At 35.0% G+C, this 72,089-nt stretch overlaps 4 protein-coding genes across 4 annotated transcripts; 2 read left to right on the top strand and 2 right to left on the bottom strand.

The window, feature by feature from the left end:
- The first annotated feature begins 7,891 nt into the window (after positions 1-7,891).
- LOC111367000 lies at positions 7,892-10,238 on the top strand. The gene is made up of 6 exons (XM_022987677.1): positions 7,892-8,118; positions 8,457-8,638; positions 8,752-8,999; positions 9,057-9,305; positions 9,606-9,857; positions 9,918-10,238. The coding sequence occupies exons 1-6, from the start codon at positions 7,892-7,894 to the stop codon at positions 10,236-10,238; spliced, it is 1,479 nt and encodes a 492-aa protein (XP_022843445.1).
- An 18,281-nt stretch (positions 10,239-28,519) lies between these two features.
- On the bottom strand, positions 28,520-36,646 carry LOC111366999 (UDP-glycosyltransferase 90A1-like). Its single transcript, XM_022987675.1, has 3 exons — positions 36,426-36,646; positions 36,228-36,300; positions 28,520-28,993 (listed from the first exon to the last, which is right to left on the bottom strand). Exons 1-3 carry the CDS (start codon positions 36,644-36,646, stop codon positions 28,520-28,522), a joined length of 768 nt encoding a protein of 255 aa, XP_022843443.1.
- Positions 36,647-61,119: 24,473 nt separating this feature from the next.
- On the top strand, positions 61,120-63,043 carry LOC111366570 (bidirectional sugar transporter SWEET5). The gene is made up of 6 exons (XM_022987297.1): positions 61,120-61,269; positions 61,780-61,816; positions 61,915-62,131; positions 62,259-62,420; positions 62,528-62,647; positions 62,727-63,043. The coding sequence occupies exons 1-6, from the start codon at positions 61,227-61,229 to the stop codon at positions 62,862-62,864; spliced, it is 717 nt and encodes a 238-aa protein (XP_022843065.1). The 5' UTR covers positions 61,120-61,226; the 3' UTR covers positions 62,865-63,043.
- A 1,531-nt stretch (positions 63,044-64,574) lies between these two features.
- LOC111368122 (serine/threonine-protein kinase STY8-like) lies at positions 64,575-68,677 on the bottom strand. Its single transcript, XM_022989338.1, has 6 exons — positions 68,130-68,677; positions 66,646-66,767; positions 66,180-66,376; positions 65,909-66,083; positions 65,290-65,424; positions 64,575-65,043 (listed from the first exon to the last, which is right to left on the bottom strand). The coding sequence occupies exons 1-6, from the start codon at positions 68,440-68,442 to the stop codon at positions 64,837-64,839; spliced, it is 1,149 nt and encodes a 382-aa protein (XP_022845106.1). The 5' UTR covers positions 68,443-68,677; the 3' UTR covers positions 64,575-64,836.
- Between the last annotated feature and the right edge of the window lie 3,412 nt (positions 68,678-72,089).

The following is a 72,089-nucleotide window of genomic DNA, read 5'->3' as shown; positions in this document are numbered from 1 at the left end:
AACAGGTTTTGCAAATAATAATTGCTTTTGGACTTTAAAAATTATTTTGAGACACTTTATAACTTGAGGCCCAAGGCTATTGCCCAGGTGATCTTGGGTCAAAATGGACCCTGCTATTTAGTTTTGAGGAAATTAGGCATTGTACCCTGTAAAAATAAGTATTTTGATTAATACCTTCTAAACTAATTAAACATTTAAATGAAGTAAAAATTACGTCCTAATCTAAACAATGAAGTAAAACTCGAACCCTTAGAGTAATATGATAGAAAATACCCATTTCTCATTGCTAGAAAACTCTCTCAACATCCAGAGGCGATTTCACCATCTTTAAGAAAACTCAGCTTTAAATCTCCATTTTGACTCTTTTTCTGTCAATTTCGCATCTACACCTCCGTCTCCATTCATCTTCTCCTTCTAATTTGGCGGAGATCTTAAACATTTACCCTAAAAGTCTTAAATAGTCTAATCCCCAACCTGTTCCGATCAAAATTCAGAAATCTGAATCTGATTCCGACTTACTCACTCGAATGTTGACTCTGATAACTGACTTCGACTCCTATTTCTGCGTTGGCTGGAAAAAGTAGATTGAAGATGAAAAAAAAAATATTGATGAAGAACTATCTTTAAAGGAGAAGAAATCTTATAAAATCAAGGTAGCATTAATTTCTCTAGTTTCCCCTCTTGTATGTATGTTTTATTTTTTGTTCCTTTCTTGTTTATATATTTCGTATGTGACTTCTGGTTTTGTTCATTGCCATTTGTTTTCTGCAAATTGAAATATATATACAAACTAGTCAGTGAGAAGCATTATTTTATAGGCATTTTTTTGATTTTGTTTTTTTAAGGAAAAATGGGGTATTTTATTGAAGAGTTCTAACAATGATTTGGGTTTTATGGGATTATTGAGAGTATAGAGGGCATGGAGGGACGGTGGGAGGCAATACAAGATTGAGTTAGGCTGGAGGTTGTTATGTAGACACTAGGAGTGGGAAAGAGTACATGTTTTGGTGCCTTCATCGATTTGAAGGAAATAGTGTTGTAGCCAAAACTAATACACCGGCTATAGCTTAGGCAAGTTAAGTAGCCTAATTCAAATGAAATGTCATCCAACATCCATAACAAACTTGCTACTTTTGATTACATTAGTTGGTTTTGATTATTTGATTAAATATATCGTTTTTGCATTCCCATGTTGCTCATCTCAGGGATTATAAATGGAATATGGTTGAAAAATCATTTGGAGTTGAGGGCCCATCAGGGACATGATATTTTTTGTTTCCTTCGAAAGGATAACTTTAGTAGCTGTTGTAGTTGGTAATTTATTTAATTAGATAAAAAAAATAGCAATAACCAAGCCCCCAACATAGCTTTTGCTGTTCGTGGAATGGAAATATTTTACCCTGCTCTGCATGTTAAGCAACATCAAAGTCTTTGAAGATGAATTGTTAATAAGGAACTGACTATTTGTTCCTCTTTTTCATATATAACTAATATACCTAATACATTTATAACATCATAGGTGAAACATATCAACAAACTGACAGAGACTCTTTTGGAGCCAGCCAAAGATACTTTAAGGGATGATAGTTCAACAACTTCAATGGCAGTTCTAGTTGGCAATCGCCCATATGTTGCTAATGTTGAAGATTCTTGAACTATAATATCAAAGGTGCAAGAACTTGGAAGAAGCCTAGTCTTCGGTCCATTAGGGAGCCTTGTTGTACTGAAAATGTTTGGAACTACGCCATACAAGTGTTCAGTAGGATTGCGCTAGCTATGATTGGCAACATTCTTGTAAGAGGCTTAACTTCTTCGACTTGTGTCACTGTACAAACTACAAACTGTCCATGGGGTGTGATTTGCATTGTCAACCAGAATTGATGCTTTGTCTAGGCACCTGTCTCAATTCATTTCCATTTGCAAATGAAACATAGTTTAATTAAAAATTAGTCATAGTCAGCTTAATATTATGAACTGTTTTTTCCTTCTTTTTTTTTTTTTTAAATGTTCCTCACTTTTTGGAGTTTTTGTCACTTTTTTGAATTTTTGTTTTCCAAATCGAAGTTAATATGTTAGTTAATAGAAGTAAAAATATATTTACAGAAAGATAACATATAAGAGAAAATCAACCATCCATTGGACCTATTCTAGTGTTTTGATTTATTTGTCACTTTTTTGAGTATTTGTCACTTTTTTTTTGTGCTTGTCACTTTTTTGAGTTTTTGTTACTTTTTTAATTTCTGTCACTTTATTGAATTGCTTCCATATTTAAAGTCACAGGAAGAGAGATGGATAGAGATGATGAGGATTATGATACAGAGAATGATTGTGTGTCAAATGAAGGCATATGTGATATTTTGATGGAGAAGGAGATGAAGACGTATTTGTTGAGACAAAGATAACTTGTAAATTGTATTGAAAATGTTCAATGATAGATGATTTGTACAGGATTAACAAGCTCTGATAAAGAGTAATGGTGTTTATACATTTTTTTTTTAAATTTGCATTTTTTGACACTTTCATTAAAAAGTGACTTAGCATGTTGTTCCACTTTTTTATTAAAATGTGTGTCAATTTCTAATTGAGCAATACGTCTTTGACTAAGCTTTTAATTTGTCTATAAGAATTTCTTTTAAATGTTAATTTCTACCCTTTTTTGAGTAACAAATATCAGTTTTTTTAATAAAAGTGACGTTGTATGCCATTTTTAATAAAAAAAAAGTGACATTGAGTTTTTGTTAATTTTTTGTTACTTTTTGAGTGTTTGTCACTTTTTTAATTTGTGCAACTTTTTTTAATTTTTGTCACTTTTTTGAATTCATCATTTCTTTTAGATTTTTATCACTTTTTTAATGTTTATCACTCTTTTTAGTTGTCTTTTTGATTTCTATCATTTTTTTTAGTGACAAGCATCACTTTTTAATGAAGGTGACAGTTAACTTTTAAAAGTGACATCGTGTCACTTTTACAGTGATAAGTGATTATGAAATTTTTTAACATTTACATCTTAATTTAGTTCATCAATTTTCGTTAGTTGTGAGCTTATTGGAAACTTGGATATTTTTAAGTTTTTGTATTATGATTATATTGTTCAAGTTGTTAGTTTAAAAGTTTTTAATTTGTTCATCAGTTGGGAACTTATTGGATAATTTGGCTATATTGAAAATTGTTGGTTATGATTTGTCATTTTTTTTTGAATTTGTCACTTTTTTAAAAAAAAATTTCATCACTTTTTGAGTGTTTGTCACTTTTTTAATTTGTGTAACTTTTTTTACTTTGTGTCATTTTTTTGAATTCGTCACTTTTTTTTTCTTTTTCTTTTTTTTAAAAATTTTTTTGTCACTTCTTTTGAATTTGTCACTTTTTTTTTTAGTGAAAATGTTGTAATGTGAGATGGTGATCGCCTGATCGGTGGAAAATTATATGAAATGTTAGGCAAACAAAATGGATGGTGTTATTTTGGTGTTTGTCATTTTTTTTTTTAGTTTTTGTCACTTTTTTTTTTAATTTTGTCACTTTTTTTGAGTTTGTCATTTTTTTGAGTTTGCGTCACTTTTTTTTGTGTTAAAAAAAGTGACAATTTTTATAAAAAAAAAAAAGTGACATTCTGTCACCTTTTCTTTTTTTTTTTCCTTCTAATTCTATCACTTTTGGAGTGTTTGTATCACTTTATTTTTGAATTTTGTCACTTTTTTTGAGTTTGTGTCACTTTTTCTGAACTATATTAAAAAAAGTGACACAATGTCACTTTTTAATTTTAATAGTATTTTTTTACTTCCAAAAAATTTTTCATATGATTTTTCAAAACACCCATAACTTTAAGGGTATTTTTGTAAGTTGACCTTTAGTTTTTATGTTAAAAAAAAGGACTACTGTTAATGTTTGTCTTAAAATCCTTATTAACTTCGTGACTATTTTCTTTCCATTGCTTCGATATATTGAGTACAGAAGAGGAATTGTTTTTCCTTTAAGAATAGTTGAAGTCTTATTTGGATGAGAAACTCTATGTATAGATTTTTTATATGGTATTCGACCATAACATTGACTTTGCTTAATAATATCTTTCTTTCTTTCATAAAATTTTGTTTTGTCTTGCTAACCAAAACAATATACATAGAAAATCCACATTTTTTGGGTACTATTTTTCTCTGATCTAGCATTGATATATTAGTAGATGAAGAGGTAAAATAGAATGAAGATTAGCACATTGATTCAATGTGCTAAGATCAGAGAAAAACAGGTTATTGATATATAATAGGTTTTTATTTATTTCTATTACAAGAGAGTTGGGTTAAATTTTTAGCATATGTATGAAGTGTCTTTGATTAATAAATGAAATACAAAATATGAGTTAACTTTATAAGAGTTGCAAAAAGAGGAGAATGATGCATTTGTTGAGGTCAATCAACCTATCCAATTCCATGTCTAAAATAAATTTTATTGGTGAAAATAAAACTGTTCATTATCAGGAAAATGATTCATTTGTTGAGGTCAATCAACCTATCCAATTCTAGCGGTGATTGCCGACCTGGACGCCACCCTTGGCAGCCACATTTGACGTCGGCTCATTGAAATCGCATTGAGGATACTTTCTTCGTTCTAGGTGATTTCAACCTCACCTTCCGCGATCACCTTATTGGCAAGCCAGGGCTTAACAATATTGGTTGTTGCAATGAGCTCAACGCCGATTATGCAGCTTGTAATGTCCCAAAGTTTCTTAGATTAGAATTTAATTTATGTGTACTATATTTTAATATTTTGAAAGTTTAGGGACTAAAATATATAAAAAGTAAATTTCAATATTATCGGATGTTAAAATGTAGATGTTGTCGGAGCGACGATAAGTATATGAATATTAGGCCCGTTGGAAAGATCGTAATTTATCATGCATGTTAGGTTTGAGGAAAAGTTAATTTGGATTAGTGGAGCACAAGTTATCGAGGTTGAAAGATCTAGCTTCAAACTTATATCTTAATTTATTATTTAATTTATCTAAAATTGTGGTAGGTCACGTGTAGAATTATTTGAGGATTGGTGATATATATATATATATATATATAGACACACACACACACACAAAAGAAAAGAAGAGAGGGAGAGAAAGATACTTTATAGATTTTAGTTTCAATTGGTTGGTCACGTGTAGGAAAGGTATTGCTTGTTGAGTGGTAAAGTTGGTTGACAATATTTGGTGAATTATTTTATTTCAAAAAGTTCGTTTTCCAATTTTATCCATACTCCTATTCTACTACTACATGTTTCCTCAACTACACACCCATTTTGTTAGACTAGATCATGAGAGATATATTTGTAGATGCATATCAAAAGAAGACATATTCATAAGCACATGGTCGTAGAGAAAGAAGAGTGTTGAAATCAGGTAAATTACAGACTTTATATTTTATGCAGTGTAAAAGGAATATTACTTTATATCTTAAATTTTTTTTTATAAACACTTATACCTGTGGTATTGGAATTTAAAATAGGAAGTCAATTTCAAACAATATAAATTCTTGAAGCGACGATAAGGATTTTTGGAGTGTGATTTCTTTGGTTTTGTCTTCCAAAATTTAAAACGATCCAATAATGTAGGATATCAAGGTGTAGTGTTTTATGTCCCATTTAATTATTACTTTTTACACGTTGATGAATTTTGTACTTATAAAAGTTAAAGTTATGATATGAAATGCTATGATATGAATGATATGACCATTTTCGGTACCATGATATGATATGAGCTTTTACCGGATTTTAAAGATATGAGACGGTATGATATTCTGACACGTGTTTAAAATTATTATTCGGACTGAGTATTCCCATGTACTCACTCCTTTTTCTTACACTTCACAGGTTAAATCGGGTCATGTCGGAGCGTGGTGGTTCGATGGTGTGGTTGTGCCTCATTTCGCTGGATAAAGACTTAATTTAGCACGCAAATTTTATCTTTTTTTAAGTTATTGCAGTAGGCATTTTTTTTAGGATAATGATAATAATAAATTCGTACATGTCTATTAGTAGATGAACATGTGTAGTATGCTGTTTAGATAAAATTTGAATTAAATATTATTTCTTCTAATGATTTCACTATTTAGAAGTAACTGGTTACATTCTACTGTCTTAGATTAATTTTATATACGTGACCCTCCTAGAATTTATGAAAATGTATATGGTCAAAATAATGATTCCACATTTGTCACATCACCCATTCATGGTTTCTTTTGGTATGCTATACGGTAAATTCAAGATTTTAAATATAGTTAATTAATATTCATACATTAAATATAGGATTGTGCTACTCGTACATGGAGCCTTACACTCCGATTGACATGGACCCACCTCTCCTCTCACATGAAGAGGTCGGCCCCACACATTTGGGTGTGGACCCCAACCTCTTCTATGTGAGAGGTCGGGTGGGATCGTGTCAACCGGAGTGTAAATCTCCATGTACAAATATATTAATTCTTAAATATATGTCTCATAGCTTGTGATGTGGTGTGTGAATTTTTAATAAAGTAAAGCAACTTTTGAAAGTATTCTCTCATTTTTGGAGCAGTGTGCCAAGCTTTGAAGAAAGAGAAAAGCATGTTAACTTTAATTTGGAATTTTGTTTATTCTATGTATGTAATCCTCCTTTGCCTATATATATATGGTAAATATAGAGAGAGTCAAATGGCAATTATTACACATGTGTAAAATGGTTTTACATTTAATTCTTACTTTACAAATTAATTCTACGTGATCTGTCCAAACTTATATTTTAAAGATATGGCGTAGGAAAGTATTAATTTTTTTTCCTTTTAGGAATTAATAAATAAATTTTTTTTTCTACAAATTAGAGTAAATTACCATTTCAAAATTTTGATAACGATTCAAATCTTAAATTTTTGGATCGTTACAGTTTGATATCAAAGCGTATGTTTAATTTCTTGTAGACCATGTGTATTTTCATAATTTTGGCTTTATATATATAAAAAAAAAATTGACGTGAACAATGACGTCACTGTTCAAACCGTGAACAATTAAAAAAAAAAGTATGATTGTTTAAATAGTTTATGTATGTATGTATGTATTTATAGACTTTTTAGAAATACATTTTTTAGAATAAATTTTATGTTTAGCCACAATAATCACTAAATTACTTAGTTACTAGATTTTTTTTTTTTAAATGGGTGAAATTTTATAATAGTCCATGCACTAGTATATGATATCTTCTAGTAGCTAAAATTTCGATGTAATTCCCCATGAAAAATAATAATAACAATAATAATAATAATAAATGATGATGATGATGATGATAAATGTTACGTGTAATAAAATGTTTATTTGTTTCATTGCGTAATATTTGTTAAAGGTTAATATTTTTTCTGAAGATTTATGAATTTAACGATAATGATAATTTAAAGTTATTAAATACATGAATGATCTTTGGCACTCAACGACCACCAATCGACCAACCTCCGATGACCCTAAGGTATGCAAAAAGGGGTAAGAAGATGAATGTGCATAAACATTTTGCATGATTTAAATATTTTAAATTGCATATCTTTAAATTTTTAAGATTATTTTTCTCGTTAAATTTATGATATGCATACGATAAAATAAGTACAACTGGAATATGACTTGTAACTTCAAATTAAATTCTAGGAAATGGCACCACCTGCTCACACGAACTTGATGTGCGATTTACTACGAGCAGTACAAGAGCTTAGCAGACAAAGCCAAGCACCGCCACCACCATAGAATGCACCTCCATTTGTCCCGGGAGCTGTCTCAGTGGTTAAGTAATTTCGTAGGTACAAGCCTCCGACTTTCTAGGGTGGTCCCGACCCACTGGCTGTTAAGGAATGGATTAGAGCTCTGAAGCGTATCTTTCGACACATCGCTTGTACGAATGCACAGAAAAGTGCTAAGCACAGAATTTATGTTTGTTGGAGCACCTAGTCACTGGTGGGAATCTGTCTCACGAACTAGGATGGAAGAGCAGCAACGTAACTTGACTTGGGAGCAGTTTAAGGATGAAGTGATGGAAAAATATTTCCCACAGGCTTTGAGAGACTTCAAGGAATCAGAGTTTCTACAGCTCAGGCAGGGAGACATGTCACTTATTGATTATGAGAGGTAGTTTGAGCAGCTCTCAAGATATGCCCCGCACTCATTGGATACTGAAGTTAAAAAGATTAGGAGGTTTGAAAATGGACTGCGCCTAGAGAACGGCATGATCATTATGTCCCATCGTTTCACCTCATATCGTGAGATGTTGGAGAGAGCCCATGTTATTTTATATCAGAGAACAACATTTGGACGGTATGCCCAGCAGAGTAGGGAGTCGTTGGGAAAAAGAAAGTGGAGTGATTAGAACAAGAATAGACGTAACTGGAAAAATAAAATGTCAAGCACAGGAGTTTGTATTGGTGGGACGAGTGGGAATATTTCACTAAGTGTAATCAACTCCACAGAGGTGAATGTTTACTTGAGAAGAACGTGTGTTTTCGGTGTGGTAAGCCGGGACACATTGCCCTCAACTGTACAGAGTCTCCAAAGAAGAAGGATGATGATCAAGACAAGAATAAAAAAGCAAAAGCTCGAGTTTTTGCACTGAATCAGCATGAGGCGGAGCAGGATCCAAATGTGATTGCAGGTACTTTATTATTAATATTTTCAACATACGTGCTTATGCTCTTTTTACCTAGGACCATACATTATTTTATCTCTGTCCCTTAGTTGCTAGTCTAAGACTATAATTACAAACAGGTATTATGTTATTATCTGATGTACCCGCTTACGTACTTTTTGATTCTGGGGCTACCAATTCTTTTATCTCTGCATCCTTCGCCGCTAGGTCAAACTTTGTATGTGTGAAAACGAATAATGAATTAGAGGTTAGCATCCCTTCAGGAAGAATTCTTTGTACAAATCGGATGACTAAGGCTATGAAGTTAAAGATTGACGGGAAAATATTACAACCAGACTTATACCTTCTGGAGATGAAAGATTTTAATGTTATTTTAGGCATGGATTAGTTGGGACTTAATCATGTGACCATTCGATGTCACGAGAAAGAAGTATTGTTTCACAGACCGGGAGAGGAAGAATTCCATTTCTTTGGAGTACAATTCAAGTCTTTACCTCGTCTTATATCAACTATTCAAGCGGAAAGGATGTTGAGAAAGGAGTCATGTCAAGGATTTCTGGTTAATATCAACAGTTCCCAACATACAGAAACGACTGTTAACGATATTAACATCGTGCGAGACTTTGCAGATGTATTCCCAGAAGATTTATCGGGCATTCCACAAGATAGGCAAGTAAAATTTACAATTGATTTGATTCCTGGAGTAGTACCATATCCAAGGCCCCATATCGAATGGCACCGAAAGAGCTTCAAGAATTAAAGTTGCAATAGAGGAGTTGTTGGAGAAATGTTTCATTCGACCAAGTGTTTCTCCTTGAAGAGCGCCTGTACTTTTTGTCAAGAAGAAGGATGGGAGTATGAGGATGTGCATTAACTACCGGGAATTGAACCATCTAACCATCAAAAATAAGTACTCGTTGCCAAGAATAGAAGATTTATTTGACTAGTTAAGGGTGCTAAAGTATTTTCAAAGATAGACTTGAGATCAGGCTATCACCGGCTGAAAATCAGGTCAAGCGATATACCTAAGATTGCTTTTAGGACTCGTTATGGACACCATGAATTCACTGTCATGCCTTTTGGTTTGACCAACGCTCCAGCTGTATTTATGGATCTCATGAACAGAGTGTTCCATCAGTATTTAGATCAGTTTGTCATAGTGTTTATTGACGACATACTTGTGTACTCAAAGAATAAGAAGCAGCATGACGATCAACTTCGAATAGTACTCGAAACTTTGAGGAAGGAGAAATTATATACCAAATTCAAGAAGTGTGAATTTTAGCTAGATCGCGTAGGTTTTCTTGGTCACGTGGTTACCGCCCAAGGAATCGAAGAGGATTTTGCTAAAGTGGAAGTAGTAACAAATTGGCCAAGGCCGACCAGTGTGGGTGAAGTCCATAGTTTCTTGGGATTGGCTGGTTATTATAGAAGATTCATTGAAAACTTCTTAAAAATAGTAGGGCCGATGACTCAGTTGACAAGAAAGGGTGTGAAGTTTCAGTGGACAGAAAGATGTGAAAAATGCTTTCAAGAACTCAAGCAGAGACTAGTTTCAGCTCTTGTATTGATGATACCAGATGGCTCTGATGGATTTGTGATTTAAAGTGATGCCTCCAAACAGGTTTTGGCTATGTACTGATGCAACACGAAAAAGTAGTTACTTATGCCTCGAGACAGTTGAAGCAGTATGAGCAAAACTATCCAACTCACGACTTGGAGCTTGCAGCAGTAATTCACGCCTTAAAGATAGGGCGTCATTATCTCTATGGTGGGAAGTACGAAATTTATACAGACCACAAGAATCTCAAATATTTTTTCACACAGAAGGAACTGAATATGAGACAGAGGAGATGGTTGGAGTTAGTGAAAGATTATGATTGCACAATTCACTACCATCTAGGTAAGGCTAATGTAGTCGCAGACGCTTTAAGCAGAAAGACAGGATCGCAGTTAGCAGTTTTACCCACAGTGCAGGAACACTTGATAAAGGACTTTGAAAAACTAAGATTGGAAGTCATCACACTGCCAACTCAGACTACAGCAAGAATAAGAACATTTATGATTCGACCCACTCTACGGGATCGAATTAAGAAAGCAAAGGATAGGGATCCAGTTTTGCAAAAGATTAAGGCTGAGATTGGTACAAACAAGCGTATAGAATTTGAAGTATCTGCTAGTAAAGCATTGAATTTTAAAGGAAGATTGTGTGTACCTAAGGATGAAAGTATAAGAAATGAGATATTGGAAGAAGCTCACTCCACCCCGTATGCGGCACATCCAGACGGTACAAAAATGTATCGAGATCTTTGACATACATTTTGGTGGAGAAACATGAAGATATGAATTGGTCTATTCGTGGAGAAATGTATGGTCTGTCAGCAGGTTAAGGCATAATATCAAAGGCCATCAGGACTGTTGAAAACATTGGATATTCCAGAATGGAAATGAGAATACATAACAATGGACTTTGTAGTAGGCCTCCCGATGTGAACTAGAGGTCATAATGCTATTTGGATAGTAGTTGATCGTTTGACAAAATCAGCCCATTTTCTACCAATCAAAGTAAACTTCAACATGTAACAACTCGCACAGATATACATCACAGAGATAGTCAGATTGCATGGAGTTTTACTCACCATTGTTTTAGATAGAGACCCGAGGTTCACATCTAAATTTTGGAAAAGTTTGCAGATAGCCATGTGGACGAAACTGAAGTTTAGCACTGCTTATCATCCTCAGACGGATGGACAATCAGAACGAACCATTCAAACTCTGGAAGACATGTTAAGAGCATGTGTTTTGGATCTTGGAGGAAGTCAGGAGACACACCTACCTTTAGTGGAGTTTGCTTACAACAATAGTTTTCAGGCCACTATAGGTATGGCCCCATATGAAACTCTTTATGATAGGAACTGCAGATCCCCTATCCATTGGGATGAGGTTGGGGAGAATAGAATTTTGGGTCCTGAAATAGTTGAACGAACAGTTGAGGCAGTTGATAAGATTAGAGCAAGAATAAAAGCAGCACAAGACCGACAGAAAAGTTATGCTGATAGTAGAAGAAAGAATTTAGAATTTCAAGTGGGCGACAAGATTTTTCTAAAGGTAACACCAATGAAGGGTGTGTTGAGATTTGGGAAGAGAGGAAAGTTGAGATCGCGGTTCATTGGTCCTTTCAAAATTCTTGAAATGATTAGTAGTGTGGCTTATAGAAATGCCTTACCACTTGAACTAGCAGCAGTGCATAATGTGTTTTATGTTTCGATACTCAGAAAATATGTCCACGATCCCAATCACATGGTAAGTTACCAAATTTTGGAGGTACAAAAAGACATGTCATCTGAAGAAATCTAAACAATGATTTTGGATAGAAAAGTCCATCACCTTAGAAACAAGAAAGTTCCCTTAGTCAAAGTCCAATGGCAAAATCATGGACTTGATGAGTCAACTTGGGAGAAGGAGGAGGAGCTTAAAATCAAGTATCCAGAGCTCTTCGATTAACTGAGGTAAATTTTCGAGGACGAAAATATTTTAAGGAGGGGAGATTGTAATGTCCCAAAGTTTCATAGATTAGAATTTAATTTATGTGTACTATATTTTAATATTTTGAAAGTTTAGGGACTAAAGTATATAAAATGTAAATTTCAATATTATCGGATGTTAAAATGTAGATGTTGACGGAGTGACGATAAGTATATGAATATTGGGCCCGATGGAAAGATCATAATTTATCATACATGTTAGGCTCGAGAAAAAGTTAATTTGGATTAGTGGAGCACGAGTTGTTGAGGTTGAAAGATCTAGCTTTAAACTTATATCTTAATTTATTAGTTAATGCATCTAAAATTGTGGTAGGTCACGTGTAGAATTCTTTGATGATTGGTGATATATATATATATATAGACACACACACACACGCACACACAAAAGAAAAGAAGACAGAGGGAGAGAAAGATACTTTATAGATTTTAGTTTCACTTGGTTGGCCACGTGTAGGAAAGGTATTGCTTGTTGAGTGGTAAAGTTGGTTGACAAGATTTGGTCAATTATTTTATTTCAAAAATTTCGTTTCCCAATTTTATCCATACTTCTATCCTACTACTACACGTTTCCCCAACTACACACCCACTTTGTTAGACTAGATCATGAGGGATATATTTATAGATGCATATCAAAAGAAGACATATTCATAAGCACAAGGTTGTAGAGAAAGAAGAGTGTTGAAATCAGGTAAATTACGGACTTCATATTTTATGCAGTGTAAAAGGAATATTACTTTATACCTTAAAAAAAATTATAGATTCTTATACCTGTGGTATTGGAATTTAAAATAGGAAGTCAATTTCAAACAATATAAATCCTTGAAGCGACGATGAGGATTTTTGGAGCGTGATTTCTTTGGTTTTGTCTTCCAAAAATTAAAACGATCTAATAAGGTAGGATATCAATGTGCGGTGTTTTATGTCCCGTATAATTATTATTTCTTACATGTTGATGAATTCTGTACTTATAAAAGTTAAAGTTATGATATGAAATGCTATGATATGAATGATATGGCCATTTTCGGTACCGTGATATGGTATGATATGAGCTCTTACCGGATTTTAAAGATATGAGATGGTATGATATTCTGACACGTGTTTAAAATTATTATTCGGGATCGCGCCAATAAAATTTTATATCCTACCAAGTATTCCCATGTACTCATCCCTTTTTCTTACACCCTCACAGGTTAGATCGGGTCGTGTCGGAGTGTGGTGATTCGATGGTGTGGTTGTGCCTCGTTCCGCTGGATAAAGACTTAATTTAACACGTAAATTTTATTTTCTTTTAAGTTATTGCAGTAGACATTTTTTTTAGGATAATGATAATAATAGATTTGTACATGTCTATTAGTTGATGAATATTTGTAGTTTGCTGTTTAGATAAAATTTGAATTAAATATTATTTTTTCTAATGATTTCACTGTTTAGAAGTAACTGGTTACATTCTACTGTCTTAGATTAATTTTATATACGTGACCCTCCTAGAATTTATGAAAATATATATGGTCAAATTAATGATTCCACACTTGTCACATCACCCATTCATGGTCTCTTTTAGTATGCTATACGGTAAATTCAAGATTTTAAATATAGTTGATTAATATTCATACATTAAATATATGTCTCATAGCTTGTGATGTGGTGTGTGAATTTTTAATAAGGTAAAGCAACTTTTGGAAGTATTCTCTCATTTTTGGAGCAGTGTGCCAAGCCTTGAAGAAAGAGAAAAGCATGTAACTTTAATTTGGAATTTTGTTTATTCTATGTATTGAATCCTCCTCTGCCTATATATATACGGTAAATATAGAGAAAGTCAAATGGCAATTATTACACATGTGTAAAATGATTCTACATTTAATTCTTACTTTACAGATTAATTTTACGTGATCTTTCCAAACTTATATGTTAAAGATATGGCGTAGGAAAGTATTAATTTTTTTCCTTTTAGGAATTAAAAAATAATTTTTTTTCTACAAATTAGAGTAAATTGCCATTTCAAAATTTTGATAACGATTCAAATATTAAATTTTTGGATTGTTACACAGCTGATGGCTATGCACGCACTCGTGGCGTCATCGTGTGTTTAGTTACTTGAAGCAGACTATATGTATAGAAGGAAAGGTCACAAAACCTCTCTAGATAAGACACAGTAGGAGGTGGTTTATTTGTAATAAAATATTTACATGGAGCCCACCCATGTGTGAGTTTTGTAAGCCTTCCGTGAAGGCTGTTTCTATATACAGGAATTAACTTGTTTAAAATAGGCTCTTGTGAATAACTTGGATGATGCACATTAACAGATTGACATAGCCATTTCTACAGCACTATAGGAAAGCAAGCCAGTGTATTTAAGAATCAGTTGCAATTTGCTTGGAATCCCTCATCTTGCTTTTACTAGAGAGCCCATCCCATTTTCCCTCTCACCGAGATATTTATACCTATAATATCATTTTAACATGTTCAGTTCGTTGGATGGACAGGCGCGAAAGGGATAATTTGATCACACTTCTTTCTTACTTAATCATGCTGTGTCATTTTCTTTTGAACTATCATTCAATTTGAATATTAGGTAATGATTATGCTTTATTTATTAATTGAAAAAATTTTTGCTTGCTAATTCTAAGAGTGTCTTACTCATCAATTCTTTTCTATATGGTAGGCTAGTTCCTTAACTAACGGAACTCTATAATATGTTCGATAAACCATAATTGAGCATGTTTGTTTTCATCTTGTTATTGTTTTCACATGACTCTTTAGGGCTCAATTGATGAGCTACAATGGACTTGGGTTGCTCTTGTAAAAACTTCATATTGTCTACTACCTTGACCTTGGACTTTGTCTAGTGTACCTGAACAAGCTTTTTACTATTCATATGCTTTAATTAGTACACTTTGGGATTTCGAATAACTATTTGAATTTATACAAAATTGTGGCACAGGTTAAGCAATAAGAGGCGTCTTGAGGCTGCAGTAGATTCAGAGTAGTTTTCCTAACAAAAAAGGTAAAGCCAGTGATCGTCTGGGGGGCCAAAACTACATGCTTCAAAGACATGTCAAGCATTTGTCAAACTAGTCGATGCATGTGGCTTTGCAATGGCAGTGATGCCCTCAGCCAAAAGGCTAGTCCCAGAGCAACACCCTCATTTTAGTGGGACTTATTGGGATGCAGTAGGGACTGCATTCTGTTGTGAAATTGTGGAATCTGCTAATGCCTATTTATTTGCTAGACCAATCCCTCAATGACTACAACTCTGTTGGATATTCTCTCTCACTCAAGAAGGAGAAAGCAATTGTCGTGCAGCCTGATCACGTTGTTATATCTCATGGCCTGACATATGGTTGCGTATTAATGAAAGATTTCCTTCGCGAATTGGCAAAGAAGCTTAAGTATAACTCAACTGCCAATGAAAATTATAAGTGTATTTACATTCCGGATGGAATTCCTCTCGAGAGTGAGTTTAATGAGCCCTTGAGAGTGAATGTTTTATTTCAGCACATAAAAAAAATGCTATCTAGTGAAATTGCTATCATTGCTAAGACGAGATTCTTGGTTCAACTGCCAGAAGCTCAAATTACCCGAAGGATGTGGGTAGGTAGTAAAATATATAACAAATTTGTAAACTAATTTCAATTATAAACATTATAGGAACAAAAGCTTGTGGTGCACGTGTGAATTCCAGTCCTAAATGCAGTATGAATCATTTCGATGGTCCGTTGGTTCTACACTAGGCTATGCACAGTCTATACCCCAACAATGGGTGATTTCTTTCATTAGTCATGGAAGCTTTCAGGTTCATCATTTAAATTTTCAAGGTTTAGGGTTGAATTGTCAACTTGTCATCATAGTAACTTTAGGATGAGCAGTGTTAAAACTAATGAATTTTGTGGGTGTACTGTACATCTTTTTAGGTGACTGCACAAGATGTGACAATTGTTAGAGAAAATAATCAGTTGCAGGAACGTGCAGAATAGTAAAATTTAGAAATAAAACTTATCACCTGATCAAGTCTCGTAACAGCACGATATCCTAAAGTGAAATTGCCCATCGATAACTGCTGCGACCTCTGTGGACAATTCTCCCAAGATACAACGATCATAAACCAATTGTGTAGGCTTTTCAGAACTCTCAATTGTACTCTAAAATATATGTAAAAATTCGAGTATAAAAAATTCAGAATATGAGAAAGAAGATTTCGTGCAAGACGATTTTCTATTTTCTTTTATGTGTGTTTTTCCCAAAACGAGACGTGTTTATATAGGCAAACTGCATGTAACTGTCTCCTCCATGATAAGAGAATAATGCAGAATTTTAATGATTGTGAGTAGTGAATATTTTAATGACTGTGAGTAGTGGGTTGTTACAAAAAACGGTCATAAAATACTGACTAGTTTGACTCATTAAATAATTTCGAAAATAAATAAAATTAAAAAATTTATTTTAGTCAAGGCCTCAATCAAAACTTTTTAATAATTGTGTGGGGAGTGACTTGAACCCCCGACATTCCACACAAATGCCATATTTCCTATCACTTGTGCACTTCATCTGAACTGATTATTTCTTTCACATTTTATATTTATACTATAAATATATAACATCAACAATGATCTGGTGTGGCCAAAAGAGCATAATTTTCTTGATCAATAATGGTGGATACACCGTAGAAGTTGAAATCCATGACTGGCCATACAATGTGATCAAGAGTTGGAACTACATTGCATTAGTGGATGCTATATAGGTGCAATGGAGAAGGCAACTGCTGGACCACAAGGGTTTATATACTTGACTAATACACGGTTAAAAAACTTGAACCCATGGCCTTAGATTGGCAACCTTCATTGCACTTTGTAGAGGCCCATCTAAAATAGAACCTTCAAGGGTCAACAAGGCACATACCTAGAAGTGGTCGAGTCTATGTCATGAGGGTCCATGTTAACTTTGTTACTATTTGTAGGTACAATGTGAGAAGGTTACTGTTATTATCTTGAATCCCTTTTCCTCCAACAATATTTTACTGTGTAATTTGCATGCTTATGAAAGATTAGCGATACGGGTTATAAGTTAATTATATATAAGTCATAATTAGTTAAGGGAAATTTTCAAAAATGTCACAAAATTAACAAGGTCCCAAAAAGTTGTCATTTTCACTTTATGTGAGCAAAATGTCACTTTTTTTGGTGTGAAATGTCCAAATTATCCTTAATGACACATTTTGATTAGCATTTAATGCTTGATTTGAAGGAGTTGATTATGTTGGTGTGATGATTTATTTTAGATATAAAAATATGGATAAATGTGTATTATATTGATTAATATGAATTTGTGTTAATAAAAAAGGGTAAAAAAAATTAAAAAAAATGAAACATAGATAAATATATCTTCTTCTTCCCTTACAAACCCTAATTTTTCTCAACTTCTTCATTTTTATTAATCAAGAAAATTTTTCTCTTGTATTTATAATCCATTTTGAGAGGTTAGTTATTAGAAATTATTTATATTTTACTTCTACAGCTTACTGTTTTGTAAATATTAAATACAACATGGACATATTTATTTGAAATTTTGAAACTATTATTCATTGATTTCTTTATTTTTGAATCCTTCACAAATGTGATTATCACTATTAAGGTTTTGAGTACTTTCTTCCATTCAAACCAAATAATGTTTTTATTAAATGTCTCTTCAATGACAAAATCAATCTGACCTTTTTCATTTAGCTTAATACTAATGACCACACTTAATGTGTTGTGCTGAAGAATCTGTTCTGCCTACCGTCGTCTACTTCTCAACATTTTCGACGGTTCAACTGTCGAACTTGACATTTATAAACTGTCAGGTTAGACATTTGAAATGTCGAACCCGAAATTTTCAAACTGTCGAGATAAACAGTTTTACTGTTAAATTGAACGCTTAAAAATGATGAAAAGCCTTGATTTGACCTTTTACTATTGTACGAATTTACGTATTATGCAGTGCCACTTTCATGCTGTTAAATATCGACATATTAATTCTGCAGAATTCTTACCGTTGCAATCCCAACATTTCAAGTATAAATAATCATTTGAGATTCATCGTGTTGCATGGGAAAAGTTTGTTCATGCGGATGACAAATAAAAGTGGAAAGGGGATAAAACCACTTCCATTCTAGTTCCAAAAAGTAATACCGTAGCCGGACTTTTGTTAATATTGAAGGACAAACTTGATATTCTTAATCCCCGCACTCAAATTGAATTGAAGTTCAAGGTCTTTAACTTGAATATACCTCCGGTTAAAATACGCGACTATGAAGACTTATTCTCATCACATCTCAAATTGAATTTAAAGACAATTAGTCTGATACTTTTAAAGTCTAAGTGTGCTTTTATCACCCACACTTGGTCTATCATTTATGAAAATTGTGTACGTTAAATCATGTGTACCATTTCATCTTGATTGAAGCATGATACACACAACATTTTAATGCAAAAAAAGAAGTGCTCATTATGTTTTGCAAGAAAATGATGTCCAGTGATATTTCCGTGATCCACGAACGTTTTGGATTGAAACAAATCATAATATTCATTTCAATCATACTTATTTTCAATTGGATACCGATTTTAATCGATAAATCGAATGAGTTCCGGAAGTAAGAAATTTATAAAACGCACCAAAAATCATTTTTATATACACGACCTTGCTCAAGTACTGAACATGATGTGACCATGGTTTGGTACCGTGGAGTAGCCCCATGACCCTATTTAAAAAACAATCTACTACGCTTTATTATCTACTATTACTTACTATAAATATTTTCTGTACGAAACACAAACAATTTCCTCTGTCAATATCACATAAATAGAACCAACAAATGCAAAATTATATACATAAATAGAAAACAAAATGTTCTTCTGTGCAGTTGCCACAGTCATCAGAAGTGGACTGTTGTGAAGGTTGCTCTTTCTTTGAAAACAAAATTGATTGGTTCCACCTCCAATTACAACAAGAATGTGAGCTCCAACACTTCGAGGATCGTTCAGGTCATGAGTATAAATCTGCTCATATGTGATCATACATTGGTAAAATTAGTATTCCGAGATAAACTACATAGAAAGTAAGGTGAAGAAATGCAATAACGTTCACCTTGTGTGCAAAAACAATTCGATCACAGTACGTAATATAACTCAATTGATTCATGCAATCTATCGTAATCTGAATTCATCCAAATTTTTCAAACAAGTAACTTTCACAAAAATAGATTTGAATTGCATGTGATCCAAAAATTATGAAGAATGAATCGTGACGGTGGTGGCATTGTTATACAAATAAAAACATGAAACACAAAAATATAACCACATAAGGACAAATCAGTCACACGTGAGATGTTCGGATAGAAAAAATCTAACCACATACGGACAAATCAATCAAAAAATCGTGAGATCATAACATTTCATATATGTTCGTACAAAACACTCGTGCAATGTTAGGATGAACCAAAGTTTGACTTGTGAAACTGAATGGAGGGAAGGACCGAACTGTCTTTCTCAACAGTTCATTTGTCGAGAATTACCGAGGTTAACTGTCGGGAACGACAGTTAAGCGTAATGGCATTTCTCTACATTAGTGAACTGTCGACAGATGAACTATTTGGAAATCTACTTTTCACCTCTAAGCAAATAGGTATTATTGAAAATTATTTCACTCTATATTCGAGTATAACAAAACATTAAAATCACAGGTAAGTTCAACCCAAATACGAGTACTGCCCACAACAAATGGATTCCAAGTTATAGCAATGTTATTTCCACATCACACAAGTACCAAAAACATTGAAAGAAAGATATGTCAAGTGTCAATCCAGATTTTCACCCAACATTAAAACATCCAAAATGCTTGAAATCTGAACTTTGAAAGCAAAGGAAGAGAATAAATATAAAATTGGAACTCTAGATAATTTTTTCCCTCAACATTAGTGTTAGCATGTGTAACGTGTGTATATATACACCACTAATAGAATATATATACAAAAGATTAAATTACAATTTATGATATGAAATTGAAGAAAGTACGGGAAAAACATTTTTTCAACCATAACACAGCCAGAAATTATTCAAAACATCCAAAAAAAATTATAGAATATTAAAAGGATTTTTTACCTCTTTCTAATCTAAGCTCCAACTCTTATTTTAAACCCAGCAAAAAAGCTCCATTTTTTCGCATCTCATAAACTTTTTACAGCTGAAAATATTACAAAAATTGAGTAAAAAAAACAAGAATTTTCTCTCTTGGATTGAAACCCGTAATGAGAGAAATGAAAGAGAAAGTGAGAGAGTTAGGGTTGTTTGAATGAGAGAAATAAGATTCATCTTTTTTTTCTCAGTTTTTCATCCCTGATGTTGATAAGATTTTTGTACAATTTCTTCCATTGGGTCAAATCTCATTTAATTAGGATATGTAGGGGATTTGAAATTATCTTCATGGGCAAATATGTCTTAAATTGACATTCTTGTAATGTAAAAAAAAAAAAGTGATATTTTTGTAAATGTTTTGGAAAAAATTGACATTCTCTGCAATTTCCTCATTAGAGTTAAAAAAATTTTATGGTTAAGACTTAAGAGGGTTGTGATATATTATTGGTCCACGTGTAGCCACTCCATTTTAATGTTGACTTGTTTTTCAGCCACATAATCCTTTTAAATGTATTAATTTGACCCTACAATTTATTTTTTGGTTGTGCTGTATACTGTACAAACAACTTAACCCTTTCTTTTTATGGATAATTGGACATATTAAATGAGATTCATATCCTTACGTTCAAAAGGTCTAATAACTTAATGCCACTTAATTGATATTGGTTTCTTCTTAAGGCAATTTTTCATGCTATTTGAAATCCTTATTTTCAATCTGTATATCCATTCCGATTGTGTTTCTAGTTAATTCAGGAATTCCAAATCCTCAACTTAACATAAGCATGTTGTTGTTGTTCATCATGAGAGGTAGTAACAATTATATATATATGCATATTACTTAAACTGATTCTTAATATCAGTAATGTTAAATAATATTATTCTTAGAATTGATCAAACATACAATCTTGAATAAATAAAGATATTTGAAATACTTATTAGAAGACTACATACTCAACCTAATTACAAAGGAAATACTTCGTCTCAGATGACATGTCGTAAATTAAAACTAGTTCGATATATTATGTTGTCCAGTTGGATAAGATTAATTACTTTAATTAGTATGTAGGGCAAGCAACTCTTGACCCTTTTGGCAACACAAGAATTCATCATTTTTAGGTAAATGAGAATAAGATTGTGAAGATCTTTTCCCACAAACATCATCGATAAGGACATTCAAGGTGAGCCAAGAAGAACTGTTGTCTTTGGTGGCGGTGCATGCAGCGTCTCTCATTTCCTTCACCTTCCGCCTCACTGCTTTACCCTTTTCGCCTACCCATTAACTCTTTCGCCATTTTCTCCACATCCTCCGCCGCCACGAACCCCCTGGACAGACCCATTTGATGGCATAAGTCTCAGCCCTACACCGATTTCCTACGCTACATGTCTTGCATTCAGGTGTTGCTCCGCCATTATTGGAAATGCTAAAATTTGCACGTTAGCAGATAAACTTTCCATCACTGAATTCCATCCACATTGACTAAAAAACCCTTTTACTGCATTATGATTTAGGATTTTGATTTGATCTACCCATTCTTTAACTATCAACCATTTCTTTTCAAAACCCCGTAAAGGTTCCAGCCCTTTTGACCTCAAAACCACAGGAAACTCACCTGGGATTTCTCTAAACGCTTGGCACTTTCATGTAATTACTCTTCTGAAACTTCTGCTCGCGTCCCAAGTGAAACGTATAAAACTTGTTCTCCTTTTGCAGTGTAGAAATTGGGTTGCTGCCATTTGTGAAGCCCAAGTTAATATCCACGGCCCATGACCCGGTTAAATGGCCCAACTGGTAGAATTATTTGGAAGCTTAATTGCATAAAGGAAAAACATGTTTTCTGTTTTGAGAAAAACGAGTCTCACATGATCGTGACGCTTGGCAATCGCTGGACCATTGGATCAAATGATTTGATTATTTCACATAAAAGATCAACAATTCTAGGGTTAGGGTTGGCTCTCATTTTACGCAGCTTTCATTTTCTTTTCGTTTTGAGTTGAAAACTCTCTCTGAATTTTTGGCTCTCTTGTCTTCAATCTTGTTGATTCTTTTTGTTGGTTGAGAGTAGACGTGATGCTATGAACTCTTGTGTGAGTTCTTTGTATTGTTGAGGAGATTGTTGTCGTGGTGGCTGGAACTGTGTGTTCCTTCTGTGATTCGAAAATTGTTGTAATTTAGCCGGTGTGTTTTGTTCTAATGGATTCGAGCTCATTCTTTCGTGGATGCTCAACGGGGATTAGGCGATTTTGACAAATCGTTGAACCTCGGGGCTTTGGCCAAAAATCGCTTGTGTTTTTCTTTACTGTTTTCAGATCTACAAATCTTGATCCTTAGTCTTGCGATTATGATGTTTTGAAACGGTTCTAGGGTTCCTATAGTGGTATCAAAGCAAGAGTATTTTTACTTTAGCTATTTTTGGTTCTCGTTTAGTCGAGGGTCTGAAATCATCTCATCGGCCGAAAAGAAAAATTGGCAGATTCTTTTTCAAGATCTGCCAACATTAAATTTTTCTTTTAAAAATTTTCTTTTCTTTGAGTAATACTGAAATAATTTTTGGGAGGGCACAGCAAGTGGGGATGTCGTTTTCTCTTTGAGAAACTCAAGTGTTCTTGTTGACTGTTGAATTTCCCTTACTTCGTTTGGTGTTGAACTTCGTATACAATTGTGTATTTGTAAATGATGCAGTATAGTGATAATTTTTTTTGGTTTACAGTAAGCCGTAACTAACCTGTTCTTGGTGAAATTATAGACTTTTCTTGTCTTTTTGCGGTACCTGCAGTCTGCAGACATTGAATTTGTGATTAAATTAATTTTGTATTGAATAGTTGGTACACTTATTTTTGGGAAGAATTACTTTGGTAATAAAATCATTTTTTTTTCAAACAAGAGATTCTCTGAACCTCCTCTAACTCTACCTCTGTCTAGGTTTCCCTGAGAGAACCCTAGAAACTTTGGGGACTAGGGCTTCGGTTCAAGAAATCTGAAATCTTCAAAAACTGTTTTCTTAAATATCTCACTGTGAGTTGAGAATAAAATCAAAAAAATATATTTTCGATTGATAAATTGTTGTACAATCTATGTGAATTGTGCTAACACTCAACTTGATCTTCTCAGGTGTTAACCTGTCAAAGTTTAATGCTTCAAAGGTACATACACTGCACTTACAATTTTTGGTAACTTACTGTGTGTAAGTTTATGAAATTAAATTCATAGCATGCTTAGTGTTTTTTGAATATCTGAATGTGTCTTATTTCGGTTGCAATAATTCTGTACACATCACACTAAAGCATAGTCCACATATAATCTGAAATTGGAATAATAGGACAGTGAACTTTGTGACATACCGTTGACTAAATAATCATTGAGATATACCTGTTTTATCATAACTTGTGAACAATTTCACACTCCTGCACAATATGAACTCTAAGGTAGATGTCCAAATGTGGGATGGCAAAGGAGACTTTAGTCTCTGGCGTCAAAAAATTAAAGCACTATTGTTACAGTTAAAATGTGCTAAGGCTATTGATGAATCTTGGCTAGAAACCTTATCTGAAGGTAGGAAAACTGAGCAAGATGAATTAGCCTGGAGCACTTTGTTCCTACACCTGTCTGATACTGTAATTAGGAAAGTAGGAGAAACTAAAACTGCTGAAGAATTATGGACTGCCTTAGAAAAACACTACCTTACAAAGACTGTGCCAAATAAATGTTTTCTTTGGAGACAGTTTTTTAGTTTTAAGTTTGATCCTAATCTTGATACGGGAGATAATATGGATAGGTTTAATAGGATCACACAGGACTTAGCAAACTGTGATGAGAAAATTTCTGATGAACAGAAGGTAGTTGGCCTACTTAATACTCTAGGAGATAAATATAAAGATATTAGAAATGCTTTAGAGTATGGTAGGAGTGATCTCACTGTTGAAATAATTCACAGTTCTCTTCTGAATAAAGAACTTGAATTAAAATCTGAACACAAAGAAGTGTACCATGTTGAGGGTATGTCATCAAATCAAAAATCATATCCTAAAGGAGTAAGTAACTTCAGTCATTCCAATTTTAACAGGAATAAAACCTTTAACAAAAGGCAGTGGAATAACACCAAGGGAAAAGACAAAAAACCAATCAAAGGAAAATAAAACAGCAACAATAATAGAAAATGCTTTTATTGTGGAAAGACATGCCACTTTATTAAAGACTATTTTAAAAGGGCAAATGACCAAAAGAATGGGTCTAACACTGAAAATGCTTCTTCAGCTGCTGCTGCTAATTATAAAGAAGCAGGAGCTAATATTGGAGTAGCCTATGTATCTCCATCTGAAGATACTGATCAGGACTGGGTCCTGGAATCAGGGTGTTCCTTTCATATGACACCCAATATTAACTACATTTCAGATTTTTGTAGTCTAGATGGAGGATTTGTAAAACTTGGGAATGATGAGTCATGCCAAGTTAAGGGAATTGGAAATGTGCTGTTGAAATTTAAAAATGGTCATCACAAGTTATTAAAACATACAAGATATGTACCAGCACTTAGAAGAAATCTCATATTCCGGGGAGTTCTTGATGATGAAAATTACCAAATTGGTATTAAAAATGGTTTTACAAATATAACAAGAAATCAAGAACACATTGTCAGATCTTCTAAGCTCAATGGAATCTATGTAATAGGTGCTGAAACCATTTCACCAAAAATTTCTATGAATTCTGTCACACAACCCGATAAATTAGAACTGTGGCATAAAAGACTTGGCCACTTAAGTGAAAAAGGTCTAAAAACACTATCATGTCAAGGGGCTTTTGGAAAAGATAGTGTTCAGAAATTGACCTTTCGTGAACACTGTATCATGGGAAAACAGGTCAGATTGCCTTTTAAGGTAGGGCTGCACAAATTTCAAGATGTTCTTGAATACATACATTCTGATTTATGGGGACCTGCACCTGTTTCTATTGTATCTGGTTACAGATATTATCTTCTTACAACCGATGACTATTCAAGAAAGACATGAATTTTCTTACTAAAATCTAAATCTGATACTTTTGCAATTTTCAAAGAATGGAGTGTTTTAATTGAAAATCAGATTAGTAAGAAGATAAAGATTTTAAGAACTGATAATGGTCTTGAATTCTGCAATACTGAATATGATCAATATTGTAGTAAACAAGGGATAATGAGACATAAAACTGTAAGCTATACTCCACAATAAAATGGAGTTGCCGAGAGGTTAAATAGAACAATTCTTGAAAGGACCAGATGTATGCTAATCAGTTCTGGCCTTCCAAAATTTTTCTGGGGTGAAGCTGTAAAAATAGCATGTTATCATATAAATAGATGCCCCTCCAGCTCTCTAAATAATAGAATTCCTCAACAAATCTGGTCTGGTTCAATGCCAGATTATTCTCATCTAAGAACTTTTGGATGTGCAGCCTATGCACACCATACTGAGTCAAAATTGGACCCTAGATCATTGAAGGGTGTGCTCTTAGGATATGGAGAAGGTGTTAAAGGCTATAGATTGTGGTTAAGAGATGTAAGGGGTTATAAGGTAATAACAAGCAGATCTGTTATCTTTAATGAAGATGATTTCCCTTGTCTTAGTGACAAATCTAGTGAGAAATTGGGAAAAGATGACTTCATTATCACAGAAATTAATTATGATAGCCACAATACTGTTGACCAGGCTCAGTTTGAGATGAAGCCACATCAGGCAGTATCCCAAAATAACTCAGATGTTGAAATAATTGAAGATGAACAGCATCTGGAGCCTGCACATGATCTGCAAGGCTATTAGCTTGCCAGGGATAGAGAAATGAGGGAAATAAGACCTCCACCCAGGTATCAACATGCTGATTTTGCATTTGATCAGACTGAATCTGATCAGTTTGACTTAGAACCAGTCTCTTATGAAGAAGCTATATCTTCCAAAGAATCTCCTAAGTGGATTGCTGCTATGGAAGATGAAATGAATTCACTCTTTAAAAATGAGACTTGGACTCTAGTTGATAAGCCCAAAGATTGCAAACTAATTGATTGTAAATGGGTTTATAAAATTAAAGAGGGTGAGACTAAAGCTAGTGATAAAAGATTTAAGGCAAGACTGATAGCTAAATGCTTTAACCAAAGGGAAGGAATAGATTACACTGAAATTTTTTCACCAGTTGTTAAATATACATCCATTAGAGTCCTACTTGCTATAGTGACACAATTTGACTTGGAGTTAGAACAACTCGATGTGAAAACTGCCTTCTTGTATGGCTCTTTAGATGAAACCATACATATGACTCAACCAAGAGGGTTTGAAGTGGAAGGAAAGGGAAACTTAGTGTGTCTCTTAAAGAAATCCTTATATGGCCTAAAACAGGCTCCTAGGCAGTGGTATAAAAGATTTGACTCTTTTATACAAGGCTTGAACTTTAGGAAATCAGAATCTGATCCCTGTTTCTATTAGAAGAAAGAAGGGGAATCTGATTTTTTCTATCTGTTTTTGTATGTTGATGATATGCTCCTTACTGGTCACAATTCTATTGCACTAAATTCAATTAAAGAAAATCTGAAATTTGAATTTGAAATAAAAGATTTAGGACCAGTTAGAAAGATTTTGGGCATGGAAATAAAAAAAGATAGGATAAATGGAAAGTTGTTTCTAACACAAAAATCTTATATTGATAAGGTTGTAAAAATGTTCTCCCTTCATGAGTCTAAGCCTATAAGTTTGCCTCTATCTGCTGGTATGAAACTATCTATTGATCAATCGCCTAAAACTGAAGAAGAGCATAAAAGAACGATAAATGTGCCTTATTCTAATGCTGTTGGATCTGTAATGTATGTCATGGTTTGCTCTAGGTCTGATATAGCTTATGCCGTGAGTGTGTTAAGTAGATTTATGAGTAACCCAGGTGAAATACATTGGCAATGCATGAAAAATCTGATTAAGTACTTGAAAGGAACAAGTAACTTAGGTCTAATGTTCAAAACAAATAAAAATGGATTTAGACTTAAGGGATATGTAGATTCAGATTTTGCTGGTAATCTAGACAATAGGAAGTCCACAATTGCATACTTTTATGTGATAAATGATACATGCATTAGCTGGAAATCTCAGCTTCAAAAACTTGTTGCATTGTCCTCAACCGAGGCTGAATATATCGCTGTAACAGAAGCTGTGAAAGAGGGATTGTGGCTGAAGGGTTTGCTTAATGAATTAGGTCTTATAGAAAATCAGGTGGAGCTATGTTCAGACAATCAAAGTGCTATTTTTCTAAGTAAAAATCCTATCCTGCATGATAGATCAAAGCATATAGATGTAAAGTTCCATTTTATTAGAGATATCATTGATACGGGTGATATTAGATTAATCAAAATACCTACAAAGGTAAATCCAGCAGATGCTGGAACTAAGGTAATCCCTATTAGTAAGTTTCTTGATTCTTTAAGATTAATAAATCTTGAAGAAAACTGATTCTCGTTATTTTTGTTTTTACAAGTAATAAGAGCAAATGAAATGAAGTCGAGTTTTGAATCCACAAGAACATGCACAAAAGACAGCAAAGATGGAGAATGTAGAAGTTGGGTTGTTGCCATTTGTGAAGCCCAAGTTAATATCCACGACCCATGACCCGGTTAAATGGCCCAACTGGTTGAATTATCTGGAAGCTTAATTGCATAAAGGAAAAACAAGTTTTCTGTTTTGAGAAAAACGACTCTCACATGATCGTGACACCTGGCAATCTCTGGACCATTGGATCAAATGATTTGATTATTTCATATAAAAGATCAACAATTCTAGGGTTAGGGTTGGCTCTCATTTTACGCAGCTTTCGTTTTCTTTTCGTTTTGAGTTGAAAACTCTCTCTGAATTTTTGGCTCTCTCGTCTTGAATCTTGTTGATTCTTTTTGTTGGTTGAGAGTAGACGTGATGCTATGAACTCTTGTGTGAGTTCTTTGTATTGTTGAGAAGATTGTTGTCGTAGTGGCTGGAACTGTGTGTTCCTTCTGTGATTCGAAAACTGCTGTAATTTGGCCGGTGTGTTTTGTTCTAGTAGATTCGAGCTTATTCCTTCGTGGATGCTCAACGGGGATTAGGCGATTTTGACAAATCGCTGAACCTCGAGGCTTCGGCCAAAAATCGCTTGTGTTTTTCTTTACTGTTTTCAGATCTACAAATCTTGATCCTTAGTCTTGCTATTTTTGATGTTTTGAAACGGTTCTAGGGTTCCTACATGCAGATTTATCGTCTAGCCATTGCATATATAGTGGCTTCTCCATGGCAGCCATAGAAGTTGACTTAGCTAAACAGAGTGGCCCAACACACCCAGCTTTTGGCCCCATTTTATGATTCCAATAATCAACATAGCTTGACTCTAGCTCATAAAAACTGTTGACAATTAAGCTATGACTTTTCACCTTGGCAAGGATTTGCTCTTCCACGAAGTCCACCCATTCTCCAGTGGGTCCAATCTTACCGAAAGGTGGATCAAAGTCATTTCTTGTCAACATCAACTTGGGAAAATCAGGAATCAGAAAGGGACTATCTGGCGAAACTGCTTCGGCATGTGGCCTATCATTTCCCATTATTTGACACTGGGTGGTGGAAAAAATTCCCATGCCGGAAAAAACCAGCCTTGGAATACCGAATTTTACTGCAGATTGTTGAGTCTAACCAAGAAATATATCAGAGATTATGCAGGAAACAGGCTGAAGATTTTGAATGGAGTTTTCAAAATCATGCTGCATATTTTGTTGTAGCAATAGCAAAAGGGATAAAACAAGCCATGGATGGAAATTTATCAGTGTTTTCAACTCCATGAGGTACCCCATCTATTTTTTGTGGAAACGGGAGTTCAACAAGTTTAATATCACTGTCCTGAAGAATAGCCCGAATGCATGGAGAGTTTTCGACGGTGGTGAAAATTGTGACAGCAATAGAACGTTGCCGGAGGAGGCGGCCGAGATAGAGAAGAAGGATGGTGTGGCCTTGAGACATGAAAGGGAAAATAATGAAATGAGGGACTGAAATTAGAGCCATTTTTTTTCCAAGCTTGAGTATTTTTTAGCAAGATTTCTTGTCCTTTTTATAACCATTCTGAGAGTCTCTTGGGTGGCCAGTTAAGCAGTTTGGACGAAGCTTGACGTACAGAATCCCCCAACCACTCACATGATCATTTGGGGGGGGGGGTAGGTTTTTGGCCAGTTCGTTTTTCAATAAAGCTTATACACCATGGTGTACAATTCTGTCACAATGTGAGGGGTCCCACATGAATATTATATTTGTGGGCCCTCTCATTGTGAGAGAGGTATTGCTGTACACTCAACACAATTGTTCCTTTTTATACAAGTGGATCCTGCATGGGGACCTACTTGTTGAGAGGCAGTTTAGTGAGAGCAAGACAGATTGGAAGAGCATGTTTGGCTGGTGTGGCCTTGAGACATGAAAGAGAAATAATGAAATGGGGGACTAAAATTAGAGCCATTTTTTTTTGAAACTTTAGTATTTTTTTGTAAGATTTCTTGTCCTTTTTATAACCATTCTGAGAGTCTCTTGGCGGCCAATTAAGTAGTTTGAACGAAGCTTGCCGTACATAATCCCCCAACCACTCACATGATCATTTGGGATAGGTATTTGGCCAATTCATTTTTCAATAAAGTTTCTTGTAAACCATGGTGTACAGTCATCTCATAATGTGAGTGGGCACACATGAATATTATATTTGTAAACCCTCTCATTGTGAGAGGGATGTATGGGTGTACAACAATAAGTGCTGTACACTCAACGCAACTGTTCCTTTTTATACAAATGGGTCCTGCATGGGGACCTACCTGCTGAGAGGCAGTTTAGTGAGAGCAAGATAGATTGGAAGAGCATGTTTGGCTAGTGTGGCCTTAAGACATGAAAGGGAAAATAATGAAATGGAGGACTGAAATTAGAGCCTTTTTTTTTTCCAAGCTTGAGTATTTTTTTGCAAGATTTCTTGTCCTTTTTATAACCATTCTGAGAGTCTCTTGGGCGGCCAGTTAAGCAGTTTGGACGAATCTTGTCGTACAGAATCCCCCAACCACTCACATGATCATTGGGGGTGGGTTTTTGGCCAATTCATTTCTCAATAAAACTTCTTATACACCATGGTGTACAATTCTCTCACAATGTGAGGGGTCCCACATGAATATTATATTTGTGGACCCTCTCATTGTGAGAGAGGTATTGCTGTACACCCATCACGACTGTTCCTTTTTATACAAGTGGGTCCTGCATGAGGACCTATTTGCTGAGAGGCAGTTTAGTGAGAGCAAGACAGACTGGAAGAGCATGTTTGGCTGGTGTGGCCTTGAGACATGAAAGGGAAAATAATGAAATGGGGGATTGAAATTAGAGCCATTTTTTTTTGAAGCTTCAGTATTTTTTTGCAAGATTTCTTGTCCTTTTTATAACAATTCTGAGAGTCTCTTGGGCGGCTAGTTAAACAGTTTGGACAAAGCTTGTTGCACAAAATCCCCCAGCCACTTACATGATCATTGGGGGTGGGTTTTTGGCCAATTCATTTTTCAATAAAACTTTTTGTACACAATGGTGTACAATCCTCTCATAATGTGAGGGGGCCCACATGAATATTATATTTGTGGACCTCTCATTGTGAGAGGTGTGTATGCGTGTACAACAATAAGTGCTGTACACCCAACACAACTGTTCCTTTTTATACAAGTGGGTCCTGCATGGGGACCTACTTGCTGAGAGGCAATTTAGTGAGAGCAAGACATATTGGAAGAGCATGTTTGGCTAGTGTGGCCTTAAGACATGAAAGGGAAAATAGTGAAGTGGGGGACTAAAATTAGAGCCATTTTTTTCCAAGCTTAAGTTTTTTTTGAAAGATTTCTTGTCCTTTTTATAACCATTCTGAGAGTCTCTTGGGCGACCAGTTAAGCAGTTTGGACGAAGCTTGTTGTACAGAATCCCACAACCACTCACGTGATCATTGGGTGGGTTTTTTGGCCAATTCGTTTTTCAATAAAGCTTCTTGTACACCATGGTGTACAATACTCTCGCAATGTAAGGGGTATCACATGAATATTATATTTGTGGACCCCCTCATTGTGAGAGGGGTATTGCTGTACACCCAAGACAACTGTTCCTTTTTATAAAAATGGGTCTTGCATGGGAACCTACTTGCTGAGAGGCAGTTTAGTGAGAGCAAGACAGACTGGAAGAGCATGTTTGGTTGGGATTTTAAAAGATTATAATGAGATTTTAATATCTTAAATTTGAATAGATATTTATAAAACTTAGGATGTGTTTGATTGCAAGCATGTAATTTGCATCGAAAGTTTTAGATAGTTCAATTGCCTAAAACATATTTGTGTGAAAATTATCAATTAAATGCATTTGATTAATTTAATTTTCAACGTATAAAATATTATACTTGTCCAATTTTTATTGGTGGGTAGAAGAGAGAGAGAGAGAGAGTTGATATATGAAAGAGAGTGAATTTTCTGGAAAATAAAATCCTACTCCTCCTAAAGAAAATATTTTCCTTGATTTTGAGGAAAATATAGTTACGTGACCAGAAGTAGGAAAATATTTTTCATAAAAAAGAATCAGTCAAATAGTACAAAAGTATGAATTTTGATGAAAAATATACATTTTTCAAAGAAAATATTGGCAATCGAACGCACCCTTATAAGAATCTCAAAAAGTGTGAGATTTCAAAAGAGTTTATTATCTGTATTTTAAAGCTGTAAACCCATCTAAATTTCTCAAAAATTCATTTATTAATGAAATCTTATCAATCCACGAATTATTGGATACATAGATTTTAATAAATTTTAAGATAATCCATTAAATTTTGTAATGGTGACATCAAAATTTACAAGGTCATTGAAAATCCACTAAATTTCCAATCGAGAACATCCCCTAAACTTAGACCGTGTATATGATAACATATAAGTAAAAATAAAAACACAAAAGATATTTAAAATCAAAATATTAGGTTGTATTGTTTTTATATAATTCAAAATTTATATTATACAGTGTTAATATGATATAACAAGATTAACCATTATTAAGAAATAGCTACGAATGACAATTTTATGAATAATTTAATAAGACATTTAAATAACAGTAGCCAAATCTCAATTGCCTCTATTTACTATTATCAACAATGAAAGTCGGCGCGATAACAACTGCCCTTCAAAAAATGCTTATTGTACATCAACATTTACATAATTTTTTAGAGATCGATGATGTGTTAAAATGAAAATGAGGTTTTTTATTTTTATTTTTTTAAGTTGACGAGATTTTAATCCAATTAAATATTGCCACATTATTTGTTGATAAACTATCTGTAAGTTGTGATTTACATGTAATACAATCATCGCCTTGTACAATTGTATAATTTATAAAATTTTGACATTTAAATTAACTGAATGATAAAGAAGCTTATGCATTTTTTATTGCACTGCATAAGACGACATTGTATAGTAATAATAATCTTGTCATTTTTGCCCCCAGGGCATATCTCCCAGTGGCAAAGGGGAGGGCGGATAGGGCTCAGCGCGGCAGTGTGCAGAGTTCGATTCCCCGTAAGGTGGAATTGGCTTTGTTGCAAGCGGGAGTTACCATATGGGTTAACAGCCTTGGCCTATCCATGTGCTCTCCCCCCTGACTCCTGGGAGGTACATCCTGCGATTTACCTCCTCCACGATGGTCCAGGGCAGGGTCGGTGGGGGCCCTTAAGGTTGGGGTTCAACCTTTTTAATAATCTTGTCATTTTCAGCAGCGACCCAAATAATAGAGGCTGACCTTCTCTCAAACAATTTATGTATAGGATTTTACCCAGAGCATAGTTTAGTGGTGCAAAAGACAGGAGTGATGTTATCTCACCCATTGCTAGCAGTCGCAGTATGAGGGTTCGATTCTTGAAACATGAAATTGGACTCCTTGTAAGCGCAGTGTACATGTAACTCTTGTTCCCTGACCTGTTGGGGCACATCCCACGATTTACCTCCCTCACAAAACTTTAAAGACGTGGCGGTGGAGGCCCTTAAAGTTGAGGTTCAACCCTTTTTTTTTTACCCCTTGTACATTGAGTTGTGAAGTATACTCCCCTCACACAAGGGGGGGGGGGGGCAAGCCCAATTAATGCTCGGGCCCCACTCCCATGTGAGGAGGCTGTACACCAAGCCTTACGACTCTGTGTACATGTAGAACCCTTCGTATGTATATATTTTGTGGGGCCTGCTTGGGGTATAGGGGTTGACAACCTATCAAGGGGGTCAGCTCAACCCCTCTGGCCCCTTTACAAAGGGCCTTACACATATTTTGTAGACTTCAACAGTGTAATTACATTTATATATAGAAGGGGGGCAATCAAATATTTTTCATCGAAGGATAAAAAATTAAATTATAAACAAATAAAAATTCAGAACATCTTTTTTCTCTTGAATGCTCATTTACGTTAGTATTTTGCTTGTCACTCGAAAATGGAGATTTTCTTTTATAATATTTTTTGATAATTGTTTCGCAAGAAATTCAATATATAAATGAATCCTAATTTACTCGGAATAATAATTTCAACCATAAAAATACAATCAATTTCAACAGCCAAATCATGATGAAGTCTCAACATTCAAAGTGAGATCAAAATCAAAACTTGACATTTACATATATTTTTTCCGTTAAGAATTTTACTGTTAATGGATATAAATATTAAAAAATGCATCTAGTCTAGATATAACAGACCTAATAATGCATGAAAACTATAGAATCAGATCTTAATTTATTGAGATAAAACAGGAACCCGATTTTATAACAACCAATTCTAGCTATATAACAAATAAGCAGGAAAATAAATTATTTCTAAATTTGACCTAGCAAAAGGTATATATTTCAAAAATTTACTCGGATCTATGGGTCAGCTGACCCCACAAGACTTCATGTAAATTCGTCTATCTATATACACACAAATACGTATAGACTATAGTTGAGGGTCAAAACATGGGCATACAACATGATGGTAACTAATCAAGATAGATTTCTCGTGTATGTTCATCTTCGATGACTCGTGGCTAGCAACATAAGAAGTACGAGCATGAATACACGATATATATATGACTTTAGGTAAATAATTAAAAAAAAAAAGTAAAATGTAAATATTTCGAAGACATATCGATGTGAGTTCTTTAAAATTATGTATTCATTTTCATTCCTTTTAAATTTTCAATAAAACAAATACTTTTATAATAGTGTAATCTTTACATGGCGAATGTGTTTACAAGTTTTTTAAGCTCATGTTTGGTAAAGATTAAGATTAAGATTTAAATTTAAGCCCATGTTTGGTAAAGATTAAGATTAAGATATATATTTAAATCAAAGTCAATAATCAATTTTAATCACATATTTCATGAGACTAGCAGTAAGCACGTACGTTGCACATTTTATATGCGGAATGAATGATATACATAATACTTTTAAAATAAGGCAATTGTTAGTGTTAAAGGAAAAAAATTTATTATGAAAGAATATACATATAAATAAAAGTTTTATGAAAGTTACGCACATAAAGTGAAAATATTGAATAAATTGAAATGCAATTATTTGTTTATGCTAGACTTTGGTTGGACCCCTATTTTCAACTATTACGAGTACATCGCCCAATTTTGTAGTATAGACAGACACGAAAAAAATTCAAATTAAAAGATGTACATTCAATTAAGTTTAAAATGTTTACGTATAAGTAAACTAAAGGTACGTAAATAATTTTCAAATTAAAAAAATTACTCATTCTATCTGTACCGTAACTTTTTTTTATCTAAAAATAAAACAAAAAATGTATATTATCTAAACATATTTAAAAATAAAAAATTACATATTAATAATGCTCATCATATTAATCCATAGCATTTATTTTAAATAAGAAACCAAATTTATATTCAAAATAGATAGATTAATGATAGAGTTCATTTTTCATATTGGAGTACTCATAATTTTGGATTAACTAAATTAAGTTTAATCGCTTAAAATCAAAGCTCGTCTACATATATAATCATATTAAAAATATAATAAATATTATTTTATATGATAATTAATCTAGCATTATATTAATGCAACCTTTAATATATTTTATTATATAATTATAATAAAATTACATCTATAATATGTGTGCTTAGTTCTTAAAGTGGTAAATTTAATTTAAACAATGTAAGTAATTAAACTTAATTTAATTAATGTAAATTTTTAAGTACTGCAATATAAAATAAATATTACAATTAGTGGATATTAAATGAAGTAAAATTATATTAAATTGTACTATATTAAATATATAAGGGTAGAATTGGCATGTAGCTAAAAATATAAGGGATTTTTATTAAGAGCATTAATTCAATTTATTCAACGTGAGAAATTGAAAAATGGATATTGTTTAAGGAACTCAAATGATGGCCTTAAATAACCATTTATAAAAATTAAAAAATATTTTTGAATTTAATTAATAGCATCACACTTAAATGGATATTAAATGAAGTTAAATTATGTTAAATGGTACTATATTAAATATATAACAGTAGAACTGACATATAACTAAATATGTAAGGGTAAAATTGGTATTCAAAAGTTTCTTCTCAATCTACACTTCTAATTTATATTAAATGGTACTATATTAAATATATAAAGGTAGAATTGATATATAAATAATAACTAAATATGTAAAGGTAAAATTGGTATTCAAAAGTTTCTCCTCAATCCACACTTTTAATATATTATAGATTTACAATTTTCAATTACATATTTCATCAATTTTTATTAAATTAAAATTTAAACCCGGGGCTAAATAACTTTAAGGTTAAGTTATATATTCTTGTTTTAATTATGTATCCTAATATATCTAAAAGTGAGAATTGTCACCAAGGTACCGAACCTTTCATTTAGTAGCAATCTTAATTCAAAACTTTCATTAGTGCCATTGTAGGTACCAAATCTTTAAAAAGATTCAAAAATTGATGAAAACTGACCTTGAGGCCATTGATTGACCAAAAAATGGAATTTTTTTTAATTTTTTTTTAACCAAATAAGGAAAGGGTACTTGAGTCAAAACACATTTACCCGTCTATAAATTTATTCTCTTTCTTTTTAAGTTCTGCCCACCTCTTCCTTCCATCACAGAAACCAAACCAAAGTTCACCCATCTTGCCGACGACCAACACCGGCATCACGCCACCACCGCACGTCGTACCCTTCTTCTTTCCCACTAGATTCTTCCATAATAGCGATGTTTCGCTAGAAAAAGGGAAGCAATAGACAAAGTAATCTTCATTGAGCTCCATGACTCATCGGGGATTCCAATCCACATCGTGGCTCCATCGCTGCACAGACCTCAGAGTCAAATAAAAGCTCACAGATAGCTGATGGTTTTGATTGAAATTACTAGAAATCAAACTAGAAGCAAAATTAGAAACTGGTTTTTTGGGATAGAGAAGAGATGAGCCTTTTACTAGTATTACTAATATTGGAAGAATTGAGGAGGCTTTTATGAGAAGTGTTGTCGTGAAGTAGAATTACCAGGAGTCAGAAATTGAACGAATTTGATTGTGAATCTTTTTTTAATACTGATCTTTACACTTCATTTGCCTTTTATACACTGGGGATTTATACAAGCATTTACATACAAAATGAATATTCTAATTCCACTAACTTCTGCCATGTGACATAACCGTATTTGTTCCACCATGCACATCAAATTCAGTTAGTCAGCTCCCCTTTGCTATTATGTTGGTTCGAATATTCTAACACCCCCCTCAAGGTGGAGTGTGTTTCTACTACTCCAAGCTTGTCTCTAAGGAACAAGAATCTTGAGTGAGCAAGTGATTTTGTTAGCAAGTCTACTGTATGATCTAATGATGGCACATAATTAATTTTCAATTCCCCTCTAAGAACCTTGTCTCTCACAAAATGAATATCGAGCTCTATATGCTTGGTACGTACATGGTAAACTGGGTTTGAAGCCAATGATCATACTAGATTATTGGGATAATCCTCTGTTGTATTCTTAACTTATTCATCAAGGATTGAATCCATGTAATCTCTGACGCACTATGAGTCAATGCCCTGTACTCTGTCTCTGTTCTTGACCTTGCAACCACATGTTGCTTTTTCGAACACCAGGACACCAAGTTATCTCCAAGATATACACAATAACCTGTAGTAGATCTTCTACATCTGGGCATGATGCCCAATCAGAATCTGCAAATGTTGTTATGTCCAGGTTATCACTCTTTTGAATGGCAAGGCCATGTTTTAGTGTTCCTTTCAGGTATCTAAATACTCTTGTGAGTGCCTTCCAGTGAGCATCGGTTGGCGTTCGAAAAAATGGCTCATTTTATTAACGGAATAAGCGAGACCAGGTCTTGTATAAGCTAAATACTGGAGGCCACCGATAGTACTTCTGTTCAAGGTTGGATTTTCCAAAGCCCGTCCCTCAGTCTTAGATATTTACTTCCCAGCTGCCATGGGTGTCAAGCTTGGTTTTAGATTTTCATACCCAAATATTTGAGTAGGTCAATAGTATATTTTGTGTGAGTCAAATATAGTCCTGCTTTGTCTCTAAACACTTCTATACCCAAGAACCGGCTGAGGTTTTCTATATCCTCGAGAACAAAGTTTGTGTTCAGATTATCAATAAACTCTTGTAATTGCTGATTGTTGCTTCCTGTCATCACTATATCATCCACGTAAACAAGTGAGTTATTTGCCTTGGACTATTTAAAGTTCCATTTCAACGGGGTACTTTTTAGCCTTTCATGCCATGCCCTTGGCGCCTGCCTTAATCTATGTAATGCCTTCTCCAATTTGCACACAAAGTTGGGATTTCTTCCATATACAAATCCTTCTAGTTGATGCATGTATAGCACCTCATTTAGCTTACCATTCAGAAAGGCATTATTCACATCTACCTGCCTAATATTCCTTTTCTTTGATACAACAAGTGTTAGGATGATCTTCTATGTCGATGCTTTGATAAAAGGTCTCACCAAAATCTACTCCAGGTGTTTGTAGGAACCCTTTGGCAACCAACCTAGCTTTATGCCTTTGTACTTTGTCCTCTGAATCACGCTTCAACTTGAACACCCATTTGCTTCCAATTATCTTCATTCCAACTTCATGAGGTAATAATGTCCAAGTTTTGTTTCATCAGGGCATTATATTCCTCATGCATTGCATTTCTCCAATTGTCATTTAGCATTGCATAACTAACAGTTACTGGTTCAGTTTCTGTTGATTTGTCCATTCTTTGGCTTGTGTAAATCTTTGGTTTGAAAATTCCCGCCTTGCTTCTAGTGACTATATGATGTCCATCAGTTTGTTTTGCAATTTGATCATCAACATCAGCTTCATTTTCAGTGTATTCAGTTCCACATTCATTCCGTTGAACATCATCAACCACCTGATCAACTGATTCATTCTAATTTACTTCAGTACTGTTGTTTTCTTCACCTACCTCAACTCCTACTCTAGGATCTAGTTCTCTACCAGAGGAGCCTACTGCAGTTGATGCACTGGGATAGATTATATCAGATGTACCTTGAGGTATTATTTTATGACTGGACTCAATGTTAAATGGAAGTAGACTTATGATAGATTCTGAGGTTTGTGGTTGAGTCAGTTTTTTTAAGAATCCTGACTTGAAAGGAAAATCTAGTTCATTGAATATGACATGTCCAGATATATAAATTCTACCACTAGAGCTTAGGCACTTAAATCCTTTGTGTGAATCACCATAGCTAAGAAAGGTGCATTTTTGTGAGTGGAAATCAAGTTTGTGTTTCTGGTATGGTCTAAGGTAAGGGTAACAAGCACATCCAAAAATTTTGAGTGTTTTGTAATCAAAGTTTCTTCCATACAGCACTTGAAAGGGAGATTTGTACTGTAATATAGGTGTGGGTAGTCTGTTGATCAAGTATGTTGCTGTTTTGAAGGACTCCTCCCAGTAGTGTAAGGAAATTTGAGCCTGAGCCAAGAGTGCTAGGCCGGTCTCAGTGATGTGCCTATGTTTCCTCTCTGCCCTACCAGTTTACACAGAAGTATAAGGGCAAGAATGTCTAAGTTCAATTCCAGATTCCAAGGTAATTTTATAAAAGTTCCTGAGCTCACCTCCCCAATTAGATTGTAAGGTTTTAATCTTTCTCTCAAGCTTATTTTCAACCAAATTTTTGAATTTTGTAAAGATGCTTAGTGCCTCAGATTTGTGTTTCATGGGGGTAGATCCAAGTAAACTTGCTATGATCATCCACAAAATGATATAATACCTAAACCTTGAGGTAGAATTGGGAGCTGGTCCTCAGATGTCTGTATAGATTAGGTCCAAAGGATTTATTGAATGTGATGAGGACATGTGAAATGGCAATGCATGGGATTTGCCAAGTTGACATGGTTCACAGAAAGCTAGAATTTCATTAACTTTGGTGGATTTATTACAAGATTTCAGGACTTGACTTAACACATGATTTGATGGATGACCTAGCCTTCTATACCATATATCAACTTTAGACTCTAACTTGACTCCTTTGGTTGACTCATCACAACTAGAATTCACCGTGATGCAGCTGGAATTATTCTGGTGGTTTTACTTTGGGTTTGGTACCTTCAGCTGATATAAAGCATCCTTAAGCATCCCTTGCAGCAGGGTCTTCCTAGTTTTTAGATCCTTCACAGCACAATGGTCAGGAAAGAACTCAATGAACACATTGCTATCATATGTAACCTGAGATACACTGATTAAGTTATTTTTTATTTCAGGCACATGTAGCAGTTTATTCAGTGTAAGAGTGTTATCTATTGCAAAAATACTTCCTTTCTCAATTTTGCAATTTCTAATGAGTTTCCATTACCAACAAGATATTTCTCCTTACCATTATATTTCTTAGCTATGTCCATGTTACCTTTGTCTGTTGTAACATGGTTGCTAGCACCAAAATCAGCAAACCATGCTGGATCTTCAATGATTCTTGGTGCAGCAGCATATGTAGAAGTTGATGTACTGGCCTGATGGTTTTGACTACTAGGTCTGCTCCCCATGTATCTGTCATCATACCTATTAAAACACCAACTAGCTGAGTGGATATTTAGTCCACAGATTTGACATGGTCCTTGATTTTCACTTGTCTTGCCTACTCTTCCTCTGCCTCTTGTTCTTCCTCTGAAGTTTGTGTACCTTCTACCACTTCCAGCTCTGAAGGTTCTACCACCACCTGATCCAGACCTTTGAGCCAACTATACACTTGAATGACTGACATTCAAAGATGCTAAGCCATTCTTGACTTGATTAAGACATTCAAGCCTGCTTTCGAAGGTCATAAGAACTGATGATAGCTCATACCACAAAATATCATCCCTGCTGTTAATTTGCACCACAATGGGTATGTATTCTTCATCAAGTCCTGCAAGAACATGGGTTACAAGATCACTATGATCTACCTTTTTTTCCTGCTATTTGCAGGTTATCAGCTAACTGCTTAATGGTGGTAAGGTACTGATCCATAGTCATAGAACCTTTTCTAGGTCTCTGCAACTCCCTAGTGAGGAACGTCACCCTTGATCTATTCAATATTCCATAACTTTCTTTGACTACATTCCACAAACTGCTTGAGCTAGTGCATCCCATGACCCTCATAGCATTTCAGGGTTCATGGATGAATACAACCACCCCATGAGTAACTGATCAGTTGACATCCATCTACTGTAATCTGGATTTTGGGTCACTTTTATGGCTTCTCCTGCTTCAGTAATAGTCTGGGTACTAAGGAGCTCGGGTGGACATTGTTTTGCTCTAGGAAGTAGCCTTCAAGATTGTGGCCTTTGATTATAGGCATAACCATGTTTTGTCATAAGAGAAAGTTGTTTTTGTCAAGCTTTACTGATGGAGTTTGAGTGAGATTCATCCCAAAGGGTGAAGACTAACCCACAATAACTTTTGTGGATGATGAAGGATTTAACTCGGTTGAAGGAGCTTGAACATTGGAATCGGTGCTAGCCATTTTTGCTCTGATACCAAGTTAGAAATTGAACGAATTTGATTGAGAATTTTTTTTAATACTGGTCTTTACACTTCATATGTCTTTTATACATAGGGGATCTATACAAGCATTTACATACAAAACGAATATTCTAATTTCACTAACTTCTACCATGTGACATAATCATATTTGTTCCACTATGCACAACAAATTCAGTTAGTCAGCTCCCCTTTGCTGTTATGTTGGTTCGAATATTCTAACACCAGGTTTTGAGGTCCAATTCCTTCCAACAATCGGTTTTGATTTTGCCTTTTCTTTTAATTTTGGTTTCCAATTGGGTGATTGGATTTTATTATAGTTGATTATTTTCATGTTTCTTGGTTTTATCGAATCATTTTTTTCTTTCTTTACTTCTCAAGGAATTTCTTCAATCGCAACTTAACATGAAGGGAGAGGCTTTGCAATAATAAAAAGAGACCTGAAGTTTGAAGAGGAGAGCATTTATGTGGAAAACAAAGTATAAAGATTGTAAATTTATGTTGTTACATTTGGAGGCTGTTAAGCCTCATGTTCGAGGCCCTTACTGAAGGCCACATCAATGTCACGTGGAGGTATTACATACAGACGGCTAGTAGTCAACAAGATAAAATTGAAAGGAAACAAGCTAGTCTTCGACCGAAGTACTATCTTCGTTCGAAGCTCCTTGGGCCGAAGCACTCCTTCTTTTGACTGGGCCGTATCACATCTGAAGCTTTCTCTCTCAAAGCCGAAACACCTGACACGTTCAAAGCAATATTTTTAAGAATGATTGATGTAATGTTTGTATTAATGAATATAAAAAATGTCAGCAAATGATGTAAGGCAGTTAACCCATTGTCAATGTAATTAATGTATTACAGAGAGTGATGTGAGGCTCCGATTGCTGGAATGAGGCCACATGGTTCTAATCCAACGGTAATCACGTCGGCCTTAGCTCTATAAATAGCAACTTTTTTAAGCTGTAATGATTGGCAAAAATATAAACAAATTTTGTATACTTGATACCATATTCAACTTTCTACCTTGCTTATTTGGCATGAATCTGCTTGAGCTTAGATCAATTCTACATTGATGGAAATGTGCATGATTGTTTATTAGCTTACAATCATCTCTAATCTTAGTCGACATCCGAACATTTTTGTCCCTCGTTATAAAAGCATCTTCCATGTCCATTATCACCATTCAATTTCGATCGTGTCCCGATCAAAACGTGCCAAAGTTTGCTTGCGCAGAAGCCAATGGACCCGACATCGGTTGGTCACATTGTCATTGCAAAAAAAAAAAAAAGGGTCAATAGAGAGGCATTTACAAAATTTGATGGGTTTTTCCCCCAAATCTTTAATGATGGTGCAGCCGCTGTCGACGTGGTGGGTAAACTTTGGTTTGGCCTATGTGATGGAGGGGAGGGGAGAGGAGATGAGGAGAGAAGTGAGGAGAAGAATAATTTTCTAGAAGGATAATGTGCTTTGATTGAAATACTTTTATCTTATTTGCGCAAAATTATAAAAATTTTCATTTATGGGTCAATTGACCGCCTCAGTGATAGTTTTCGTCAATCTGGATTTGATCTGTAAATTTTTTGAAGGTTTTGATACTTACAGTAACACAAATGAAAAGTTTGGATTAAGTCTACTACTAAATAAAAGATTTGATATCCTGACAAGTGGACTTCCGTACTTTTGTGCCTCCGTGAAATATTGACATTTTGACTTTGAGAAATGACCTTGAATAGATTTGGAATATTTAAAAAAGATATAAGAAACAAGGTACGTTACTGCATATTTTAGAGACGTGGCAATTCGAAAAGATGTCACTCTAATAGGAGTCATGTCCATGCCTAACAATTATGAAAGTTTCTAAGATTTATTTTCGTCTTTAAAATAATAAATAAATTCTATTTTTTTCCTATCATAATTATTATTCCAATTTAAAGTTTCTCCTATTTTTCTATTTCTAACTTTTTGTCGATGTCGAAATTTTTAGATATAGATAAAATAGGTAAAAGGTAATTTAGCCCTCGTTTGAGTCCAATTTTTAGGTCAATATGTACTTTAGAATAGTGTTTTGTTGGAGAACGTATGGTTAAAAAGTAAAAAATAAAATAAAATTGAGTTTACGTATGAAATTATTTTATAAGAGAATGTATGATTAAAAATGAGTTTTGAGAAAAAGAATTTTTGAAAAATTGGGGGCCAAACATAGGCTTAATTTATTTGGTAGAGTTTCAAAAAAAAAAAAAAAAAAAAAAGTTGTGAAATCTATAAAATATGTGCCTAAAGTTGATTTTCTAAAAAAATGAATTATTTTTTTTTCTTTTTTCTTTCTTTCTTTTTTTTTCTTTTCTTTTTTTTTTTTTTGATAAAGAACCTTTTTGATATATTTTATATTATTGAAAGACTTTCCATGTAAAAAATACAGCCAAAAAAGGTAAACATTTGAAAATCGAATCAGTTATGCTATAGGAACGAACTCAATGATAGATATTTATACATAGATACACTTGACAATTATTCATTGATAGTTAAAAAAAAAAAAAGATAAACAAAAAATTGTCAATGAAAAACTGTTGAGTCAGTTTGTCAAAAAATTATTTGTCATTGAGTCAGTTCAAGCAGCACTATTCAAATCGAATACCTTTAATAATTGAGGTCAAGCTAGTCGACGATTTATTCATTTATTGGGACGGTTCTGTTCATCCTTTGATTTTAATATTTTACCAAAAATTTGCAAACGCCTCAAGCGAAACGGAAAGGCCTAGCCCATATTTGAAAATCAATTTTAAAAAATAAATTTTTTTCACAAAATTATTTTCAATAACATGTTCTCACTATAAAATATTTTACATGTAAATTAAATTTTTTTTTTTGTAAATTTTAACCACACATTCTTTAAAAAAATAAAAAAAATCAAAATTTTAAATGATATTTTTCTCATGAGAATTATTTTAATGATCGTCAAATGGGGCTTAGCAATAAGTTCTTTTATAGCCATTACAATACTTAGCTCTAAGCCCCCGTTTGAATCTCATTAATTTCCATTCCATTACATTTTATTTTTTTCTTCTATTTTTAGCTACACAATTTTCAATAAAATAATATTACATTTAAATCGAAAAAATTTTCTTTTTTTAACCACTCATTTTATAAAAAAAAAAAAAAAATATTATTCCACCCATTTTCATTTATCAAAAATGGGGGCCAAACACGGGCTAAATTTGTAGTTCCTACCGTCATGCAATTATCAACATGTCTCTACAAGACTACAACTCCAATTTGAACATTAATTTCACTTTATCTACCAAAATTTTATGGTATTTTTGTACCACTTATACACTTTGTTGAGCCTCACACTTTTGTACCAATTGTACAAAGTGGTGGTTAAGTTGATGTCCCTAATTGTGCTAACTCTACTTTGTTATTTTCTCTATTTGATGGTCATTATTTAGGAAAAATAATATTTTCAATAATGATTTTTAGAAGAATGTTTGATTGAAATGTATGAAAAAGTTTTAAATTTATGCAGAATATTTTATTATGTAAATGTGTCGTTAAAAATGAGTATTTAGCAAAACGAGTTTTTAAATAGTGATTGTCAAACATGGGCTAATATTGTGCTTGTCAAGTGCAAATGTATATGTACAAGAAAAATATTTGATCAACCGCCTCCTAGTATTATGATCAATATTGAACATCTTACGTACCAAGGTTTAACATGTAATACCTGAAATTTTCGGTGTTGTTTAAGTGTAAAGTTTGTAAATAATAGAGCCAAATTGATAACTTTTAAATTCTTTTGGGTAAAAAATTGAAAATTTTGTAAATAAATTTTTGAGGATTTGAAGGATACGTATGACTTAATAAAGTTTAGAGGCTAAAGTGCAAATTTGAGAATTTTTAAAAATTTCACCAAATAATATATATAAATTGATCACCATAGAGGAAGACGAACCTCATATCACCTAAAATCATCCTTGGCAATTTGGCATGGATCAAAGTAAGCTCTTGACTATGAAAATCTTAAAGTTTAATTTCCTAAAAGTTTTGATAATTAATTGTTTTGAGAAAATTGAATAATATTTGGACCTATTTATAGCACAATAGTTGAAATATATCTAAACGGTTACCTATTTTGGCCCATAGGATGGCCCTAGGCCAAGGGCAACAAGGCAATGGCCTAGGGCCTCAAAAATGAAAAACAATTCATTTTAGAAGTCCAATTAAATTTAAGACAATATTACATGCACATAATTCTTTTTACCTCATCCTTTACCTACTACTCATAATCAACCTTTCCAGAGCGGCCCCTTTGTCAAAAAAATTGTACAAATAGAATAATTCACTCATAATAGGGGGTGGGGATCACATTTGGAAATTTTTATATTCATGCGAGACCTGCGTGCATTGTGGGGGCGACAACTTTTGGTACATTTTGTTCGGTACAAATGGAATTGTCCTTAAGTTTAAAAGATAGATATAAAAAGTATTTTAACTACAATATTTTTTGTTGATTCTAACTTAGTACGATCTTATTCAAATCAATATTTCTTGAGTTTAATATACATGATTGATGTTGAGCTACCAAACGAGCCTAATATTGTTAGGGTAATTTGATTTAATTTAAAAACTAATATTATACATCAAGTAGTTATTTTAATGAGTTATAACTTGAATTTGCTTTATCCATACTAACTTTTTCTCAAGTCCATAATATGTCATTTATTACGAGTTTCGGAATGAGTTCAATGCTGATAGGATAATTTCGATGCTCCAATAAATACACATTTGGTACAAAATACATTATGAACCTCGAAACTTATTTTTTACTTTAATCCCTCAAAATTTTGAATTTATTAAAAGGTTCTTGAATCAAAATCATAATAATCTAGTTACGTTTTTAATCACCGAATAATCTAGTGTTGTAGGAAATTTTTTTTTTTTTTTTTGCACTTCTATTATTTGGATTGTACCAAGTCTTCATTTAAAATATAAATATATTATTTATTTAAACATTTAAGTATTTTTACGTATGTAAAAAAAAAAATACGTTTAAAGGCCTCATAATGATGAATCACCTAGCTAGAGCCTCAAAATTTTTGGGACCGGCCCTATTGGCCCATTTTGGTAATACAAACTATGCTTTCTGTCAATAAGCTATTTATGTGTTTGAACATTTAACTCTCTTAATCAAAAATTAATTCTCCAGCAAGTATGCTAGTATTATATGACTAGGCCACAATTGCGAGTTACGTAGCCATTTGAGAGATAGAAAAGGAGGTAGTCTGGTCTTTTTAATGGAACAGTACTTTTGATTATTTTTTGGAAATTACTATTTTAGAGTAAACCTTCTGTATAATATGCTATTTGATCAATATTTTACTTTGTATTGAAATTTATTTGTAAATCTTATTGAAAATTTCAGAAGAGTTAATATTATGTTACATGTTATATCTCCTGCCTCAAGTGAATTATGGGATAATTTTCTATTGATCTTCGTGTGATCTGTGCTACAAAACATTTGTACAATTCTATTAAGTATTATATTGCACTACAAACACACACTAAATGGTTGCATGATGTTTGTTATATATTCGCGACTAGAAAATTGGGATATTAGTTGCTCAAATATTAAATTATGAGGATAATTTTCATATTGTACAATTAAAACATTGTCTTGTTAATGCTAGTAAGTTACATCTTAAATTTTTAATAATCTTATGTTAGTTACGATGACGGTATATCATATTATTGCCAATTGTTTAGCAAATATTATTTTTCTTAAACACCTCTAACTAATTGCAAAATCGCTATTGAGAACAATTCGCTTTCCATTTCTATTTGTGGAATGCTATTTTATAGGCAAAAACACTTGTGTGCATATGTCAATATCAAATTCGCTATATTATAATCAACTTACGGTCACAAGCTATATGTTTTCCATCTAACGATTTTTTGCAAGTCACACACAACTTATGGTCACGAGCTACATACATATATATATATATATATATATATATAGTCACTCTGCTATGCTGTACAATGATGGATATTAAAGAATACTAAGAATACATGTTGGGTTTGAATTCCTTCTTATAATATATATTTAATCTTTGAAGGATGATATATTGCAAAACGGTTTGTCGACTATTATTATGGTGAGACCATTTTCTTAGTGATAGGGAAGGGATTAAGCAGTTGGTAGAAATAAATGAAATGCATCATTATTATGTTATTAGATCCTCGCATGATATGCTATTACTAACCAGAAGTTCGCAGGGTAATCCATTTTGATGCATTTATAGACGAAGTCCTTGTTTGAGTACCATTATTTTCATCAAAATACATTATTCAACAGTGATTTGATCTCATTTTAACCTTACATTTTTTATTAAAATAATATTACATGTAAATTTAAAAATTTTCTTTATTTTTTAACCATATATTTTCCATCAATACACTATTTAAAAATGAATTCTTTGGCAAGAATGAGGCTCATACAAGGGCTAAATGTACTTACCAAATCTCATATACCAGCTGTAAATTATCCAGCTCAGATTGATTTCCCATTGGGACAATATGTTAGCATTGGATTGGGTAAAAATTATCACACGCTTGAAGCATGATGGTAAACGATTCCAAAGACAATTATCTTTGAAAGAAAAAGAAAGCAAATAATTACGATGCATAAACATAATATATTAGAAAATTTCAGAAAAATTTCAAATACCTGAAATTAGTAAAATAAAGATAACTCAATATGTTACGTTTATGTGGATATGGAATAGAAATAAGCAATTGTATATTTAATATATTTATAGAGCTCCGTTATAAATAAAAGCGATGACGTTGTACAAAAATTAGTTGAAGAATGTCGACATAAATTATTTGGTCAAAGTGGAAAGACGCAGTCTAGGTAGATTGTTATGGGTTATGACCTACAATTCAAACAATTAGAATTATAAAATTTGTTATTTTGTGCAAAAAGGAATATTGTCTTAAAGCAATGCTTGTTACACAATGAATTTATCAAAGAACTAACATGGAATATGAAACGGTATTATGTAATGTGGTAGATGCAGTTAGAATGTGTAATATTTTATTAACCCGACAATACATGGAAAGTATCATAAGCGTGAACGAATATGGTAATAACTAAATTATAAGATTTGATACTTACATATACTCGTGAAGGATTTTGGACGTCTAAAGCATACAATTTAAATATAATTTTTGAAGAATTTAATACGTACGAAGCATAGTTAAAGTCCTTGAAGAACTTATTCGACCGAATTTCATTGCAGTTCGAAATTGTGTTGTACGATCCGTTAAAAAATGTAAGTACAAGAATGATCATATGATTCATATATGCCCTTTTTTAGAAAGAAAGTAATATCTAGATTTACCGTTATTGATGTACAAGAAATCTCTTGGCATGCAAACGGACACACAATATGGAAAGAAATCCATACAGGGGTAGTGGGGTCTCAAGCAAGTTCATTTCAAAATACGCATTGAAAAACCCTCAATATATATACCACGAAGGTTTCTGAAACAGTGGTGGAATAATACCTCCTGATTTACCTAGTGGTCTTTGGCATTCCTGCTACTCCGACGGGTGTGTGTAACCTAAAAAATGAGGACGTGCTTTCTCCACCGTTTTACCTCTGGCGTGAGAATCAGTATACATATTAGGAGAAATAAGCCTGGTGGTCTTTGGCGTTCCTGCTACTCCGACGGGCGTGTGTAACCTAAAAAATGAGGACGGGGCTTTCTCCACCGTTTTATCTCCGACGTGAGAATCAGTATACATATTAGGAGAAATAAGGACGGAATTTAGATGGCTAAAAAATTTGCAGTCATCCATACTTGTGTCGCTCTCCGGGGTATTTATAGACGTTGGAAGCCAAGTGAGAACCGGGTGGTTGTGATGCTACGTATCCCCACGTTGGCCTTCCCATTACCCTCACGTTCTGAGTGGGGGTCTTACTTCCCGCCCAGAGGTTGTGTCTGTGGTAATTGCTATGTAATCTTGTTAATTCACCAGAAATTTTATGGCTAAATGTCTCGACCCTATAGGTAATTCCATGTCTGTCGATGGTCTCGCGTTGAGGTAGAGCACCCAGGGGGTCGACGATCTCTCGTAGAGGTAGAGTGCCCCCGGGGGATCGATGGTCTCTCATAGAGGTAGAGCACCCAAGGGGGTCGACGGTCTCTCGTAGAGGTAGAGCACCCCTGAGGGGTCGATAGTCTCTCGTATAGGTAGAGCACCCGGGGGTCGACGGTCTAGCATAGGGGTAGAGCGACCTCGGTGGGCCGATGATCTAGCGTAGAGGTAGAGTGCCACCAAGGGGTTGATGACCGCGGGTAGAGCTAGAGCGCCCATGGGGGGTCGATGACCTCACGTAGAGGTAGAGCGTCCATAGGGGGTTGATGACCTCGTGTAGAGGTAAAGCGTCCCCGGTGGGTAGACGATGTAGCATAGAGATAGAGCACCCGGGGGGTCGACGGTCTTTCATAGAGGTAGAGCGCTCCCGGGGGTCGATGGCCTCGTCTAAAGGTGGAGCTCCCACGGGAGGTCGATGGTCTCGCATAGAGGTAGAGCGCCATCGGGGTTTGATGGTCTCTCGTGGAGGTAGAGTACCCGGGGGGCTGACGGTCTCTCGTAGAGGTAAAGCACCCCTGTAGGGTCGATGGTCTCTTGTAGAGGTAGAGCACCCGGGGGGTCGATAGCCTTGGGTAGAGGTAGAGCACCCATGGTGGGTCGATGGCCTTTCGTAGAGGTAGGACTCCCATAGGGGGTCGATGACCTCGTGTAGGGGTGGAGCTCCCATGGGAGGTCAACGATCTCGCGTAAAGGTAAAGTGCCCCTAGGGGGTCGACGGTCTCTTATAGAGGTGAAACACCTGGGGGGTCGACGATCTCTCGTACAGGTAGAGCGCCCCGGGGGGTCGATGGTCTCTCGTAGAAGTAGAGTACTGGGTGTGGGGGGGGTGGGGGGGGGGGGGAGTGGGGGGGGGGGGGGGGTCAACGGTCTCGCGTAAAGGTAGAGCGCTCATGGGGGGGTCGAAGGTCTTGTGTTAGCATGTAATGCCTTACCTTGCTCGTTATTGCAGGCGATTGTCTACACCATCCAATATCACTAGCCCTCGTACCCCTTGTCGATGTTTTTTGGCAAGGGGTAGCATCTTCATTTTCTCAAAAAATTTTATTTTATTTTATTATTATTATTTTTTTGTCATCAAAGGCTTTCTATCTTCTCGTTTGCGTTGTGACGACCGTCAGGCATGGTGTCTGACAGTTAAGGGTTTTAGCCAATTTTTTGACCTTTAAAGCTCTCCGCCTAGTCGCGTGGGCTATATCGATCGCTGGGAGATGGTTCTAGTGGTTAAGGACTTAGCCAATTTTTTGGCTTCTAAGGCTCATTGCCTAGCCGCGTGGCAATGTCGACCGTCGGGAGAGGGGTTTAACAGTTAAGGGCATTAGCCATTTTTTTAACTTCTAAGGCTCTCCGCCTAGCCGCGTGGGCTATGACGACCGTTGAGAAAAGGGTCAGCGGTTAAGGGCCTTAGCTAATTTTTTGGCTTCTAAGGCTCTCCGCCTAGCCGCGTGGGCTATGTTGACCGTCAAGAGAGGGGTCTAACAGTTAAAGGTCTTAGCCAATTTTTTGGCTTCTAAGGCTCTCTGTCTAGCTTCATGGGCTATGTTGACCATCGAGAGACGGGTCTAGCGGTTAAGAGCCTTCGCCAATTTTGACTTTTAAATCTCTCTGCCTAGCCGCGTGGGCTATGTCGACCATCGGGAGAGGTGTGTAGTGGTTAAGGACCTTTGCCAATTTTTTGGCTTCTAAGACTCTCTGTCTAGCCGTGTGGGCTATGTCAACCATCGGGAGAGGGGTCTAGCGGTTAAGAGTCTTAGCTAATTTTTTGGCTTCTAAAACTCTCATCCTAGCCCCGCTTATAGAGTTGCCCATCGATGATAGTAAACGAGGCTGCTCAAGCCCTCAACCTCTTTGCTTCGAAGGCGTCTTCTGGCACCTCATCATCCATGAGATATTTGATCAGTGGATCTATCCATTTTTGTTCATACTCAATGTTCTTTACCTCGGCCCAGCCTTGAATGTTAGTTGTCGTAGGACTTACATGTTCGTTGCCCCGTGGTAGATTTCTTGGCCTTGCCGATACGAGCCTTGTCAATGTGTCTGCTTGCTCATTATTTTTTTATGGGACCTTAATTATCTTAAAACTTGTGAATTCCCTTTCTAAATCCCTTACTTTCATCAGATATGCCGCCATCTTTTGCTTTAAACTCCCCCAACACCGTCCAACTATTAATAGCGAGTCACTACAAACCTCTACTGAAGGCACCCGTGCCTAGCCGCCAGACCTAGGCTTGTGATTACTGCCTCATACTTAGCATCGTCATTGGTAGCGGGGAACTCGAACAATAGTGAATATTCCAATTCTTCAGAGTCCTGTCCGATCACTATGATCCCTGCTCCTGATCCCTCTACACTCGAGGAACCGTCCATAAAAGTCTTCAAATCCATTTTTTGCCCTTATAATAGTTCTAGTGGGATAGTGAGCTCGACGATGAAATCTACTAGAGCTTGCACTTTGATGGCCTCCTGGGCTTAAATTCGATGTAAAACTTGCTCAATTCGATCACTCATTTCAACAGCCTCCCGAATGTCTCTGGTTGATGTACGATCGTAATGATTAATGAGAGCACCAGTTGCTCGGTGATGCTATATCTCGTCTTTGTGCCCTTGAGAACTAAGCTTACGTAGTAGACTAGTTTTTTTGCTTTTGGGAATTCTTTCACTAGTACTGCGCTGACTGCTCGGGACGAAGTAATTTCCTCGGGCACAGGCTGGTCAAAATTGGAGGTTGCTATAATGACTACTTCAAGGATTCCAGCGATTCTTTGCACTCCTACATCCACTCGAAATTAATAGGGCCCCTATGGCTTTGAAAAATGGTAGCATTTATCCAACACCCAACTCATAAAACAGTTAAAGGCCTCTATTTGTCGTGTCAGTCGTCGGACCTTCTTCTTGCTAGTGGGGCTCTTCATTTCTAGTATTGCCTGTATTTTGTCGATGTTCACCTCAATACCTCTTGAGTGATCATAGAGCCTAGGAACTTCCCATTGGTTGTACCAAAAATACATTTCTACGTATTGAACTTTTAAGTTATTTTGTCGGGCTATGTCAAACACTTTCTGTAGATAGGCCACGTGGTTGCTGGCCCTGACACTTTTTACTACCTAATCGATGCCACATCAGGTCATGAAAGGCTCAGCTTTCTGGACACGTTCTCCGAATATCATCAAAACTCTATGGCCGATTTCAACCAGTAGAAGACGTCATCTATCAGGAATTTGGGGACCTATTATTTCATGGCCATGCCATTCGGCCTAAAAAACGCGGGGGTAACTTACCAAAGGATGCTGAATAAAGTTTACCAGGAGTTGATCAAGAGGTATGAGTCCTTTGGGCATGTCTTATTTAGCCCGATGTAATCCACGCGCATATGCCATTTCTCATTTACTAGCACAATGTTGGCTAGCGATTCGGGATACTGCACCTCCCAAATGAATCCAGCTTGTAGTAGTTTTTCTACCTCCACTTTAACTACTTCTTGCCTTTCGGGGCCCGAGGTTCATTTTTTCTACTTTACTGGTTTGCCTCCTGGTAAGATGTCTAGGCGATGTTGTATGATTGCTGGGCTGATCCCAGTAATGTCGCCTGAGCTCCATGCAAAAACGTCCAAGTTATCTACTAGGCATTTCACCGACTTTCCCTTTTCGTCTAATTCCAACCCGATCTCCATGCTGAACTCCCGTCCTTCTGCTATGGAGATCTTTTCGATCATGTCAAGTGGTTCGACCCGCCCTCTTGGAGGCTCGACATCTAACATCATGACCGATCGTGCTCCTCTAGCTGATATACTATCGACATAACATCTCTTAGATGCTTGTTGATCCTCTCGCATGCACTTGACCCCCTACTGGTTGAGAATTTCATGATCAGGTGATCGGTTGAGGGTTGGCCCCAACTGGGTTTAGTAGTGGCTGACCGTAGATTGTATTGTAGGCCATAAGAGTTTTGACAATTGAGAAGCTCACCATAATCACCATAGTGGTAGGATACGTGCCTAGCGTGACTGGAAGCTCTACATGCCCTTCTGGAATTACCGTGGCCCTTCCAAAGCCCTGTAGGAGGTGATTCGACTGAATCTAGCCAAGTATTCTTGGAAAGACTCGTCCTTCTCCTGGATGAACTGTGTCAAGCCAATGGCTGTCTTCCTCTTCCTCTTCTTCTTACTACTGAGGAAGTAGGTCACAAAGCTCCTAGAGAGTTCATCAAACATTTAGATAGCTGGGGGCTAATGTTGCCATGCCACCCAGTCTCTAGCTTTCTTCCTGAGGGTCGGGGGAAGGATCGACACATCATTGCATCTGGTGCTGCATAGAGCCTCACTAAATCAACGAAGATTTGGAGGTGGTCAAGCGGATTCGTGACCCCGTTGTAAGCTTCTATCATGCTTGAAGCCCTTAGGTAGATGGATCGCCATAATTTCAAGTGCGTAGGGGTTTTCTTCCAAAACCATCTGCATACACTTGTCCTTTCTCCTCGATAATGCATCATCTATCTTCTATGTCATGATCTCCTCCATCCTTCACTCTAGAATTGCCATGGGTGACGAGAGTTGAATGACTGTCATCCTTGGAGCCCCTGAGCTCACTGTCACCAATTGGATGACAAGTGGGGCTTCTACGTGCATCCCTTGGGGTGGCAGCATGGCCTTCGTTGAGTGCGACGATGGGAGGGTTACTCTCTGCATTTAATTCTGTAAAAGGGTCATCATCGTCGCCAACTGGGTCTTTAGGGCGCTGAATTGGTTTTGTGTCACATACTGTGGTGGTAGCGGTAGGTCGAGGCCCTTTACGACTAACTCTGACTCTGTCTCCATTGTAGTCGCCTTTAAGCATGTATCACTTCTTGTTCATCTTCTTGATATAGCTTTTGTGTTCAGTGGAAGAAGCTTCCCACAGACGGCGCTAATGAAATGGTGGTGGAATAATACCTCCCGATCTACCTGGTGGCCTTTGACGTTCCTGCTACTTTGACGGGCGTGTGTAACATGAAAAATGAGGGCGGGCCTTCTCCCTCGTTTTACTTCCGATGTGAAAATCAGTATACGTATTAGGAGAAATAAGGACGAAATTCAGATGGCTAAAAAATTTGCAGTCGTCCATACCTATGTCGGCCTCCGGAGTATTTATAGACGTTGGAAGCCAAGTGAGAGCCGGGTGGTTGTGGTACCACGTGTCCCCACGTTGGCCTTTTCATTATCCCCACGTTTTGAGTTGGGGGGGTCTTAACTTCCCGCCCGGAGGTTTTGCCTGTGGTAACCACCATGTAACCTTGTCAATTCATCAGAGATTTTATGGCTAAGTGTTGAGATGACCCTATAGGTAATTCCATGCCCGTCGATGGTCTCGCATTGAGGTAGAGCACCTAGGGGGTCGACGGTCTCTTGTAAAGGTAGAGCGCCCCCTAGGGATCGATGGTCTCTCGTAGAGATAGAGCGCCCCCGAGGGTTCAATGGTCTCTCGTATAGGTAGAGCACTTGGGGGTCGACAGTCTAGCATAGAGTTAGAGCGACCCCGGTGGGTCGACGATATAGCGTAGAGGTAGAATGTCCCCAAGGGGTTGATGGTCGCGGGTAGACGTAGAGTGCCCATGGAGGATCGATGACCTTGCATAGAGGTAGAGCGCCCATAGGGGTTGATGGCCTTGTGTAGAGGTAGAGCGTCCCTAATGGGTCGACAGTGTAGCGTAGAGGTAGAGCACCTGGGGGGTCGACGATCTCTCGTAGAGGTAGAGCACCCCCGGAGGGTCGAGAAGAGCGCCCCTGGGGGGTCGAGAAGAGCGCCCCCGGGGGGTCGATGGCCTCGTGTAGAGGTGGAGTTCCCACATGAGGTCGACGGTCTCGCGTAGAGGTAGAGAGCCCTCGGGGGTTCAATGGTCTCTCGTTGTGGTAGAGCACCCCGGGGGGTCGACGGTCTCTTGTAGAGGTAAAGTGCCCCTGGGGGGTCGATGATCTCTTGTAGAGGCAGAGCACCCGAGGGGTCGATAGTCTCACGTAGAGGCAGAGCACCCATGGGGGTCGATGGCCTCGTGTAGAGGTAAAGCGTCCATAGGGGGTCGATGGCCTCGTGTAAAGGTGGAGCTCCCACAAGAGGTCGACGGTCTCGCGTAGAGATAGAGTGCCCCCGGAAGGTCGATGGTCTCTCGTAGAGGTGGAACACCCGGGGGGTCGACAGTCTCTCGTAGAGGTAGAGCGCCCCCAGGAGTCGATGGTATCTCGTAGAGGTAGAGCACCCGGGGGGGGGGGGGGGCACGGCGTAAAGGTAGAGCACTCATGGGGGGTCGAAGGTCTTGTGTCAGAATGTAATGCCTTACCTTGCTCGTTATCGCAGATGGTTGTCTATGCCATCCAATATCAGTTTCAAAAAAATAGATGACCATAATCATCATAATATGTTAATTGGACCAAAATATGGGTATAATCCAATCTTAGATTCACCGTAAAACCAAAACTTTAAATTTTTTTCACTTACCTTCAATATAATGGGTTTGCGGTGCGAGAATTCACTAACAAGTGTAAACTTGAATGCCACTTCATCAGCCGACTAGGACGGATCTAGACTTTTTATGCTGTGAGGTCAAAAATTAAAGTGTAATTTAAAAGTATAATATCAATGAAAATAAATTAATGAGCATTTTGATAATTTGAAAATATTTTATAATTATATTATTGTCAATATTGTTAAATGAATTTTACCACTTTTATAATCTCGTTTACCATTTTATTGATAAATGTTGAGTTGAAGATGAGTAAATCAAATTAAATATAGGAAGTAAATGAAATGAAATAAAATTCCGATTAAATCTAGGAAGTAGATGAAATTTAAATTTATTGCAAAAGTAATTCGAAAGTAATTCAAATTACATTTAGTTTGTAATGATCCTAAAATTTTTGACGTCATATTCCATATAACATTTTCTAGTAAAATTATGTAAATTATATTGAAAAATTTATCATACAAAAATAATAAACATTAATAAAATAATTGAATTTTTTTTTTAAAGAAAAGATGAGTTAGACGTATTTTTTAAGTCGTATGTTTGACATATATTTAGGGATGTCAAATGGGCCGAGCGGCTCGTCTGTTCGGCCGCTCGGCTCGTTAAAACTCAGCTCGTGGGCTGCTCGATCCCGAGCCGAGCAGGGGGCTAGATCCCAAGAGTCGTTTTGACGAGCCCACGAGCTCTCGTCCAAAAATATGAAAATTTTTAAAAAAAGGTGCAAAAGATGTGCAAAAAAATAAAATAAATAAAAATAAAAAAAACATGAGCTCGCGAGAGGCTCGTGGGCTAGGCTTAGCTCGGCTCGTTTTTCATGAGCCCGGGCCGAGCTCGTGGGTTAAAGGGTCGAGCCGAGCCATCACTACATGTATTTAACTATTTTTATATCCATTTGGACTATTTGATATGATTAGGATATAGTTCTTGAAATGAGCTCCTAGATGACGTAGGCTATTTATGAATTCGGATAATATATAATCATCGGTGAATTTTGAAAGTTTGCATATTATCGAAATTTTTGAAATATTAGTTTGGAATGGCCTGCTTTGATGCATTGTAACTTTTGCTACAGTTGGTTGTTTTGTATGCCATTAACAAGTAAAAAACTATGTCATGAACACTTAGAAATTGTATTAAGAATGCAAAGTTTTGAACAATGAAAAAAAAAAAAAAAGAATGCAAAATTTCAACTTCATTTGTCATCCCATAATCAGTGCGTTAAAGTAGGTTGTAAAATGGTTAAAACAACTATTATCTAAAAAAAGAAAAAGAAAAAGAAAAAACCAAAAATTTTGTATGACCCCACGTGGGCTTGCCCCCGTCAACAGATAGGACAATAGTGAGCTTCCCAAGATAATCATGCAACTATGGCACACAGAATCAATTGGGACTTGAAGCAAATAAGCAAATGATTTCCTCGAACTTCTCTTAGTTTGGGAAATAGTCTTTCAATTGGTAACAACAACAATGTAAGTTTATCGGCTCGATTAAGTGCAACAAAAGCTTCTCGAGGCAGAATAGGAGGTCAAGACAATCTAGTGGTAGTGTTTTGACGCATGAAGCCTATCGTCAGACGCTTGCGCATGATCGGTCAAGTGGTTGGTATCGAGATGTATGGTAGGGTACTCGATAGGAGAGACCTAAGCTTGGGCTCGGATCATTGGTTGTTAGGAAGAAAGGCTTAATACCTAGGACATGGGTGAGGTGACTCCTGATCGGGTGGGTCTCTTAGGTTTGTGACCCAAATTATGATGGATTTTTTTAAAAAAATAAGTTGTTTCCGTATTTTCATGTGAAAATTTTTTATTTTATTTTTATTTTTTATATTTCACGTGATTTTTATGAAAATATATTATTTCTTTATTCCACATTATTTCCATTTTCATACTATGCCATCTACTTATAAATAGTGGTCTTCTCTTTTAGTTTTGTTTAAGCAAGAATTGCTGAGTTCTTGTACTTCTCTCCATATTATCAATTAATAAAAAGTCGTGCCTCTGCAATTAACTCTCTTTGTTAATTTCTTTACATTTAAACCTTGTTTCTCGATATGATCTTCATTACTTCATATCGCGTTATTAATCTCATTTACTACAATCCTTCCGGGTCCAACAAGTGGTATTAGATCTTGGTTCTTGTTGTGGATTGGTTGAGGTTTTTCAGAGATGGCTGTTTTGAAATATGATATTCCGCAATTGGATCGCAATACAAGGTTTTCTTTGTGGCAAGTAAAGATGAGAGCTATTTTGGCGCAGTTGGATTTGGATGATGTGTCGCTGAATTTTGAGAAGATGCCAGCTAATTGGACAACGGAGAAGAAACAATGGAAGGATTGGAAGGGTTTGTCGTTGATTCATCTTTATCTATCCAATAATATTCTGCATGATATATTGAAAAAGAAAACATCAGCTGCTTTGTGGTTGAAACTAGAGCAATTACGTATAGCCAAGAGTCTTACTAGTAAACTGGCTCTAAAGCAGAAGCTGTATTCCCATCGCATGGCGGAAGGAGGGTTGTTGGAAGATTAGATTACCGTGTTCAAGGAAATTGTTGCAGATTTGGAAATGTTGGAGATTAAGTACGATAAAGAGAATCTTGCCTTGATCCTGCTATGTTCACTGCCTGGCTCTTATGTGTTGTTTCGGGACACCATTTTGTATAGTCGCGATACTTTGACTATAGACGGTGTCTATGATGCTTTGCACTCAAATGAGAAGTTGAAACATTTGGTTGGAGTTACATCGAGGGATGAGGAAGCTCTGATATCTCATGGTGATCTATGGAGGGATAGTTCGAGGACGAACTTCAACAATTTGTACTGATTCTACTGTATGAAAAAAAAGGACACATAAAGAAGGATTGTGACAAGTTGTAGGTTAAAGGTGATTTAGCTGTAGATTATACAGGGCAATTCTGTAATTTGGACATGACTAATGTTGCTGAGAATTTTTCGGATGGCAGTGATGTGTTGTTGATAGTGGTATTTGAGGTGGAGTCTAAACCTGACGAGGAGTGGATTCTCAGTTTGGCATGTTCACATTATAGGTGTTTCAGTCGTAATTTCTTTCAGACATATGAGGCTGTCAAGCAAGGTAGAGTTGTAATGTAAAACAACCAATCTTGCCGTATTACTGAAATCTGTCGAGTCAAACTAAGGTTGCAGAATGGGACGATCAAAATAATTTATTAGGTTTAACCGTTCCAGACCTAAAAATGAATCTCATCTTGCTGAGTACCTCGGATGCAGAATGGTATGAATTCTTTAGTGGAGGTGGAATTTTGAAGGTCCGAAGGGATGTCCGTGTTGTACTTGAGGGACGAAAAAGGTCTTAGTTGTATATCTTGCAGGGGAGTGCAGAACCAGTTAAGAGACATTTGGACAAGTTCAGTACCGTGGTGGATGTATAGTTTGGTACAGTACCTCTTGTGACGAGCTCTGAGTTGGTTAAGAACACTGTTAGGGAGAGCGTTGGTGATTCCGCTTTGCCACCATTTTCAGTGGATGCACTATGTTCATTTGCTAGGGTTGAACTCATTGAGCGAAGGTATCGTGGTATCAATAATGTCTGAGATGCTTTTGGGGACGTTGAAGGCGACAGTTCTAGCAAGAGGCCTTCTAATCCAGTATGTGGTATGGTTTCATCTATATGGTGTGCTTCGACCCTATTTGGTCAACAGAAATTTTTCGGTGGAATTTTGGGAATCTAGGATTTAGCTTTAGGTGTCCCTTGTGGACGCCTTGTAGAGGACGCCGGTTTGCTTTGGAGAGTTTTGGTTACTATGTTGAGGAGACTGACTATTTAGATGTAGACGGATTTGAAATTTTGGAGTTTCGTTTGTTGCATCAGAATTTGGGTCAAGATGGAGATTGCTGCGTTTGTGACCCAAATTATGGTTGATTCTTTCGGAAATAAATTGTTTTCTTATTTTCGTGTGGGAAAATTTGGTTCTTTATATTTCACATGATTTTTATCTAAATATATTATTTCCTTATTCCACATTATTTCCATCTTTATGCTATGCCATGTACCTATAAATAGTGATTTTCTCTTTCAGTTTTGTTCAAGCAAGAATTGCTGAGTTCTTGTATTTCTCTTCATATTGTCGATTAATAAAATATCGTGCCTCTGCGATTAACTCTTTTTGTCAATTTCTTTACTTTTAAATCTTGTTTTTCGTTGCAATCTTCTTTACTTTATATAACGTCATTAATCTCATTCACTACAATACTTTTGGATCTAACAAGGTCATCATGAGAAGAAAGCTTTTTCGAGTTTGATTGGGGTGGCGTGAGACCGAGGACAGATGGTGGTCCGGTTGGACGGTTGGGCTCGGGTTCCGAGCAAGAGAGGTCGGCCATTATGCGTTGGTGATCTTAATCTTCTTCTTATGGATTAGTTATCTTGCAGGCAATGAAAATGGGAAAAGTTAATGGTTAAAATTCGAATAAATTGCGAATTGCACCCAATAGCATCAATATTTAATGTGGAGGCATTGATTTAATATATGGATAAAAAGATGCATTGTATTTTTTCTCTAAGTTTGGGTTTGCATTTTCTACCCAACCCCTTCTCCTTCGATTATGTGTAAGAACATTTCGAACCATTGAGGTATAAATTAATTACAATCATTAATAACTTAATTATATAAAAATATTTCATTGGATAAACAAATTAGTTATGCTAATCCAATAAATAATTAAACAACATTCATGTACAAATTAACCATGCTACATGTACAACTATGATTAACAACTTTTGTTAACAATTATGAGTTGGCAAAATCTACACCATCAATTTGAAAACTATTTTTTAAATTAACCAAACAGATCTTGACAACATATGAATTGTCAGCAATCATTGTATAAATAGCTCTATTCCGTACAAATTTAGTGCCAATATGCCCTAATATTTACAAGCCAGTCAAATTAATAACTAATCTCCAAAAGAATTGGAAGGCAATAGAATCCATAACCATGAATTATCCATTTATTCTGGTCAAGTAATTATTATTTGGCTGCAATTCATGTCTAATTAAATCCTTTAACCCATATCTAGTACCTCTATAACAAGCTTCATCGTAATTCTTCAAATGCCCTCATTCTCCCTCATCATCATGATCTGCTTCAACATCTTGTCCTCTTATCATTAATTTTCTCACCTCGTATCGTTTTTCTAGTGTGATTATCTTTTGAGGCTCCAACATGGTGGACGCAGAAACATCTAGGACAGTTATTGGAATCATTGGTTCGTAGTTTTGATTCATTTCGTTTTGTTTTTCATAGCTCGATCTATCTTGTCAAGAAAATGTTTCATGTTGTTGTTAGGACACTACTTGGATATAGTGGCGGAGCGATGGAGGGACCGGGGGTGGCGACCTCTCCCACAACTTTTCTTTAGATTTACGTAGAAATTTTGATTATTTTTAATATAATACAAAATTCATTATGAAAGTTCTGGCTTCATCACTTCGTAGATATGTTAAATAGGGAAGACTATCATCACTTGAACAATATTTTCATTCTTGTCAAGTGAAAGGATGGGGAGACGAGATTTTGCCACTTTGCTAGAAGAAATTTAACACAAGCAGTGATATAACTCGAGGTGACAACAGATAATTTGATAGAAAAGCTGATTGTGTTTAAAATAGTGCTAATTAAATGACACGTAACATTACATCCAGAACGATGGGACTGTAGCATGGTTATTAAATGATTACATCTGTATGTCTTGACTTTTCTTTGTTTCTATATGCAGGCAATATCATCTCATTCTTCCTCTTCCTCTCTCCTGTGTAATCTCTCTCTCTCTCAGATTTTGCACACATGAAAGAATTGGAACTTCTCTTGATTTCTCTAACACAATGGTGTAAGTGATGTAATCGATTTGCAGCCCAACATTCATCAAGATCCGGAAAGCGAAATCTGTGCAAGGATTCAAACCAGATCCATACGTCGCAACAGTGCTGAATTGTGCTATGTGGGTGTTCTATGGTCTTCCCATTGTTCATCCCGACAGCCTTCTCGTCGTCACTATCAACGGCGTAGGGTTCATCATTGAAATCTCCTATGTCACCATCTTCTTCCTCTTCTCCAATTGGGCCATGCGCGTACGTTCCATCTCTACTTTTTAACCAATTCTCGAATTTTGGCACTTCACACAACTTAAACTTTTAGATCAAATAGTTTACATGTCACCTTTCTTCGACAGTCCAACCAATTTTTGGTTAATTTCAGAAAAGGATTACTATGGCTTTGATCGTTGAGCTCGTATTCTTGTTCATTGTGGTTTTCATCACCTTGACATTTCTCCATGGCCACAAGGATAGATCAATGCTCGTTGGAATATTGTGCATCATATTCAACACAATCATGTATACATCACCCTTGACTGTCATGGTACTAATTTTTCTTCACTTCTTTTTCAAGTTTAATTTATTTTATGACCAATTTCATTAATTCTTCTGTGTTTCTCTCTCTCTCTTTCTCTCTCTCGATTTTCTCAGCGACGAGTTATCAGTACCAAGAGTGTAAAATACATGCCATTTTTCTTATCACTAACCAACTTTGCAAATGGCTCCATCTGGTTTTCATATGCACTCATCAAGTTTGATCCCTATCTCATGGTAAAGTTTTCAATACGTAGTATATTTTCTTCGTCTTCGACAATTTAATCTTTTAGATTATAACATCGTACTTTTGTAGGTTCCAAATGGTTTAGGAATGTTGTCGGGATTAGTTCAGCTTGTTCTTTACGCGACTTATTACAGGATGACAGACTGGGATGAGGATGAGAAGTCGACTGAGATTGAACTCCCGAGGGCTAATTATGCTGGTGTCTGAGAGAATTGCCAATGTGCTGTTGCATATCTTTAATGTATTTCCATTATTATCCCATTTAATTAACTTACTCTTGATTCTTTCATATATGTTTCTTGGGCAACTTAATGAGATGGATAATGTGACTTTATGTAAACCCTTACACCATATATGCAATAAACATTTTGACATATCAACCTATGTTTGATGGGTTTTTTTCGAAATTCTTTTCTTTATATACTTATTTTTAACTACATATTTACACAATAAAATATTATTTATGTAAACTCAAAACTTTTCTCTACTTTTTAACTACACATTCTCTAAAAATTCGTTATTCAAAACATTGTTTTTCTCAAATAATGACCATCAAATAGGGGCTAAGTATTTTGGAATATCATTTTTCCGGGTATTTTCTTGTGACATGTCTCAGTGCTTGTTTGAGAAAGCTAAAAAAATTGCTAAAAATATCAAAATTAATAATTAATTTTAACTACATATTTTTTATAACTATTTTAGCAACACGTTTCTTCATCTTTTATCAAGTTTGCTATAATTTTTATAAACAATTTTCTTGAGCAACCCTTAAATTTTAAAATCTCATATTGATTAAATGTATACGATAAATTGATCGAAAAAGTAGGATAGACATGTAAAGATATGTTCTTTCAAAAAAAAAAAAAAATTAAATTAAATTATGACCAAATTAAAAAATAAAAAATAGAGAGAGAGAGAGAGAGTATTTTTCAACTTTTTTATATTTACAATCCTTTTGGATACGATCTATAAATTGATTTATAGTTTAGTTCGAGACGACATTATTTTTAATCATATATTCAAAATTATTATTTTTTTTTTATTTTATATCTAGGTATCCTAGCTTACATCAGATTAAATTCTGGACCTCCAAGACCCATGTTCTAGAACCTTGGAGGAGGTAAATCGCGAGTTATACCTCAACTGGATCACAGGTTTCCCCCATTGACTGTACACTTCTGTGCACAAGAGACCCTTCTCCACAGTGATTGCTCCATACCAAATTTTTGGCCGCAGGTTCCCATCAGGAATCGAACTCTCCACCCTGTTGCTAGAAGCAAGCCAATGTTAATTGATTCACCAGTTGAGCTGTGCCCCAGAGGGCTCAAAACTATTATTATTATTATTATCAGTAGTAGTAGTAGTCATAGTAAAATTCACTGCTATTCCTATTTATAACCTCAGTTATAAATTTGTCTTCGTTTCAATTCGTATGCGCTACTTGGTGCATTTGTCAATTTCTAATTAGCTAATGGATAATAAGCATATTGTGTCTGTTACTACCGTCATTTGTTTCTTAACAAATAGCTTGGTTCAACTGGTCGATGTGATGATTCTTGGCTCAAACTTCTGCCCAGACCCGTCTAACAATTTCGATCCATTACTTATTTATATGATTTTAAGTTTTTTAATGTATTGTTCGTATTTCGAAATAAAATATAAATTTAATAACATAAAAATGAGTCAAAGGTAGATTCAAAAAAAGGACCATGTTCCATGTCCCACCTCGATTTTCGAAAACGGACGAGGTCGTAAAGATTGATTATAATGCAGTAAAATCTTTCACACATTCAATACACTAAATTGAACTGAACTTTATTAAAGAAGAAATAGACGTCGAAATTTGATATCGAGTCCAACATAGCAAACGTGCCAAAAGATTCAATAAGTCAACCAACTGCTATAGACACCAGCAAGTAATTTAAGCCTTCACTACACAGGTTTATAACATTATTTCTAGTACAAGAGAGAAAAAGAAAAAGAAAAAAAAGGGACGCTAGAACATAAGCAAATGCAATATAGAAGCAAATAATCAAATAAGATATACACCAACCAAAAGATTTACAACACATCTTGTCATTGTAGAGTTTTTTGGCTCAGAAATTCCATAATTATGAGTTCAATGTTAGGAAATGGAGCTATAAGAAACATAGTCGAAAATCAGCCTGAGCATAAAATTTCAAGGCCCGCGATGCTTCCTAAAACAGAAACAACCTTGTTGTTGATCATGAGGGATCATTCCTCCACCTTTCGATGTGTCGATGACCTCTAACATGGAAACTACCTCATCCATTTCTGGCCTCTTATCTGGGTTGGCATCCCAGCATCGTTTCATCACATTAGCAAGGGAACTCGGGCAACACCTAGGTATCTCGGGCCTTAGGTTCTATAAAAAGAAGAGAGTCAATCACAATTTTTTTTTAACCACATTAAGCCTTGGCAAAATTTAGGAATCATTTATAAATGGTCAAACTTCATTTTCAAAAATGCATTCCAGTGGACCCACTAGTATCATCACCTTATCTACCATTTATTTCAATCTATTTATAAAATCATATCATTTATAAACTCTTGCCAAACAGAGGCTAAGATTGATAAATATAAAACATATAATGAAGAAAAATGCAAATACCTGGCGAACGACTGCTGATGTCACTTCTGAGAAACTAAGGTCGGGATACGGCATGTCACAACAATACGTCTCCCACAAACAGATGCCAAAACTGTATACATCACATTTCCTATTGTACGGGTTGCCATTGAGAACCTGAAGTTCATTATTTAGACATGCAGCTGACATTAATAGGACAGTCGTGGTCAATTTTTTATTTGTATTTTGTTGTTGACTCAGCCTTCTTTTGTTTAGTTTTGGTTTTTAGTTCTACCATCAATACAAGTTCGGCTTTTCATTCCTTTTCTAGGGGAATCGAAAAGAGGGAGAGGGACTGTTTCCAAGTTCTACGAGTTTAAGAGAAACCAATGCGAAATGGTTAATGATGCACTAGCTATTAAGTAATACGAGTTGAGCATGTCGGGTATATAGTACTACACTGGGCCTGAAAACATGATAGACAACATTGTTAACGAACTGTTGGAATGAGCAAACAGGTATACCATTTGACGAAGTTAAGAAGAATCGAGATAGTTTTCCTATAAACAAAAAGAGACGTGCAAGAACATGAAACATTTTTGACTTTGAACAGAGACTCCTAGAATGAGTATATATATCAAAGAAATGATGGATAACTAACCTCGGGAGCCATGTAGCCAAGGGTCCCGGTTTCTCCCGTCATGTCATTTGGATTCGAGGCTTCAACACGGGCAACTCCAAAATCTGCTATTTTCACAGTGCGGTTCTTGTCTAACAGCATATTTTCTGTTTTAACGTCTCTGTGAACAATCTTCTGTGAGTGAAGGTAACTTAACCTGCAAAACGGAAGATTGAATTTAATTTATCTACAGATCATATAAACAACAAATGAATATTAACGAAAAAGAATTCCAAATCTAAACGACAGGTACCCTCTGGCAAGATCGAGTGCAATCTGTACAACTACTTTGAATGCAAGCTTCTTTCTCCGGTTCTTTATAAGGTAAGATTTCAAAGCACCTCCAGGAAGATATTCAACGACAACACAACATATATTACTGGGCATCCCAATGTGACCATTTTCCGTTTGAATATTAAGTTCTGAAGAACCCATTGTTGCCCCGATAAACTGCATAACGGGTTTAGACACAAGCGATAAGACCAATAGTGCAAAGAGACAACCAAAGATAAAGTTTAAATGGAAGATAAACAATTATTTCCAGTAACTATAACAGATTTCCACTTATAAGAAGCATGCTTCTTGTGGAACTGGAATTGTCCCGGCAATGGTGGGTCCACATATGTTAAAGACAAACTCAACAAACAATGACAATGTGGTTAGAAACATGGCTCCACATATATCAAATAAATGCAAAGATATCAGAAATAGATTACGACCTTAGTTACATTAGGATGATCGAGTTTATGCCAAACTGCAACTTCTTGAGTAAAAGCTGTCCTTAATGATGAAATCTCAGCGTCTGTCCTGTGGCCCTCTTCCCCCCAGTCCAACAGTTTAACTGATCACCGGAAGCTACCAAAATGTTAATAATGAATAAAGTAAAATTCAATAATAAAATCACAACAATTATAGTTTATCGCATAGTAACTGTGCCAGAGCAACATTCAGTTCACTGGTGCAAGCCAATGCAAGTAAAAGAACAAAAGCTTATTTTACTATTCAATCAATCTAACATGATCAACTGATGGACGGTTAATGATTGTTTTGAGGGAATGAACAGAAAAAAGATTTGTGAAGCATTGAAAATCCTAATAAGTTTGCTGAAGAGGAGAGCCCAATTCGCTAAATTTTACAATGTCAAACCATAGTTAATCAATGTCGACAACTTTGCTCCCCTGTAAACCTCCCTTTATCTATGAGCCTAAGAAATTGGACAAACGAGTGTTGGATTATAAGAAAAGATAACCTACTAAATACCAGGGCCAAAAAAAAAAAAAAAAAAATGTCATATAGTCAATCCTAATGTTTATTGGGACTAACACTGAACTTCTTTCCATCATTATTAATCCATAGTACTATTTCTATCCTTGCTTAGGATCAGATTATTTTATACTCGATAATCTTATCTACAAAATCTTCAATTTAATAGCTCAAAAGGGTTATCATTTTCTTAAAGTTCTTGATAACAACACTAAACTATACTCTATGATGAATATTAAAATTAATCAATTTGCAAAGATCCCAGGTTCTAGGTTGAAATTGACATTAATTAATTACATTTGTTTATCATCAGACTAAACAATAATATCTCTCCTTTATCATGACTACACTAGAAGACAGTTTCTTTTTTTTTTTGGTTGGTTGTTAAAAAGTCAAACTAAACAACCAGTTGCTTCACATGAAAGTTCAGAAAAAACACCACCCCAAGTCATTACTGTCACCTCCAAATCCAATCCAAACCCGTGCCATAAGTCACGGATTCCATAAGTATATCCTAAAGACACCCCCTACGCCCATCCCAAATATTCAACCAACCAGATTATTATTATCCTGAAAATAATCAGTTTTTGCTATTGATTAGAGGTTTCTATGATTCTTTTCTTCTCATTTCACTTAATTTATCTGCTTAATTTTAACTAAAAAGACTGAACTTTTAGACTTACATTAATTTTGACAAGATTTTACTCTTTCCTAAAAGTACCTTTTGAAGCCCTAAAGAGCAGCTAAAAGGTGCTTTTAATCACAGCAAAATAAGCATATTTCTAATCAAAAGACAAAAACAAATGAAGGAAACTCACAAAATAAATGAGAAAAAGTAAAAGAAGCAAAATTAATTAACTTTTTAAAAGTGAAAAGTAATTTTTTATACAGAACAGAAAAATGGAGGAAAAAAAGATAAGAAGATGAAAGGTTGACTAACCGGCAACATCCTGACCATCATATATGCCACGGTGTACAGTCCCAAAAGTGCCACGTGCAATGACGCCCTTGATGATTAGCTTAGAGGGGTCAATCTCCCACTCGTGTCTCTGCCTCCTATTAGCGCCGCCGTCGCCGTCGCCGCCGATTGTGGTGGTGGTAGTGGCGGCGGCTGCGGTCATGGGGAAATCTTCTTGATTTTTCTTGTTTTTCTCCATAGTCCGAGCTCTACTGAGATGCCTCTCAAGTTGCTCATCTAAACTCTTCAAATCAATCTGATCTGCCCTTACAAACCCATCACTGTTCTTCTCCATTTTTGCAGTATTTTTCGAATAAGTTCAAGAAACTGAATTAACTTTCTGGGTTGTGGAGGGTTTTATTTAATTAACAGAAATTTGATTTGGAAATTAACAATATGATATGAAGATGCACAAACGGAAGGCGAGAGGGAGAGTGTGTATATAATTGTACGTATATTTTAGTATGTGTTTGTGTGCGAAAGGAGTATTATGATATGAGCAGCGCCATGTGGGCACATGGAATTGCCTGAAGACATCGTGTTTATGTGACCCACTAAAGGTCTCCTCTTATTTTCTCATTCAAATGTTTTTGCTTCTTTTTGTTGCTTATTTATTATTTTTCATTAATAATTATATACAATTTTAATTTGTGTCATCTCTTTGATTTTTCAATCACGAAAATTATATCTTTTTAAACCGACAAAAGATAGAAATTATCGAAGCAGGTAGATGAAAATGGGAAGAAGTTTTATATCTTGTATAATGCATTCCAATCTATAATGGATAAGGATCAATTTTATCGGGACATCTTTAACTAAGATTTTAATCAATTTTAAAAGATTATAATTTTTCTTAACGAATTGCGTGAGTTTGAATAGACTTTCATTCAATCTATAAGAATCTCATTAAAATGGTGAAATTTCAAAAGAACTTTTTTACGTATATTTTTAAATTTGAAATCCATACAAATCTTTTGAAATCCTTTTATTAATAAAATCTTTATAAATTTGAATTGTCGAGGATACCTAGACTTTAATTAATCTTAAAGTTTATTAAAATCTCAATGGGGTACATCAGAAATTGCAAGGACATTCCATTGAAATTTTTTCTCAACCTTTAACAAGTAATCTTAGAAGAATTTATGTTAGAGGAAAAATGCTCAAATTGGTAGAGGTTTTGTCGATAGTATATGTATAATGTTAATCATTATTAGAGATGATTATAATGTGGTGTAATATTAAATAATAAAATCAATAAAATGAATCTCCTATCCATATATTTAATTGATCTTATCATTTATAATATATCATCAATCACTATAGATCAGTGATTATCTCTAGAGGAGATAAATTCTCCCAATAATCTAAAAATTTATACTTTTTATCATATTTTCAATCACACGATCTTCATAAAATAATATTACATGTAAAGTGATAACATTTCTTTAATTTTCAACCACAAATTCAGGGCCAAACGGCGGCTTAATAGTTTTAGAACATGAAACTTATTAATGGTGGAAAAATTAGATAAGGGATTGCAAGTGGATAAATGGGATCCCTCGAATGAATTGAAATTTAAGATGGATTCATCTATTCATTCATTGGTATCAAGACAATCAATCGGGATTATTGAGGGACGTTGATTGCAACTGGTACAAAGTCAATGCCATATTTCCTTTTGGGTTAGATGCAAAAGGTTGTTGCTCTCAAAGAAGGATTGTTGCTTGCACAAAAGAGTTAAAATCTGTCTAGACAATGTTGAAAGTAACTCACTTTCTGCTTCTTCAGAAATTGGTATCGAATTTTTCTTTTGACCCATAAGAGGCTTTATTTTAAGATATTGTTGATTTGTTACAATATATCGATAGTGATGAAATAAAGTGCTTGCATCTCGAAATGTCTTGGTGATGTTCTGTCCTATTAGATCACTTGTATTACGTATATTTTATCCATTAGTTCTTGCTCGGGAAAACTTAAAAGTCAATTTTGACAAGATGGAAATGCGGTTCCCGTCAAACGAGTGATCAAAAAGTGATATTAATTATGGATCTTACACAATATGTTATTAAAATAATTCTTGATTTTAACCTCAACTTTTTATACTTTCCAAACAAGCAAATAGTAATTAAAGGGTACCACTATTAACATTCACAGTTTTTTATATATGCATCCACTTTTAAAAAGATAATTACATTATATTTTTTTATCTTATGTAAATTTACCTATATAGACATATATAAAATTAAATAAAAATATATTATTTTAAATTCATCAACTAATGTTTATTTTCATAAATTCTTTTAAACATTTTTATATTCTTTTAGAGTTTGTGTTTAACTAAAATTCTAGCAATCATATATAAAATATCATCTTTAGCTAAAATAATAAAACCCTAATCATATAATATTGTCTTCAGTAGAAATTAAAAAAAAAAAATCAACACATTATTAGAGTTATAATTCTTTCATGATATGAAAATTGGAATCTTATTTTTTATGCTTTTTTATATATCGATTTGATAGATGAAAATATATGAGAAATTTCAAAATATGTTTTAATATCTGTCCAAATATTCTTACATTATAAAAGAAAACAAATTTAAAATTATCAATTGAAAACAAACAGCCAAAATTATGAGCTTATAAGCAAAAAAATTAATTGATATATGATTCGTGGGATTTGTTTGGTTGAGCAGTATACTCTGGAGAAAATTCTATAAATTCAAGAAAAATATTTGTTAATCTTAATAACTAAATTTTAAAGCACCAACATGACAATATAGAAAATAAAAAGTAAAAATCAGATTAAATATTGATAGTGAATGGATGAATATGGTGATTTTCAAAATTGTATTATGAATGTATTTTTAGTGTGATGAATATATAAGATTTATATGGATCTATAATATTTAAATGAATGAATTTAATAAGAACAATATTGGAATTTGATGTGGATGAAAATAGTTACTTTTTAAAATTTTATTATTTTAATAAGGATATATATATATATATATGTGAACTATGGATGTAAATAAAGGTACAGTAATTAAATAGATAGCAGGCCTAAAGAGAAAAATAAATTTCCAGCTTTTCCTTGTCATCTTTGAACCCAACTTTTCTATCTGTATTGCTGTATATTAAATTCTTAAAATTTCAGCTTAAATAAAATTTCATATTAACAAGTTTCCAGTGATATAAAATGACCAAAGAAAATAATTATGAAATACTGTTAAGATCTCGTTATAAGATAAAATTGGATGTAAGTTTCGTATTTTAAAAATATTATGCGACAATTTATAATTGTGATAACAGAAATAATGACATGAATTTCGTAAAAACGAATATTAACATGGAGGTTATTTTCATTTTTTACAACTTGTGGTAATACTCTTTGTGGTCCATTCATTTAGATAAAACGTTCGGTTTATTTATTTATTTTTCTTTCTAAAGAAGTTATAATCTTTGTTTGAGTTCCATTTAAAAAAAAAAAAATCTTCAAAATAATTTTTTCTCAAATTTATTTTTAATCACACATTTTTCCAATAAAATACTTCTGTACATAAATTCAATTTTTTTTCCATACTTTTCACCTACATATTCTTCAAAAAGAATAATAATAATAATAATAATAATAATAATAATAATAATAATAATAAATGAAAACAAAAAATCAATTCTTACAAAACCTATTTGTTTCGCGCGGGTTAGTCGCTAACAATTAAAAGGGATCAGACGATTGTGTAAGGGACAAACCTCTTGAGACAAAGTCCCAAAAAGGGATGTTCTTTATTGGCAGTGACTTTACAATCGGAAATTAAAAACAGAATGCCTCCAAGGGGCGCAAGCACACGAGTTATTGAAAGAAGTGTTTAAATCTAAGTTAAGAAATTTAAAGTTACATGTTCTCTGTTCGAGAGTTTTTTGATTCGGTTCCTTTGCTCTA

This window comes from Olea europaea, chromosome 18, assembly GCF_002742605.1.
Source record: "Olea europaea var. sylvestris chromosome 18, O_europaea_v1, whole genome shotgun sequence".
Classification (NCBI taxonomy): Eukaryota; Viridiplantae; Streptophyta; class Magnoliopsida; order Lamiales; family Oleaceae; genus Olea; species Olea europaea.
The sequence above is the reverse complement of the archived record's forward strand: the minus strand, read 5'-3'. Positions and strand labels throughout refer to the sequence as shown.

What these genes read in the sequence shown, in the direction of transcription:
- LOC111367000 (XM_022987677.1), top strand. Translation starts at nt 7,892, where the DNA reads ATGCACAGAAAAGTGCTAAGCACAGAATTTATGTTTGTTGGAGCACCT. An exon ending in GGATCCAAATGTGATTGCAG is followed by an intron (nt 8,639 to 8,751) that starts GTACTTTATTAT and finishes AATTACAAACAG; the next exon opens with GTATTATGTTATTATCTGAT. An exon ending in GCATTCCACAAGATAGGCAA is followed by an intron (nt 9,306 to 9,605) that starts GTAAAATTTACA and finishes GTATTTTCAAAG; the next exon opens with ATAGACTTGAGATCAGGCTA.
- LOC111366999 (XM_022987675.1), bottom strand. Translation starts at nt 36,646, where the DNA reads ATGGAGCTCAATGAAGATTACTTTGTCTATTGCTTCCCTTTTTCTAGC. An exon ending in GAGAATAAATTTATAGACGG is followed by an intron (nt 36,301 to 36,425) that starts GTAAATGTGTTT and finishes ATCTTTTTAAAG; the next exon opens with ATTTGGTACCTACAATGGCA. An exon ending in ATGAAAGGTTCGGTACCTTG is followed by an intron (nt 28,994 to 36,227) that starts GTGACAATTCTC and finishes TTTCTTGGTTAG; the next exon opens with ACTCAACAATCTGCAGTAAA.
- LOC111366570 (XM_022987297.1), top strand. Translation starts at nt 61,227, where the DNA reads ATGGTGGACGCAGAAACATCTAGGACAGTTATTGGAATCATTG. An exon ending in TCTCCAATTGGGCCATGCGC is followed by an intron (nt 62,132 to 62,258) that starts GTACGTTCCATC and finishes GGTTAATTTCAG; the next exon opens with AAAAGGATTACTATGGCTTT. An exon ending in AGTTTGATCCCTATCTCATG is followed by an intron (nt 62,648 to 62,726) that starts GTAAAGTTTTCA and finishes GTACTTTTGTAG; the next exon opens with GTTCCAAATGGTTTAGGAAT.
- LOC111368122 (XM_022989338.1), bottom strand. Translation starts at nt 68,442, where the DNA reads ATGGAGAAGAACAGTGATGGGTTTGTAAGGGCAGATCAGATTGATTTG. An exon ending in ATCATCCTAATGTAACTAAG is followed by an intron (nt 66,377 to 66,645) that starts GTCGTAATCTAT and finishes CCCGTTATGCAG; the next exon opens with TTTATCGGGGCAACAATGGG. An exon ending in GCACTCGATCTTGCCAGAGG is followed by an intron (nt 66,084 to 66,179) that starts GTACCTGTCGTT and finishes TCCGTTTTGCAG; the next exon opens with GTTAAGTTACCTTCACTCAC.